Below are 72,089 nucleotides of genomic sequence, written 5' to 3'. Positions count from 1 at the left end.
AAAAGAAACAGAAAATGGGGGTGCCTGGGTGGCTCAGTTGTTAGGAGTCTGCCTTCGGCTCAGGGCGTGACCCCGGGGTCCTGGGATCGAGCCCCGCATCGGGCTCCCTGCTCCGCTGGGAGCCTGCTTCTTCCTCTCCCACTCCCCCTGCCCGTGTTTGCTCTCTTGCTGGCTGTCTCTCTCTCTCTGTCAAATAAATACACAGACTCTTAAAAAAAAAAAAAAAAGAAAAGAAAAGAAAAAATAGTAAGTATTGGTGAGCACGGGAAGAAATTGGAACCCTTGTGCATGGTTGGTGGTAAAATGACACAGCCACTGCAGAAAACAGTATGGCAATTCCTTGAAAAGTTAAAAGTAGAATTGCCATCTGGTCCAGCAATTCCACTTCTGGGTATGTATCTAAGAGAACTGACAGCACGGTCTCAAAGAGATATTTGTACACCCACATTCATAGCAGCACCAGTCACAGCAGCCAAACGGGAGGAGCAACCCACGTGTCCATCGTTGGATGAACAGGTAGACAAAATGTGGTCTGTACACACAATGGAGTATTATTCAGCCTTCAACAGGAAGCATCTTCTGATGCATGCTACAACGTGGATGAACCTTGAAGACACTATGCTTAAGTGAAATAAGCCAGTCACAAAAAGAAAAATGTCATATGGTTTCACCTATATAAAGCATCTAGGGTAGTCAAACTCACACAAATACAAAGTAGGATGGCTGTTGCCAGGGGCTGGGGTGGGGGGAAGGGGAAATGGGGAGTTTTTGTTGAATGGGTATGGAGTTTCAGTTTTGCAAGATGAAGAAGTTATGGGGATTGCCTGCACAACAATGTGAATATATTTAGCACCACTAAACTGCACTTAAAAACAGTTCAGATGGTAAGTTTTATATTGTGTGGTTTGTACCACACTTTTTAAAAGTAACTTTTAAAAAACCTTCTTGAATAAATGAAGAGCACACCTGGGGAGACTTTTAGGGAGGTGGAAATAAACACGGCTCAAGCCCACCAAAGCACAAATTTTATTGGCTCACGTGACGGAACAAATCCGAAGATAGAGTTTTAGACATAGCAGGATCCAGGTGTTCAAATGATAGCATCCTAGCATCCAAAATCTGTCTCTATCTCAGCCCTGCTTTCCCGAAACCCTGGGAGAGAGTGGCACACAAAGCCATGGAACATGAGTTTGTTACTCATCAATAACAGCTTCTCTCTGAATTGGATACTAAGTGGACACCACTTTAAAATCCTCTCAGGCTCACCTCAAACTCCAGCAACTACTGTTGTAACCAGGTCTATGGAGGTTCTAACCAATTAGACACAGTTGCAACCGGACATTAAAAAAAAAAAAGTAAATCCTGGCATTTGGATTTTTGAACGACATGAAATGAATCTTGAGGGCATTATGCTAAGTGAAAGAAGTCAGACAGAGAAAGTCAAATACTGTATGATTGTGCTATTATGTGAAGTCTTAAAAAGCCAAACTCAGAGAGTAGATTTGCAGTTAGCAGGTGCTAGGGGATGGTGGAAACGAGGGGATGTTGGTCAAAAGATACAAACTTCAGGTATAAGAGGAATACGTCCTGCAGACCTAAAGGTGGTGACTATTGTTAACAATACTGCATTGTATACTTGAAAGTTGCTAAGAGAGATCTTAAATGTTCTCACCATAACAACAGCAACAACCAAATGGTAACTACGTGACATGGAGGATATGTTAACTCACCTTATTGTGGTAATCATTTTACAATATATTCGTGTTTCAAATCATCACATTGTACATCTTAAATTTACACCATGTTGTATGTCAATTATGTGTCAGTAAAGCTGGAAAAATATTAGTAATGTGGATTAAATTTACAAGTAGTCATCACATTATGAATAACAACAAAGAAGAAATATCCTTCCAGTATTTGAGATGGTTATCCAATTCAGCAAAAAAAGCCGCTTATGTCATTGACAAATAAGTGAAATTCCCATGTCTTCATCATTTCCCCTTTGTCTTGCTCATTAATCTAAAAAAAAAAAAAATCAACTAACATTCTTGTCCAAATCACACTCATTCATCAGTGCAATCATAGGTTGGCTAAGAATACAAGAGTTTGGTGGAAATCAACAAAAGAATTCTGTGAGAATTAATTTGATATTTGAAATTTATAATAAAGAATATTGCATTTTTAATTATTTGTAAACTGAATGTCACACATCCTTTATGTCATAAAATTTATAACAAACATACACATAATTCATAATATATGTGTGTATATAGATAGCAATATTCAGCACAATCACTACAAAAAACATGCAAAGAGATACACCTAAAAACACTAGAAAGGGTGCCTGGCCGGTTCAGTTGGGGGACTGTGCAACTCTTGATCTCAGGGTCATGAGTTCAAGCCCCACACTCAGGGGAAAGTTTACTTAAATAAGTAAATAAATGTACAGCTTTAAAAACACTAGAAATAAATCAAGATGGAATCTTAAATGGTATTCAAAGAACCTACAGGAAGGAAGAAAAGAGAAACAGGGGAAGGAAACAGGAAACAAATGATAAAATGGCAGACTTCAGTTCTAACATATCAATAACTGCCTTAAATGTAAGTGGTCTAAATACTCCAGTTAAAAGGCAGAGACTGGCAGATTGGCAAAATGGATAACAGTAAGATTCAACTATATGCTGCTTGTAAGAAATTCACTTCAAACTCAATGCTATTGGTAGATCAAATTAAAAGAATGAAAAAGATAAGCCATGCCAACGCTAATCTTTCAAAAGGCAGACTAGCTATATTAATATCATAAAAAGTAGGCTTCGGAACAAAGACAATTACTAGAGACAAGGAAGGACATTACATAACAGCAAAAGGATCAGTTTTTCAGGAAGACATAATCCCAACTATGTGTGCACCAAACAGCAGAGCTTGAAGATACATGAGAGGTGAAACAGAAGAACCTACAGTCATAATTGGGATTTCAACACACCCCTCTTAGCAACAGAGAGAACTACTAGAAAGAAAATCGGCAAGGATATAAAAGACCTGAACCACACAATCAACCAACAGGATCTAACAGCCATATACAGAACACCCCACCCAACAATAGTAAAGTACAGGGTTTTTTTTCTACTGCCTATGGAATATTCACCAAGACAGATCATATTCTGGCCTCCCCTCCCTCTCAATTTTTTATAATGAAAATCATAAAAATGGTCAAGGACATGAAAGTTGGGGACAAGCTGAGGAACTATTTCAGATCGAAGGAGACATGATAACAAAATGCGATGCATGTTCCTGGATGGGACCATGGATGACCACCTGTTGGGACACGTAGCAGTATCTGAACAAGGTGTATAGATTAGATGGCAGGGTGGTATTAAAACTTATTTCCTTACGTGAAGGGTTATATGGTGGCTATTTAGAAGAGTGCTTTTGTTTGGAGGCAATACACAGAGAATAATTTAAAGGTGATAAGGAAACATGTATGTAGCTTATGTTCAAAGGGTTCAGAAAAACTAATGCTAATGAGTTTGCATACACAAGCAGTCACATATAGGAAGAAAGGGAAAGAAGATGATGAATCAATGCAGTGAGCTGGTAGAAGACTCGGAATCTGACTAAGGGAGATACAGATGTTGCTTCTGCTGCTCTTCCAACTTATCTATGTAAGTCTGAAATTATTTTGCCATAAATTGAAAATTATGAAAGTTAAATATACACATATTAGCAAAAGCTGAAGGGATTCATCCGCTAGAAGATACACAGAGGTGGTGTTTACCCCAAGGAGACATACTAATTCCAAGGGATACATGCACCCCAATGTTTAGAGCACCATTATCAATAATAGCCAAATTATGGAAAGAGCCCAAATGTCCATCAACTGATGAGTGGATAAAGAAGATGTGGTATATAGATAGATATGTACACACATACACAATGGAATATTACTCAGCCATAAAAAAGAATGAAATCTTGCCACTTGCCATGACACGGATAAAGCTAGAGAGTATTATGCTAAGTGAAATATGCCAGAGAAAGACAAATACCATATGATTTCACTCATATGTGGAATTTAAGAAACAAAACAAGTGAACAAAGGAAAAAAGAGATAAACCAAGAAACTAGACTCTTAACTATAGAGAACACACTGCTGGTTACCAGAGGGGAGGTGTGTAGGGGAATGGGTGAAATAGGTGATGGGGATTAAGGAGGCCACTTGTGGTGAGGACCTGCTGTTGTATGTAAGTGTTGAATCACTAAACTGTACACCTGAAACTAATATTATACTGTATGCTAACTAATTGCAATTTAAATAAATACTTGGAAAAGAAAAAGATACACAGAGGAGATTGTATGGCAGAAAACTACTGTGTATGTACAGAAATTAAGACAGCATAGGTACTTCTATTGAGGGTAGCTGTAGGGGTAACTGGGTGACAGGCATTATGGAGGGCAAATGATGTAATGAGCAGGGGTGTTGCATGCAACTGATGAATCACTAAACTCTACCTCTAAAACTAATAATACAGTATTATTATATCCAACCAATGGATTGTCCCACATGTATTTGGACACTTGACTGATGACAAATTATTAATGATGCTGTATTAATTAGACATCCATGTGGAAAAAGAATCTTGACCCCTAACTCATCCCATTACACTAAAGGTCCTGCTTTCACAAAGGACACTTACAAAACTTGGATTCACCATGAGGGGACAAAATACATCCTCCCCACTTTTTCACTGATCAAAGGTTACTACCGTGGCACTTCAACTGTTGGCAGGATTAAGAAATCTGCGTTCGCATGGAAATCAGGGTTTCAGAGTAGAGTCCAGAAGCAACGAGGTATCTTCTGAGGTCCCAGAGTTAATGGGTACAAACACAAGAGACTCAACACAGTGACTGCAGCTGACGGACGGACCTGTCTGTGAGCGCTTGTGAACCCACCAGGTTCTGCCACGTGGGAATTAAAGGTCCTTCGCAGGAAGCTAGAGGTTCTGGGTAAGCAGGTGGAGGCAAGGGCGACCTGGCTATTACTGCTTAAGTGGCTCCCATTGAACTCAAAGGAACACAAACCTATGAGCTCCCCATCAGTCTGAGTTAGGTCTTATTTAATTCTGTATCCTCAATGCCTGGCATAAGGTAAGTATATTTGTTTGCTCAGGCTGCCATAAGAAGGTACCACAGGCTGAGTGACTTAAACACAGAAATTTATTTTCTCATCATTCCCGAAACTAGAAATCCAAGATCACGGTGTTGACAAAGTTGCTTTCTTCTGCGGCCTCTCTCCTTGGCTTGTAGATGGCCATGTTCTCCCTGTGCTCTCACATGGTCTTCCCTCTGTGTGTGTTGGTGTCCAAATTTCCTCTTCCTCTGAGGACACCAGTCTTTTGGATTAGGGCCCTCCCTACTGACCTCGCTTTAACTTACTCACCTCTGCAAAGACTGTGTCTCCAAATACAGTCACACTCCGACATACTGGGAGTTAGGACTTCAACATATGAATTGGAGTGGGGCGGGGACACAATTCATCCCATAACAGTAGCCATTTGATGACTTCATGCTGAGTAAATTAATGAATGAATGAATAGAGAAGCCTCCATTACAACATCTCTTTTGCGGGAGAAGGTTTCAATCCCAGATGCTTCAGCTGAGAACATTGGGGCATTTGTGATTGTCCTGGACTCCTCCCATTCAGCCAGTGAAACCAAGCAGAGTGCAGCCATCCCCACTGTGATATGAGGGAGCCAAGCTAAGTACTAATACAATCTACTTGTTACAGTTACTGCTTTAATATCTTCAAGTTCCCAGCACTAAACATTGAGGCCCAAGGAGACTCCCTGAGTCAAATTCAGTCATTTTTTGGGTTAACCTTTACCATCCCCAAATGCTGGGGTGGGGGGGGGGGAAGCATTTAGGCACACACAACCACCACCTTGAGAAAGACTTTCATCGTCAGGATATGTGATAGGATAATCTGGCTGCTCCAAGACCTCTAGCAACTCATTTCCAATTTTCCAGGACAACACAACCAATACAGCCAGAGTCCTAATTTCAAATAGGTAGTTCCCTTTTCCTCATGAGCATCCTTATATTCAATGGAACACGTGCCCAAACTTTGGTAACTGAGTAAACGGTGGTAAAAAGCCTGGATACCAGGACACTAAACCTGGTCCTCGTCTCCAAAGATATCATCACCTGTAAAAATGAATACTTTGAAGTTAATCATCTTGGTGGTCCCTTTAAGTCTTAAGATTGCTTGTCTACAATTACCTTTGTTTCTTTATAAACAATTATGGATTTAACCTCCATTTGTCACTTTATTTATTCATTCATTCCCCTGATCAATACTCATTCATTTGATATTCTTTCATTGGCTCAATATTTACTGAGTGTCTACTATGTGCTAGGCACTCCTCTAAGGCCTGGGATACAACAATGAAAGGTTTCTGCTTCCACGAAGCTTACATATTAGTAGAGGAGAGAGAGGCTAAGTAAGTTATAATAACAATGATAAGAACAACGGAAAAAAGATCATTAAAAACCACGTGAAGATCAGAAGTATAGTATTCCAGCTGCAGGGAACAGCATATGCAAAAGCCTTGAGGTAAGAACAAGAAGAGAGTAACAGAAAAAAAGTCTAGTGTGGCTCTCAGTATCAAAAGTTCAGTAAGTGTCCAGAACAATATGTTCTATCACCTGGTTTTAAGCTGAATTATCCTGAGCATTTGGGAAGGAGAAAAGGCCATCCACTCTTATGAGTAAATAACATCTCCATTATCCCTTTCCTGAGTTTAGATTCGAATCACAACTTCTCTCAAGCTTCTGCTTCTAAAGGGAAGCATCTCAATGGTTTAGCTTAGCTCATGCCACCTCAAGTCTTCTTAATAAGAGCAACTTTGTTGAGCCCCTAACAGTTAATATTACTGAGCACCTATGTGTCAGGGGTCCTGCTAAGCACGTCACATACATTATCTCCTTAATCCCCACAATATCCCCATAAGGGTTGGCACCATTTTACAGGCAAGAAAACAGAGGCTCAAAGAGACTGGATGACTTGTCCAAGCAAGCGGTGGGGGAACAAGGATTTGACTTGTCTAGGCATGTGCCATGCCATTTGGGGCTACACAATACTGGCTACCTTTATTCCCCACATGGTACATGTGACCCTTGACCTAAATCAGTTCCTAAAATCATGGAGGATTTCAGGGCGTCCTCAAGCCCTTTGAAGGGACCTTTTAGCTCTGCTAATTTACTGGTTCCAAGTGCCATTCGGGACCAGAGCCAAGTTGGCTCCATCTAAGTCTTTAGGGAGGATTTTTTTTTAAAAATAGAGATGTCAGGATTTGAACCCAAGGCTAAAAATACATCGGCCTCTTTTGGAAAGTTCCCCCAGGTGATTCTGGTGAGCAGCCAGGAGAAGGACTGGCTCCTCCAGCCCGACCTTTCTGACATAATGTAGACTCTGCCGGGAAACTTTCAGAAACTGAGTGCATCACACGTGGATTTGATCAGTCCTAATATTTGGAACTTTCTCTCTTCTTTGCCTGAACTCTGCTCTTCCCAAATTTTGATTGCCTAAAGAAATGGGAGTCATGCAGTGTCAGCCAATGCCATATGGTCGAAAATTCGTATAGCTGATAAACAACTTCACATCCCATTTCCTGGAACTGTGCTGCTTTTGTTCTGGTTTTTGTAAGAAAAACAAAAAAGCAAAGCCAAGCATCTCAGAGTACAAATCATAAAACAAAAGAGTAACACGTGTGCCTCATTATACCCACTTTGCAAAAAGATCAAAGGAACAGAAAGAAGAGAATGAGGCAGAAGGGGGTTGGGGGAAGAGACAGTTGATGGGGTTAGAAAGAGAAAAAAGAAAGAAAAAGAGTCAAATATGGGCTCTACCAACTGTGGTTCAGAATTTTAAAAACCCACTTTCACTCTTACTCAGAAGAACAATACAGAGATTTTTCCCCCCTTACCAAGAGCATGTTGTACCTTCATTGGACAAAAGGATCCAGGAAAAGTTTCAATCCTTAATGCACAAAAATTCCCCAGGAGCCCAAGAAGAGCTTTTTTGCTGGATTGTGATAGAAAGCCCACTCCTTCATGTATAATTGAAGATACTTAGGACAGCATTACAACCCTCCGTGCATATACACAGAACTGCCTCCAAATCCTCACTAATGTGCAGCTCTCGCAGGAAGTTCTCTTAAGCAATTAAAAATGGTAATTCGTCCACCTAGAAGAGTCTGAGCCCACCCCCGCCTTGGTGTGGACTGCAAGCACACACGTAGCGCTTATTCACTTCCCGGGTACACACTCTACAAACTTTTCTCAAACCGTGCTTGCTAAATACATAGGTGAGGCTCATTGATTTTTTCTTTTAAAAATAACACAAATAATGAAATGATTGTTTTTGTTAAGCCTTTCCTTTCATTTATCCAGTTGATTTCTAAAGTGCCAAGGGTAGGGAGTAAAACTAGATCATGTGTGTTCCCTAACCCCCTCAAGAACAATTTGCTTCTGAAAATTAATGCTGGAATCTCCCCCTTCCACAGAGTAAGAGTGTGCTGAATGGAGTCTTACTTTGCATTATAATTGTCATACACAGTCTCCAAACACGTAATGAAAAAAACAGCTACCTTATTAGGCTATGTGGTTTACAGCAATGTTATCCCATGTGTGGTCCTCAGACTAGCAGCACCAGCATCTGAGAGCTTGTAGAAATAAAAAACACTACTTTAGAGCAGTGATGGTTAATTAGGGTGACTTTGCACCCCCCCCCCCCACCCAGGAGACACTGGGCAACATCTGGGGACATTTTTGGTTGTCACATTAGGGTTGAGGGTGTTACAAGCATTTAGTGGGTGGAGGCCAGGGATCCCTCTAACCATCCTACCATGCACAGGAAACCCCACAACAAAGAACTCTCCTGCCCCCCATGTCAACAACGCCACTCTTGAGAAACTCTGATTAGAGGAAAGTGAATTGGAAACAGCAGGGTTGGGGCAGGGAGAGTAAAAAGGAAGTGTTTCAAGCTGATAACCAAAAGAAGTAAAAGAAGGAGAAAAGAAAACACTGGCCTGAAGGCTAGGGGACTTGGGTTGTGATGTGGGAACTGCATACCCTTAGGGAAGTCACCCTCTTTTGATGTCACTTCACACATCTATAAAATGAAGGGAGAAAGGTTGAACCAAAAGAATGGGATTATTATCCCTGAGGTTCTTTTCTGAAGTGATGCGTTATAATTGAGGCAGTATTTGCCAAGCTTGAGCAATCCATAGATGCCCGTCACTACATTTGCCATACCTGAGTGCCATTTTTGCTATTTCAGTTTTTACTTTAATTAACATATTTCATATGTTTAGGGTGTATTTTTTAAAGGAAATTTTATGTCACTGTCATTAGTTTAAAGCCACTCCTACTTGCCACAACTGGAAATAAACACCATTAACAGAAAGCAACGGTATTAAAGTCTAGCCAGATACCCTTGTCTTCCCAAGACTCAGAGCTCAACACCAGCTCTTTCTTGGTTAAATGCGAGATTAATGAGGGTTAAAGGCATGTGAGCGCCAACCCAAGACTGTCTGTATCACCTCAAATGATTTTACGTTCCAACAGTGATGCACCTACACTTTGGGAGATGGTGGCATAGTAATTAAGAGGGTGAACTTTGAACCTGGTGCCATATGGGTTCCAGACTTAACTCTATGACCTATTGGCTATGGGATGTTGGGCAAGTGGCTTAACCTTGCTAAGCCCCAGTTCCTCATTGGGAGTTAGTAATAGGACCCAGGGTATTATGGCAGCCTTTGAGATGGACCCCAGTGCTCTCCACCTTCAGGCATTTATGCCCTTGTATAATCCCCTCCTTGTAGACCCCCTTGAGTGTGTGCTGGAGCTAGTAATTGCTTCAAACCAAGAGCAAAGAGCAATAATGATGGGATGTCACTTCTTTTTTTTTTGTTGTTAAGATTTGATTTGTTTATTTGAGAGGGAGAGAGCGAGAGAGCACAGAGGGAGAGGGAGAGGGAGAAGCAGATTCCCCGCTGACCAGAGAGCCCAACGTCGGGCTCGATCCCAGGACCTAGAGATCATGACTTCAGCTGAAGGAGGACACTTAACTGACTGAGCTACCCAGGTGCCCTGAAATGGGATGTCACTTCTGAGATTGGGTTGCAAAAAAGCTGTCTCCTCCTCCCTCCCCTTTCTCTCTCTCTCTCACTGCCCCCCATCTCTCTCCCTCCCTCCCTTCCTCTCTCTCTCTCTCTCCTTTTCTGGAGAAACAAGCTGCCATGTCAACAGCCAGCAAGGATATGAGGCCAACCAACAGTCCTGTAAGCAACCTTGGAAGTGAATCTCCCCCATGTCAAGCCTTGACATGACTGCAGCCCCAGCTTAGGAGACACCGAGTCAGAGGGATCTATCGAAACTATACCCAGATTCCTGATCCACAGAAACCATGAGCCAATACATACTTGTGAGATAATACATATTTGTTGTTTAAACTGCTAAACTTGGGGATAATTTGTTATGCAGCAATAGAAAACTAATACAGTTACTATGAGGGTTATAGAAGATAATGGCCTTTCATTCACAGAAGTCCCACTGAGGTGGAAGAAATCCACACTAGCTTCTAATATTAGTCAACCAATTCCATTATAAATATAAACGGATGACCAAAGGTCCCCAGACATTTGTGAACGGAGATGAACAAACAGCACAACTGACTTAACAGTAAAAAGAAAGTATTCTTTAAAATCTCTAAAATCATAATTAGTATCTTCATAGAGATTCAAGAAGATATTCATTTTTAAATAATATTAATTAATAATGATAACTGCAGGCTCTAATTATACTGAAGTTTTCAGTAAATAGGAAGGAGCGCTTAGAAAGTAAAACTTTGGGGCGCCTGGGTAGCGCAGTCGTTAAAGCGTCTGCCTTCGGCTCAGGGCGTGATACCGGCGTGCCGGGATCGAGTCCCACATCAGGCTCCTCCACTGGGAGCCTGCTTCTTCCTCTCTCACTCGCCTGCTGTGTTCCCTCTCTCGCTGGCTGTCTCTATGTCACATAAATAAATTCTTTAAAAAAAAAAAAAAAGAAAGAAAGTAAAACTTTATTGCCTAAAATTTTTGATTTAGTAGACATCCCAGAAAAAAATCTGAGAAAATCTTCCAGAGCATAAAGAGGGAAAAAAAGATGCAAAAAATGGTATGAAAGACATAAAGGTATAACCCAGGAGATTCAAAGTTCATCTAATAAAAGATCCCAGAAATTAGAACAGAAAATGGAAATGAGAAAATAATTTTAAAAAATAGTAGAATCTTTTCAGTTCCAAAGCCCCCTTTCAGAGAGGGAAGTCTCCCGACAGCAGATTTCTAAGGGTTCCAACTTTGCCCTCTGGTGTTATACCACTTTCTAGGTGCCACATCAAAAACTAATGATGTACTATATGCTGGCTAATGAACATAATAAAAAAATAACAGAATCATCATTTTGATCCATATAAGAAAGGCATTCGATAAAATCCAACATCTATTAATGATTTAAAAATTAATACACTAATGAACACTTTCTTAAACCAATAAAGGATATCTAAGAAAAAACAAACCTAGAGTAACTGATTATAAGACATCACTCTGAATTATTGAATTCTATTCCACTCAAACCTGAATGATATGCATGTAAGGTTAAACTTTAGAGTTGTAATAAAACATAACTTTCATAAAAAGAGAACTGATTAACATTTTCTTTAAGTCTACCACAAACAGATTTATGGGTGAAACCTTAGAAGCATTCCCATTAATGTCAGGAATAAAAATATAATACTTGTTAGTTATTGCCAAAATTGTAATTGACATTTTAGCCACTCCAACAAGACAAGAAAAATAAATGATGTTTAAGAGAAGGAAGGTCGACAACCAATATAATTGGCTGAAAACATAAGATAACCTATGGATGAACTATTAGAACCAATAAGAGAGCTCAGCAAGGTTATTGCATAATAACAACATACAAATATCTATAAAGCTCCTATAGTTCAACAACTACCAGTTAGAAAATGTAATAGGAAAACTATATATCCTATTCAGATAGCAACAAAAACTATAATATACCTGGGGAGGGGAGACGAACCATGAGAGACTATGGACTCTGGGAAACAATCTGAGAGTTTCAGAGGGAGAGGGTGGGGGGATGGGTTTGCCTGGTGGTGGGTATTAAGGAGGGCACGTGTTGTAATGAGCACTGGGTGTCATACGCAAATAATGAATCGTGGAACACTACATCAAAAACTAATGATGTACTGTACGGTGACTAATATAACATATTAAAAAATATATATATACCTAGGAAGAGAAGATCTTTCTGAAGAAAATCATAAAACACTGAAATACCTACAAGAAGTTCTAAATAAATATACATAAATTTGGGAAGACCTGAAAATGTTACAAACTTTGTCTCTATCCATGAAATATGTATGTTTCAGAAAAATTACTTCAAGTGAATGTGAATTGGCTATGCCACTTTTGCAAATAAAAGCAATGAGGAAGTTTCACCCTCTCAAATTTTACCATGTCGTACAGAGTCATAGCAATAAAAACCATGAAATACTGACGTAGGAATTGGTTACCAAAAAAATCCGTAACTAAATGATTTGGTGAAACTAGCTCATTATTTGGACAAAAATGAAGTTGGATCCCTACCTCAGTCCTTTACAAAGGTGGACACCAAATTCCCTGAGGACCTAATTGTCAAACGTGAAACCAGAAATCTAGCATAAGAAATTGTCAGAGAGGGGTGCCTGGGTGGCACAGCGGTTAAGCGTCTGCCTTCGGCTCAGGGCGTGATCCCGGCGTTATGGGATCGAGCCCCACATCAGGCTCCTCCGCTATGAGCCTGCTTCTTCCTCTCCCACTTCCCCTGCTTGTGTTCCCTCTCTCGCTGGCTGTGTCTATCTCTGTCAAATAAATAAATAAAATCTTAAAAAAAAAAAAGAAATTGCCAGAGAATTTTTGTGGTCTCTAAATGGAGAAGGACCTGTTACATAAAATCCCAAATCTCATACCATAAATGGAAAACTGGTAGTTCCGAGTACATCAAAATTAAGGATTCCCATTTAAAAAACAGATCACATAGTAAACTGGTAGAAGCGCCTGAGAGAGGAGGGTGCTTGCTAACATACAAAACTGACGAGGGATTAACATCTAGAAAATAAAAGAAACTCAAAATCAACAAGAAAATATGTAAACTCCAACAGAAAAATTCAGAAAAGGATAGTGACAATTTGCAAGTGGAGAAAACTGAATGGCTAACAAGGTAAACGAAGAAATGCCCAATCTCACCAGTAATCAAAGAAACACACATTAAAGCAGTAAAATATCACTTTACTCCTACGAGACTGGCGAAATCTGAAAAGTAAGGTCATAACTGGAATCTCCATGCATTGCTGATGGGTTCCATCATTCTCGAGAACAACCTGGCAGTATTTTGTGAAAGTAATATCAGTGTATGCCCTAGGACCTAGCAGCCCCCTCCCCTGAACATATGTACTTCACGGGAACTCTCACACAGAACCACACAGTGCCAAGTATGAGGACGTGTATTGCAAAACTGTGTAGTAGGGAGCTAAAGATCACTAGAGGTCCGTCACTGTGGAAATGTAATAGGAAACTGTAACTGATGTGTGCAACAGTCCAAAAGAATCAACTAGAAGTACACACAGCGCATAATACATCTGAAAACACGTGATATTGCTTTTAAGAATTAAGAAGCAATTGTATCTGTTGTCTAATATTGTTTGCATCACTTGTACACATATACACCCAAAATATCAACATCCACTTTACAATGATACACAGGTATTCAGGCACATATATCAAACACATCTGAGTGGGTGCCTATGGCAGGGTCAGGTGAGCAAGATGTGGAAGAGGATAAAGAATAGGAAAATGGGGGGCTCCTGAGTGGCTCAGTCGATTAAGTGACTGACTCTTGGTTTCGGCTCAGGCCGTGATCTTGGGGTCGTGAGATCGAGCCCCATGCTGGCTCCGTGCTCTGCCTGGAGTCTGCTTGAGATTCTCTCTCCCTCTCCCTCTGCCCCTTTCCTGGCTGTCTCTCTCTCTCTCTCTCTCTCTCAAAAATAAATAAATATTTTTTTTAAAAAAAGAATATGAAAATGAAAGCATCAAAAAATAGAACAAGGGGCGCCTGGGTGGCACAGCGTTAAGGTTAAGCATCTGCCTTTGGCTCAGGGCGTGATCCCGGCGTTGTGGGATCGAGCCCCACATCAGGCTCCTCTGCTATGAGCCTGCTTCTTCCTCTCCCACTCCCCCTGCTTGTGTTCCCTCTCTCACTGGCTGTCTCTCTCTGTCAAATAAATAAATAAAATCTTAAAAAAAAAATAGAACAAGGGCAGAACCTTGAATGGGCCAACGATAACACATTAAATGAACTGAGGAGTATGATTACCTCAGCTCTCTGCACTTGAGATCAAAAAACACTTTTCACAGGTGGGGGAATGGGATAGGCTGGTGATGGGTAGTAAGGAGGGCACGTATTGCATGGTGCACTGGGTGTTATACGCAACTAATGAATCACCGAACTTTATATCAAAAACCAGGGATGTACTGTATGGTAACTAACATAATAAAAAAAAAATTAAAAAAAAAAAAAACACGTTTCACAAGGAAGAACAAAGGGCCAAGAACAGCCAAGAGAATTTTGAAGAAGGGAAGCAAGATAGTTGGATTTGTCCTATCAAATATCAAGACTTTTTATAAAAGTATAACAATTAAGGCAGGAGTTGAATAAAAACAAATCCCACGAATCACAGCTGTACAGTGGGCATGAAAACCAATGACCCAAATTATAACAGGAAGTCAGAAAGCTCCAAAAACCAATAGATAAATCATCTAATATATTGACACAGAATCTAGATGAAATCCGATGGCAAATAATAAAATAACAACGGTGATATGGTTACAATATGTTGTATTCTTTTCCCTTTCCACCATCCCTCCTCCCAGGTTTTACTAACTATATCTCCTTTAAAGGATACAACTGTAATGACATCTAAGTCCGGTAAGTCCAATTACACAAATTCATGCTTCAGTAAATGATATTTATGTAACACTTTGAAACTGTCAGTTGATGGTTTCAGTTTAACCTTTGGACAAAGCCCAAAAGAATTAATTTTTCTATATAATAAAGAACAAAATGTAAATGTTATAAACCTTGAGAATGTACAAATAATGACAAAAAGAGATAAAGTCATTTGGGCCTTGCTCTTTAGAAGAGCAGACTAACAGGTGCACAACCTCCGGGGGCGGGGGGGGGGAGCTGGTGCTTTAGGGAAAGTGTTCATCATCACTCCAACCAGTGGAATATGATCAAGGAGTTCAGAGGTAAAAGCCAAGAGGGAAGGGAAGAGAGGCTTCAGAGATCCCAAGAGCAAAATCAGCCAGAAACAATGAAAAAGCATGCTCTCCACTGAGGTTACAATGTAGCAGAGACCCAGCCCAAAAGCGTTCCTAGAACTCATGTGACCCTAAGTTTTGCTTCAAAGTATTTCAGAAACCACAAGAATGAATGTGGTAAGAAAGAAAGTTCTGCCCTCTTCAAACTCTGAAGCATTTAAAATCAGTCATGAATGGCACCATTTTTAGAGTTGCTGAGATATGGTCATTCACAAAGCAACTCAAGTACTTTACAGTTAGTCCACTTGAAGCCCTGAAGAAGAGATGCCACAGCCATTCCCTGACATGTTTGTTGAATCATATCCCTTTGGAGGGGGTATGTCCAGTTCACATCAATTCCCCCTTTCTTTAAGGTGTGTGTGTGTGTGTGTGTGTGTGTCTAAGTACTTTCTCGGGGCCCCTGGGTGGCGCAGTCGTTAAGCGTCTGCCTTCGGCTCAGGGCGTGACCCCAGCGTTCTGGGATCGAGCCCCACATCAGGCTTCTCCGCTGGGAGCCTGCTTCTTCCTCTCCCACTCCCCCTGCTTGTGTTCCCTCTCTTGCTGCTGTCTGTCAAATAAATAAATAAAATCTTTAAAAAAAAATAAGCACTTTCTCATTTCAAGGCCTCTGCTAGTGCTATTCCTTCTACTTAGTGGGCTTATACCCTACTCCTCACATGGCTTCTCCTCAGGCTACTCATCTCAACTTACATGCCAACTTCTTAGTGAGGCCTTCCTTGACCTTCCTACCTAAGTAAGTCCCTTGCTATTATCTGTCAATCCATTAATATTTATTAAATCTTTTGTGCCAGGCTCTGTTCATTCTCTGGTCATAGAACTATGACCAGATAAAAGCCCCACCCACAAGGAGCATTTTGAAATAGACTGTTTACCTTTTTTTATCTAGAAGGAGGGGCTCTCTTCCCTTGAAATAAAGGTTCCACGGACAGGTCTGTTTAGCTCATCATTATATGCAACCCCAGCACCTAGGACGGTACAAGGCATACATTTGGCATGATATTTGTGAATGAATCAAGGAATAGATGACTTCTTCATTTCGCCACACTGGCCATCAATTACCTGGAGCCCAAGGGACACTAGGCCTGAGTTAAGCCAGATTCTCTCTCACAAGAGTTTGGAATTTGATCCACAGACACTGATGGGTTGGGAGTCAGATGAGAAGACAGTAACTCCTACAGTCCTCAGATCTGCCCTGGGTCCTGTCTGCCCCAAAGCCACATTGCCTAACTCTTCTTGGAGCTCCTGAAATAAATCTTCCTTTCAATAAATTTCTCAAGGTCAATTTTAGTCACTCTCTGCATCTGGCAACTCACGAATTCAACTGATTAGCACGAAAGAACATTAATGGGCTTACATCAAAATCTGGTTTAAAATGCTTCAGTGGGGGTGCCTGGGTGGCTCAGTCGTTAAGTGTCTGCCTTTGGCTCAGGGCGTGATCCCAGCATTCTGGGATTGAGCCCCACATCAGGCTCCTCTGCTGGGAGCCTGCGTCTTCCTCTCCCACTCCCCCTGCTTGTGTTCCCTCTCTCGTTGGCTGTCTCTCTCTGTCAAATAAATAAATAACATCTTTTAAAAATAAAATAAAATAAAATAAAATAAAATAAATAAAATAAAATAAAATAAAATAAAATAAAATAAAAATAAAACACTTCAGTGGTCCCCATTGTTCTTAGAATAAAACCCAGACTCCTTACCAGTGGTGGAAAGGTCCTGCATGGTCTGGCCCTGCTCACCTCTCCTACCTCATCTCCTACCCTCACTGGCCTTCTTTCTATTTCTTAAGTGTCCTGGGTTCTTTTCCACCTCAGAGCCTTTCCACACGCCATTCCCATTGCCTGGAATGTTCTTTTCTCAGCTCTTCAAATGCCTGGCTTCTCTTTAGCCCTCAGATCTCCACTCAAATGTCACCCCCCCCCCAAGGAGACCTTCTAAGTCAGTCATGGGTCCAGCAGGACTCAACTGGCACATTCCCATTAGAACTTTAGGACTACATACCGAATTCTGGGAGCTACAAGGGATAGAACAGTACCCCAAGAGCAGCAGAGGGCCCACTATCACTCCTAGGCCTCAAGGAAAGAGGGTAAGGGGCTCTCTCGAGCCCAAAATGAGAGCTCCTCGGAGAGACTGCCTTGGAGGAGTTGTGACCTTCAATCCAGTGATTTACCAGCCCAAGGAAACTCAACAAGGAGAGAACCAGGGAGGAAAATAGACTGACATCACCCTCCTCCCTCCTTCTGTTCTCCTGCCAGGATTCCCTGTTGGTTAAACCTATTTGAAACCCGAAGGAAAAGAAGCCTATTAAAACAGAAAAGGGTTTGGCAAACATTTTCTGTAAAGGACCGGACCGTAAATATTTTCAGCTTTCTGGACCATACAATCTCTGTCACAATGACTCAACTCTGACATCGTAACATGAGAAAAGCCATAGACAATACACAAATGAGTGTGGCTGTGTTCCAATAAAACTTTATTTACAAAAACAGGCAGTGGGCCAGACCATGTTGGGCCTGGATGTAGAACATTCAAGATAGTCTGCTGGGTCAGAAGATGGGGTGAAGAAAGGTGGAGAGTGGCTCTCAGGTTCAACACGTTTTAGCTAGCATACCTTCTCCAGTCACCCTATCTAAGTGCCCCACCCCCCAAGTCACTATCGCATTACCCTGGTTTGTTTGTTTTTTTCACCACAAATCATAAGCATCTTACTTGTTTGTCCATAAGAGTAGGGATCATGGCTTTCTTGCTTGCCACCCTATCCCCAGAACCCAAAATAGTGCCTGACACCTGGTAGCTTCTCAAATATTTTTGAAGGAATGGGAAGACATTAACTAATACAGCATGACACAGGTTGACAAGACCAAAACATCTGGTCTCCTTAACTCTGGGGCACCAAATGATACCCTCCAAACGTAGGAAACCCAGCTCTCCCCTCCAGCCCACCTGTAACTGCAACTCTTGTCTATCCTGTTTCTCAGTCTTCCTAACTCCCTCTCCAGACCAGGCCTGTTCATCAATCACCCAGTACCTCCACGACCATGCCTCCAGGTTGCAATTCCACACATCAATGTCCAGGCTTGCAGACCCTAAGTGGTTTGCAGTCCACATTCTTTGGAAATGATTCTGCTTTAGGAGACCTCTCCCCCACCTCCAGCACAGTCAGCTGCTTTGAATCTCCGTTTCATCCTACTTTCCTGGGTAGGGCAGTGAGAGGAGGAAGGACGGGTTTGGGATCATCTCTAAAATAAATTCCCTTCTTCCTTATTCTTAACACAAAAGATAGCAGAGCTCCAAAATTATCCAACAAGAGAAAAAAGCAACTAAATTATCATAAAATTATGAAAGTCATCAAAGACCATTCAGCAGAGGATCACAGTGTAGGAAGGGTTTAGTACGGGGCATTCGGTTTCAAAAAAAAATCGAGATACAAAATGGTGCATACACTTTCACTGCAAGTGTGTGGAAATGAATATACACAAGGACTGGGAGGTTGCGTGGGAAACATCAATGGCTAGGATCCTGGGGTGTGGGTGACTTCTTTCTGATTTCTAGGATCACTGTTATAATATTTGCTAATTATTTGGTTCATCCAGGAGTTGCACGGTATAGTCCAAATAACAGCATCATCATTACTATATAGTATCTATTATATATATAATATATAATGATGTAATATATAATGAGAATATATTCTCAATTACATATGTAATAATGGTGTGTGTGTGTATGTGTGTGTGTGTGTGTGTGTGTGTGTGTGTGTGTGTATACCATTCAACCGGCAAGAAAAATGATAGGATAGATACTGTTCTCTGGTACAACGGAGGACAGGTGAATGGGGGAAAGGATTGCGTTTTAAGCTTGAGAGAGTTTGTGTTTTGTGCCCCTCTATCTGGAAATGGTTTCATTAAAAGGCATGGTTTGAAACAATTAACAGTACAGAATCTGTTTCGCCCTCATACTCCCTCTCTCCAGTTTTGCTCCCCCACCACCACCACCACTTGTGATCCTTGTGAGAATATCAAAATTGTTGGAAACTGGAAAGTAAATGGTTTTCTAATAATATTAGCCAAAAAGACAGTGTTCTTCTGTAGCAAACCCCTGAGACCACAGCAGCTACTTTACGACTGCCAAAGGCTGGTACTTGAGACTAATGCAAAATTTGGCAACAGATGCATTCAACTTTTTACCATTCCTAAAGATCGGGAACCTTACTCTTGTATTTTCACAGATCAGCAGAACCTCTCTCCCCCTCTCCCTCTTCTCTCTCCCCCTCTCCCTCTTCTCTCTCCCCCTCTCTCTCTTCTCTCTCCCTTCCTCCCCCTCCTCTCCTCTCTCTCCCTTTCTCCCACTCTACCCCCTCCTCTCTCTCTCCTCCCTCCCCCTTTCCTCTCTCTCTCCCCCTCTTCTCTCTCTCTCCCTTTCCTTCCTCTCTCTCTCTTCCCCCTCCTTCTCCTCTCCCTCTCTTCTCCCCACTCCTCTGTCTCTCTCCCTCTCCCCTCTCAATCCTCTCTCTCTCTTTCTCTCTCCCTCCCTCCATCTCTCCCTCTCCCCATTCCTACCTCCCTCCTTCTATTTCGGAATCCTAGACATAGCTAAGATCAAAAAGCATAGATTCAGAATCACCCCATTAAATATCATAGATCTGGGGATCCATTTGGCATTGAGAAGCTGTTCTTTGAATCCATCTCATTTCATCTCGTTTGAATCACTTCATTTCTGTAGGCCATTGAATCTATGATTGTTCCCCTTGGCCTACATTTTAATTTTACACTTGGTAGATATGATATAATTTCTCAACCAGCCAATCTGAAGTTTTTTTCTGCCCTTTTCGAAGACAGACATCTCCCCTGTAAGATCACGAGTCACAAAGAAATGATCACAAATGCTGATAATTGGGTACAAAGTCACAGCATTTTTCATGTTTTGTTTAACCATGAAAACCCACCAAAAATAACCTAAACACCTAATGACCAAGGAACGGTTACATGAATAATAATCCATCGAATCAATGGAAAACTATGCAGACCATAAAAATATCTGCAAGGAAGGTTAATGGTGATAGAACACTGAGTGAGAAAAACACAAAACTGTCTATAATCCCACTTTATTGGAGAAAAATATACATATGTAGAAAGGGAACAAGAAGGAAATATTCTCTTATTTTTGTGGTGGTTACCACTGGATGGTGGGATACAGGTGAGCTCTCCTCTTATTTATGCTTTTATTCATTTTCCAACTTCTGCAGAATGAATATACATTATATTGACATTTGGAAATAAACTTTTTTCAAATGCCAAAAAAAAATGTAAGTTGTTATATTAGGATCCAGAAAGCCCCAGTAAGTCCTTCTCCCCTCTCCTAGTTGGGCTGTTCCCTCTCATTTGAAAAGAGGGAAGGTATCGCCACACTATTAAGCAATCAGCCAGCAGGCTTCATTCAAGAGCAATAAACTGACCTCTCAAGAGAGAATTAGTGACGCTCAGGAAATTAGAGCTGGAACCCTGAGTGGTCTAATGCATCCCTCAAGTATTAGCACCATATACATTACACTTTCTGGTGTGGGCACTTTCTTTTCAATTTAATTGTAAATATTTCAAGTGATTGCAATTTCACGGCTATGTTTCACAGACAAGTCAACAGCTATTAATCCACCTTCTCTGGGCGGATATCATAACATCAGCAAACTTCAGAGATGTCCATTTAACTCTCTGGCCTGGACCTGTTAGCTGAACAAGGATCTTAGACCTGGTTCAAATCCTGGCACCTCCACTTGGCTGTGAGACTTTACACAAGTCCCTTTACCTATCTGGTCATAGGTTCCCTCATTTGCAAAAAGGAAACCTCTCTATCTACCTCCCAAATAGTGCCGTAGGAATTTTTTTCGTTTTAGCGATTTTATTTATTTGAGAGAGAGCACGCATGAGTGAGAACACAAGCAGGGGGAGGAGGAGAGGGAGAGGGAAAAGCAAACTCCCCACTGAGGACCCAGGGCTGAATCCTGGGACCCTGGGATCATGACCTGAGCCCAAGGCAGACTCTTAACCGACTGAGCCACCCAGACGCCCCAACGTGCTGTAGGAACTAAATGAGATCATGCATCTAGGGAATGCGGACAGTAGGTACTCAGTAAATTTTGGTGATTCTGGAGTTTTGGACCTGTGTTGAAAGGTTGTTTTCCTGGCAGAGGAGATGGGCCATGCTGAGTCAACACCCCTTTTTTTTGTATTTCCCTGGATGGTACAAGCGGGTTGGCATGAGCAGTACAATTCATGACCTTGAATCAGCAAAATTCCATTTGGTACCCAAACCTTGGGCTTAGCCGCGCCAACGAAATTCACCAGCCCCAGACCACAAACACGGCTCAGGCAGCACCCACTGAGCCTCTGCACTGGTGATAAGAGCCGCAATCATAACACTAGCCTTGGGGAAGGAAAAGAGAAGACAGAGTGGAGAGTCTTATATGCCATGTAATCAGTAGGGTTTGATGAATCGCTGATGTAGGGCTGAAGGAGAGAGAACAGTTTCCAACTTAGATGACTGAATACACAAGTTTATTAATCCAATGATTATCTACAGAGCACCTACCAAGGGCCAGAAACTGCTCTAGGCGCAGAAGACACTGCAGTGAACCAGAGGGGGGAGAAATCTCTGCTTCTGTGAATTTACCTTCTAGTGGGGAAGACAGACAACAAACAGTAAACAAATACACAAAGACAGTTTCTGGTTGTGATAACCATGAGGAAGGAAATAAAGAAGGTAATGGGATGGAGAATAAGAGGACCATACTTTAGGACACCCGGGTGGCTCAGTCAGTTAAGAGTCTGCCTTTGAAAGGGGGGGTAATCAGAAGGGGGAATGAAACATGAGAGACTATGGACTATGAGAAACAAACTGAGGGCCTCAGAGGGGAGGGTATGGGGGAATGGGATAGACTGGTGATGGGTAGTAAGGAGGGCATGTATTGCATGGTGCACTGGGTGTTACACACAACTAATGAATCATCGAGCCTTATGTCGGAAACCGGGGATGTACTGTATGGTGACTAACATAATATAATAAAAAAATCATTAAAAAAAAATAAAATCCAAAAAAAAAAAAAAAGAGTCTGCCTTTGGCTCAGGTCATGATCCCAGGGTCTTGGGATGGAGTCCCATGTCAAGCTCCCTGCTCAGCATGGAGTCTGCTTCTTCCTCTGCCTGCCATTCTCTCTCTCTGACAAATAAATAAAATCTTAAAAAAAAAAAAAAAAAGAGGATCATACTTTAGATGGTCAGGGAAGGACCTCTCAGGAGGTAACACATGAGATGATGGGTCCTGAAAGATGAGAAGGACCCACCAGCTGGAGAAGAGGGGAAGTGTTCCAGGAAGAAGGAAGGGCACACACAAGAACTTGAGGTGGGAAAAGGCTAAGTGCATTTGAGAATAGAGGGGAAAACACCTTTGTAACCAAAGACTAGTGAGAGGAGAGAATTGATAGGACAGAAGGTTGAAAGTGTGGACAGGACTTAGTTAAGGACCAAGCCTTGAGAAGCAGGTTCTTGGGGGAAAATGTTTTACTTTTGGCATACTGAGTTCGAAGTGCCAGAGGGGCTCTCCAAACTAAGGATCCAGGACTTTGTCCTAAGAACTCGGGATAGTAGTGAGATTCGAGAAAATGTCCAGTTGTGTCAAAATCACTGGGGAATGTTCTAAAAATACAAATTTCTCAGGCATTGAAAATACAGATTTCTGGGATATCACCCTGGGAAATTCTAATTCATGTAGGTCTTGGAAGATCTGAAAATCGTTTTTGCAGTATGCACAGGTAATTCTGATTCATTCATCCAACAAATATTTCTTGCATTCCTATTATGTGCCAGAAAAATTCTAAGTGCTAGAGATACAGCTCTGAACAGGTTACAAAGCTTAAGGTGTAGAGAAAGAACCCATGGCGAACACATAAGCAAATAAATTACAATAATGATACAGGTCATTAAAAAAAAAAAGCTGCCGAAATGTAATTACTATGGGGACCTACACTAAATAAATCTAAAGAGAAGATCTCTCTCTGAGGAAGTGACTTTGAGTTGATAGCTGAGAAATAAGAAGGAACAGCCATGTGGCAGTCCAGGGGAACAGCATCCTAGGCAGAGGGACCAGCCAAGGCAAAGGCTTGGTTGAGAACTCAGTAGATCTATTCTTTGATTTATTCCCACTTGATTAACCAACGAAAATGGGGAGAAGGCACTATCTCATCTTTATGTGTTCACATACTAAGCACAGACTTTGTTCCAAGCACTGTGCCCGGTGCTGATACAAAGATGAGCAAGATGGTCCCCTTCTCAGAGAGTCTGAGGGAGTCCAGGGAGGGAGGCAGGTAAGAGAATCAGTATGGCCCCTGAGAAGTGAGAGCATCCCAGATAATCAGTTCATGTGCTGAGAAAGTCCAGCAGATGATTAATACTTCTGTTGTATGATGATGTGAGCAACTATTTCTGAAACTATGCATAATAAAATGACTTGTATTTCTCTGCAGCCCCGCCAGCTCAGAATATCTGGATTTTGGGTGACATATTTGCACCAAGGGATATTGGGTCTGAGATACTGCATAATGACTATGTTTTGGGGGAAATCGCTTCCTAATAAAAACTAACATGTACAGAGCACTTAGATTCACCTGGTTTGACCTGCAATTTTATAACGTTCACAACGTCCCTATGAGGAAGGGATTCCTATTATCCACTTTTTTTCAGATGAAGGAATTGGAGCTCAGTGAGGTGAAGGGACTTTCCTGGGGTCATTCAACTCAAATGTGACAACTGCCCATCTCTGCCTGGGTTTGGAGCCTCCGTTCTGGACCATACCCCCTCTCATAAATTGCTTAGATAGTGACGCAATTGCTCTCCTCGTGCTGGCTGCCAAGTAGACCCCTCTCTCTTCTTCCCATCGCAATTATCCACCTGGGTTGTCTACACTAGCCAGATCTACCTGCTTCTCCCTCCAGGGGCCCTGTAGGTGGAAAGGTGGAGAGGAGAGGGCTCGTTGTTTGTACACTTGGGAAAAAGCGGACCACACCCAGACTGGCCCCTACTGGCCCGTGCCCACCAGCTGTCGATACTCAGGTGCGGTCTCCAGAGGACCCCTGTGCAGTGCCGGAAGGGTTGGGCCCAAAGTGTAGCACCCTGCTCCCTGCCCACCTGTCTGGGAAGAGAAATTACTGGGGCTCAGTGTTCAAAGTCTGAGAAGGGAAAAAAGTACACTGTTAGTCCAGAGGAAGTAGTCAGTCTGTGGCCACCTGCATAGAGCTGGGGGGCCCTCTTTACACCTAATGTACTGAAATTCAGCGGCTTGAAAAGATGAGCTGGTCATCTTTAGACAGCAGGCTGACTGGTTTGCAAAGTAGAGGACCCTGGATCTCTCCTGCCCTGAGCCTCCTTTTATTTCGGACTTAGAGTCAGTCTGTGCGCCAGTCTGATGGTCTCTGGGTGTGTCCTTCAAGGAGTGCCTTTCCCCTGTTTCTCAGGCCGGCTGGCTCCCTCTTCTCCCCGCCGCCTCCCCTCACTCTCTTGTTCCCTCCCTCCCGTTTGTGCGGAGGCTCTTGGCCCAGGTCCCTCAGGCCGGGAGGGTGGAAACGGAGGAGGCAGGAGAGGTGAGGTCACGCCTCCCTTGAGCCCCGCGCCGCTGGCTTTTCAGAGCCTCACCACGAGCGGGCGGCCTCAGTCCCAAACCGCGCCGACCCTGCGCTCCTCCGCCCACCCTGCGCAGCCGGCCTCGCCCATGTCTCAGTACGACCCCAGCTCGGACTTCAAGACGGCTTTGGACAGCAGTCCGGAGGCCAACACCGAGGATGACAAGACCGAGGAGGACGTGCCCATGCCCAAGAACTACTTGTGGCTCGCCATCGTCTCATGTTTTTGCCCCGCGTACCCCATCAACATCGTGGCTTTCGTCTTCTCCATCATGGTGAGTGAATGGGGACCTGGAGCAACCAGGGGGGGGAAGACCTGGGAGGCGTTGCCACCGCTCGGGACCCAGCGTGCTCTCCACAGCTCCCTTACCCTTACGCACTGCCCCCGCGCACCCTGGGTTTTCGGTCCTTTGCGCCGCCGCCTCACTTTTCTCAGGCAGCACTCTGCCCTCAACCACCAGCTCCTCCTCTGCGCTGCCTGCGGCGCTCAGAGCCCTGATCCAGCCTCTCCCAGGCTGGCTTTCCACCTCCTTCCAGCGCCCATGATGCACTCTGTCCAACCCGGGGAGTTTCTCCGTGGACTCTGCGGCTTCTTTCGCGGCCTTCCTCCTCTGACATTTGTAGGCACCGGTCCCGTTCTTCTCAACCTGCTTTTCTAGGACCTCAAAGTGCGCCACCCTTGCAGGGCAAAAGCACGCCCCGTTCTGAGTGCACGGGTTCTACCGCCCCCTCCGTGCCCCACGCGGGGCTCCCCCTCTCCAGCCCGTGGCATTCCTAGCATACGGTCTTTGCTGAGCCCAGGGCACCGCCCCGGCCACTTTCTAGGGGTCCCCAAGCGATTTCCAACGCCCTCTCCTTAACCCTGGTCCCATGCTTTCTTAGGCACCCCCTCTTGGGGCAACAGCACCAGCTCCCTCTCCTTGGCACTCTCCGGCACCCCTTTGTCCCCCCTCTTTCCAGCGCTCCCGCTGCTCTCCAGGCTTTTCTTGAGCGCCCCTTATGTCCCTCTCACCTGCAACGTGCACCCTGGCCTCTCTTTTACTCTTTCTGCCCCAGCACGTCAGAGTTCTTCCCTCATATGCTGCGTGCGCGCGGACCCTATCTCCGCCTCTCTTGGCGTCCCCCAAGGGCTCCCAGGCTCTCCTCCACCGCTCAGTCCCGTGCCCGGGGCGCTCCCGGTAAAGCACAACACGGCGACACGGAGCGTCCTTTGCGTGTCCCAGTCTGCCCTCCGGGAGCTCCGCTCCGTGGCCCCCTTCAGCCTGGGTAGGAACTCCCAGGAGAACCCCACCAGGAGCTCGGTGAGCGCCCGCAAGGCCCTCGCCTTATTGACTGGAGCAGCTGGCCCAGGGGTGGCGGCGGGTTAAGGTTCCGACCGGCACTGTCCCGGGACAACCCTTACAGCGATCTCACAGACCGAAAGAGTCCGATTCAGCTCATGGAAGATCCAGAGTCACCGCCCCCTTCCCCCATTCAAGTCCGCCCACACTTGCCCACGGGTGGCACCTTATTCGCTCCGTGGGTACACACAAAGAATTCATTTGCACACGCAACCCGCTCTTCCCCAAACCCCGTTGTCCGCTCTCCGCACCAACATTCAAGCGTGCCGCCGCTTCCGTTCCGACTGCCTGGGTTCAAACCCTAGCTAAGACCACAGACTCGTTGAATGATCTCTGGAAATCACTGCATCTCTCTTAACTTCAGTCTTTTTGTCTGTAAAATGGGAATAATCGTAGCCATCATTTCTTAAAGTTGTTGTATTAATGAGATTATTGTAAAAACGCTTGGAACAGTGTTCAGCATATTATTAGATCTTTAATCCAGTGTCACTTCCTGAGGCCTTCCCTGATCACAGTTTAAAATCAAAATCCCTACAAGCTCCACTCCCCTTTCCTTGCTGTTTTCTGCCCAGAGCACTCCTCTCCATCTGATAAATTGTTTTATATATTATTATGCTTAGGGCTTAGAGTATAAGTCCTATGAGGGCAGCAGTCTTTGTGGGTGTTGTTTGTTGCTGTATCTTCAGCACGTAGGAGAGAATCTGGCTGGTGGCAGATGCTCCAGAAATACACGAAATGAATGCATGTGTGAATGAATGAACGGTGCTAATGGATCATGATGTCTGCTTCACTCCTGCTGCCTTTGCCCCCAGACTGGAGCCAGGAAAACCATGGTATCAGGTTCCTTAGGACCAGCCAGGCAGTTTCCTCTCTTCCTTCCTCCCCAGAGATATCCGGTCTTGGGTTTTCTGCAGCGAAGCTGGGGAGGATGCTGCAGCCAAATTCTCCAGGCAGCAGCAGACACTCTGGCTGGAATTGGTGCCCACACTCTATCCTGATTTATTAATGAATCAGCAGCCAGTTCGCCCCTTTTCCAGTGCCAATTATAAAACTGCCTGCAAAGGCTTTTTCCTTCATTGATCTGAGATGAGCTAACACTCCAGCTGGTGGTGACAGGCTGGATACTAATGATGCCACTTGGTGTGTCTTGAGGGATAAGACGGGTATATGCTTTGAATGGAAACCTCTTTTTCTGATCCCTCTCTTCCCCATTTCCTCCCTCAAGACTTTTCCAACAGTTTTATAGCAAGACACCACTCTTACGCCAGAACACAGACACTGGACTTATAAGTTGACTAGAGGCAAATTTCACACCTTAAAGTTAAAGCCTTGGTTTCTTCATCTAGAAAATGGGAATGTGAAAAGCATTTTAAGTTGAGCAAAACTGTTGTAAGGATGGAAAAGGAGAAAGCCTGTCCAGCTCCCAGCACTGTGCTAGGGATGTGCAATAATCGTTGCACAGATGGAGAGATTTGGAGCCTGGACAACACATGTCACATACGAAACCAAACAGAACATCAAAGACGTGAAACCCCAATTCTGAAGAGCTTCCCACACCCTCCCCATCGCAAACCCTCTAAGGTGTTTTCCCACTGAAACCGTGCAGATCTGGGCTTGACAAGTTTCATGATCAAGATTCCAAAGTCCAAAGAATAAAGAGGAAGAGGAAGGGTGTGTAGGAGGAAGGTGGCTGACCAACTGTGTCAGTTGTGTGCCTTGCCTACGGTGTCTTTTTTTTTTTTTTTTAAGATTTTATTTATTTATTTGACAGAGAGAGAGAGACAGCGAGAGAGGGAACACAAGCAGGGGGAGCGGGAGAGGGAGAAGGAGGCTTCCCGCTGAGCAGGGAGCCCAGAGATGGAGATGGGAGATGCGAGATGCAGGGCTGGATTCCAGGACCCCGGGATCATGACCTGAGCTGAAGCAGACGCTTAACGACTGAGCCACCCAGGCGCCCCTTGCCTATGGTGTCTTGTGGGGTCTGGCTCTTTTCAAGTCTGACTTACCTATAATTTGTGGTAAAGTCAGGCACACCGTTGCTGGGTGTAGTGCCATTCCCCGGGGAGGCATTAAAAAACGTTGGGGAGCATCTGTGGTGTCGCCGTGATTTGGGGCCCTACTGGCATTTGTTGGAAAAGGCGAAGAGTACCAACGTCCTGCAATGCTGGAGTCTGTCCCCCAGTGAAGAACTGACCTGCCCCAAACATCAGCAACACGGCAATCAAGAAACACTGTAAGGTAATGCAAAGTGATATAAATGTGACTGCATGGAAAATATTGATAAGGCTCAAAACAACCAGTTCCCAGAACTGTAAAAAGAACCAGCTATCTCAAAACAATCAGATTTTTATTAAATCAAGCCTGAGAAGACGTCTATAAATTACCAACTTGGAGGAGATCCCAGGGAATAAGAAAACTACTTTGAAAAATATACATTTGAGAAGAACATTCTTCAAGCCATGGGCGTCTGTGATCTTTCCACCACCCCATGGGGAGGTAGGGAAGTCCTGGGGGTTGTGATGCAGTCAGTGCCCTACAGACAAGAATCGGTACAACAAGGCTTGTCGTACGGGAACTTTGCCAGTGGCAGAGACACAGAAATTTCCATATGGCTTTTGACTCCAGAGAAAGAATGTTTGTTCATTCAACAAATATTTACTGAGCACCTATTATGTGCCAGGCTCTATTCCAGACACTGATATACTCCCTTACCTCTATCAAGGGGTAAATAAGATCAACAAGGTTTCTGTGCTGTTAGGTGTAGAAGGAGAAAAGTTCTAGGCAAATTGTAGGTATATGGGCAATTTCAGGTTGAGTTCACCGTCTGCTGGTTGTGTAGCTGGAATTTGCTACCTGACTCAAGAGACTGGAGTTGAGTCCATACTGAGCCTCCCTTCTTAATGAGGTCGTGATATAATCATTTGCACAGCTGAACCAATCTGGTCACTCTAAGTGTGGATACGAAATAGCCAATGACTTTGGAATGGGTAATCTATAAGCCTTCTTTCATCAGAACAACTTCTCCTTTACACTCACAGAACCTGTCCTGACACCAACCGCTGAGGTTCAAATCCTTTTCTGCCATTTGCTGTGGCTGTGATTTCATGTCACTGACTCAATCTTTCTGAGCCTTGGTTTCAACCCTGTAAAATGGGGGTCATGATAGTACCCACTCAAGTACTGCTTTGAAGACTGAATGATAAAAGTTCAATGTTTTCATCCCCTTGCCTAGGACACAGCTAGAACTCAGTAAGTGATGATGATGGTGGTGGTGGTGGTGATGACGGTGATGGAGATGATGATGGTGATGGTGATAGTGATGATGGAAATGATGATGATGTGTATATTTTAGGGATACAAGCCACTGCCTTTTCCAGTGGCAGTTTTCCTTTTTATTAGGACCAGAAAATTCAGTAGGAACAAAAGCAATGACAAGAAAATATGTCACTGAAATAAATAAATGTTATAGCCTAAAAGTAAATATGAATGCTAAACGGGGATGCGTACAAATAGACAAGGAAGACTTTTGGCTCAGCATGGAATACTGAACAGGCTTGTTTTTTCCACTCCCTTCTGAAACGACTTAAAATGATAGTAAGGGAATCTAAAAGAGTAGGACAAATTAGAACAGGTGAAGAGAGGAGAGAAGTGACAAAATCTTGGAACATGGAAAATGGCTAGTTGAGCACTGAGTGACCTTACAGAGTAGATAATACCGAAATCTAAATCCTGCAGAAGAAGGAGCCAACAAGAATAAAGTCCACTTCCCCTGAGAAACTCTAAAAAGGCTCGGAAATTGGAGGTACCGATTGAAGATAATACCTTTGAAGGTAGGAATAAAGAGTAGGGCTGAAGAGTGGAATAGTCTTTGAAAGTCTGTTTAAGAAGTCGATACTACCGGAGATCATCTGCCAGCCCCTGCAGTAGGCACCTGACAGAAGATGGGAGATCTACTCTCTGGTGAGATTAAACAGAATGGCTCTAGACACCAGGCACAGCTGAGGGTGAAGTTCAGGTATCATCGCACAAGGAAGGCTCTAGCCCCTGTCCCCACCTTGTACCCCAACCCTGGCATCCAGGCAGGAGACTGGAGAATTTCTCTCCCAGAACGTGACCATACCAAAAGAAAAAAACTTACAGATACAAACATGTAGATGTTCTCCAGAGAAATGTTGAAAGCCCCACCCAATTGTACACGGTTGCCCATCTGTTAATAAGCCCCATCCTCATCCACAGAACTTCCAAGAAGTTTCTCAGTGTCTCACTTTCAAACAGGAACAGGCAGCGAAAGGTTACTGGACATTTGAGCAATTCTTCTGAATTACGAGACCTGTGGTTTACAGAAGAAATGAAGCGTAAGGAAATAAATAGTGCCAAAAGCAGAAGAAAAGTTAAGGACAGATGATGAACATCCTCAGAGAAATAAGAATCTATGTGGTGTCTGCAAAACAAGAACAGGTTGGGAAAAAATAAAACAGAGAAGCAAAACAGAGATCTTGGGAATTAAAAATGAGGGTAGATTAAAAAAAAAACACAGTGGAAGGATTAGAAGTCAAAGCTGAGGGAAGCTCAAGGAAGTTAATACAAAAATCAAAAAGATAGAAAATATGGAAGTAACTCAAACGTCTATCAAAAGAAGAATGGATAAATAAAATATGGCATACACATACAATGGAGTATTATTCAGCCTTTCAAAAAAAGGAAATTCTGACACATGCTCCAACATAAACCTTGAAGACTTACGCCGAGTGAAAGAAACCAGCCACAAAAGGACAAATACTGTATGATTCCACTTTCGCGAGGCACCTAAAGTAGTCACATTCATAGAGACAGAAAGGAGATGATGGTTGTTAGGTTGTTAGTGGCTGGAGACAGAGGGGAATGTGGAGTTACTGTTTAATGGGTACAAAGTCTCAGTTTGGGAAGATGGGAAGTTCTGGAGACAGATAGTGGTGATGGTTGCACAACAGCGTGAATGTACTTAATGTCACCGAACTGGCACCCTTAAAAAATAGTTAAAATAGTAAATTTTATGATACATATATTTTATCAGAATAAAAAAATGAGGAAGGAAATTTTCCTCCCCAAAAAGATGGAAATAATCAAAAATATATAAGAAAATTTGAGAATTGTTCCCAGAAATCCAACATCTAATCAGAAAGTTCATAAAAAGGACACCTGGGTGATTCAGATGGTAAAGCATCTGCCTTCAGCTCAGGTCATGATCCTGGGGTCCTGGGATCGAGCCCCACATCAGGCTCCCAGCTCAATGGGGGAGTCTGCTTCGCCCTCTGCCTCTCCCCCTGCTCATGCTCTCCCTCTCTCTGTATCTTTCTGTCTCAAATGAATAAATAAAATCTTTTTTTAAAAAAAGAAAGAAAGTTCAAAAAAATTCAAACAAAGAAAATTGATGGGAGGAAATTATTAAATAAATAATACAGGAAACATGTCTAGAACTGAATGCTTGAGTTTCCAGATTGCAAGAGTACCTTGACACCCAATAAAATGAATGAAATTATATATGTACCAAGGCACATCATGGTGAAATTTCAGATATTTAAGGGTAAAATTTCTCTCCAATCCTACAAACTTATTAGAAGAAAAAAACATGCCATGGATGCATTCATAGTGGTTTTGGAATTCTCATCAGTAATGCTGAAAGCTAAACAGTAGAACAGTGATTTTGAAGTCTAAAAGGAAAATGATTTCCAACCTCAATTTAGACCCACCCAAGCAATCAGTCAAGGGAGAGAAAAGAATAAAGACATTTTCAGACATTCAAGATCTCAAAAAAAGATCCAAACAACAACAGCAACAAAAAACTACCTGCCATACACCTTTTCTCAGAAAGTTATGGAAGGATGTGCTCCCTCAAAACAAAGCAGTAAATCAAGAAAGAGAAAGACATAGGACCCAGCCAAAAAAAAAAAAAAAGTCCAACACAGCAAAGAAGCAAAGAGAAATCCTCCTCAAAACAAGGCAAGGGGTCTCATAAACCCACAGAGAATACACTGATAATGGATTGGTGGTCTGAAAGCTATTGTCAAAATCCATTATCTGGTCATAGGCTGGCACAGTCAGCTACAGCCCTGCCCTGTGCCTGACCACACTTGCTCTAGAAGACAAGGTTTGTGGTCAAAAAGAAAGTAAATACCCAAAGGATGAAAGACAAACCAAACTGAGTGTTCTTGCCATCTGACCCAGGCTCTACTGGGGACTGCTCATCCATCAAAACTATGTCTCAAGTGGACTTCAATTAAGTTTAGAGGGGAGTTTGGGGGTTTTGTTTGTTTGTGGGTTTTTTGTGACCAAGCAGAACTTGGACATAACAGATGTAACATCCAGGCAGCTAACCCAGGAGATTTCACACTGCTCACAAGTTAGAACTCTAAATGTTGTAGCTCACTGGGTCTCTCAGTGTGACTTCTGTCAACCCTCTCCAGCTCTTCCCACATGATTGTCAGCTGAGAAATGGGGTATTAATGCTATGGACTCTTGTGATTTATCTCTTACTAATTCCTGCACATGAAGCTCTGAAGAGTATTAAAATGGTTCCAGATGATAAAGACCTTACCTGAAGTGTGTCACTGTTGGAAATTTCTATTATAGATACCCGCAGATTTTCTAGATATGTGTGTCATCCAAGCAGCCACTGCTTTGTTGGCTACCACGTGGCAGAGGGTGGCCACTGATGTTTGTTACTTGGGAATCTAGAATTTAAACTGCTGTTGGAGTCCTTTTAGTCCTCGGTACAGACTACATCTATTTCAAGATGTTAATCTGTGTGTTCCTATACAAGAAAATACTTTTTTTTTTCTTTCAAGTTCCTATTTAAAGTCTAGTTCATTAACATATAAGGTATGGAATCTAGTGATTCAACACTTCCATACAATACCTGGTGCTCATCACAACAAGCGCCCTCCTTCATCCCCATCACCTAGTCCTCCGTCCCTCACCCACCTCCCTTCTGGTCACCATCAGTGTGTTCTCTATAGTTAAGAGTCTCTTTCTTGGTTTACCTCTCTGAAAGAAAATACATTTTCTTTTATTTAATTTTTATTTTTTGAGAGAGAGCAAGCATGCACGTGTGCACAAGCATGGGGGGAGGGGCAGAGGGAGAGGGAGAGAGAATCTTAAGCAGGCTCCACGCTCAGTGCCTCAGTAGAGACAGACCCCAACATGGGGCTCAATCACATGACCCTGCGATCATAACCTGAGCCAAATTGAGGGTCAGACACTTAACTGGCTGAGTCCCCCCAGGTGCCCCAGAAAATACATTTTTTAAAAATATTTTATTTATTTATTTGACAGAGAGAGAGAGAGAGCACAAGCAGGGGGAGAGGCAGAGGGAGAGAGAGAAGCAGGCTCCCTGCTGAGCAGGGAGCCCAACATGGAACTCGATCCCAGGACCCCGGGATCATGACCTGAGCCAAAAGGCAGATGCTTAACCGACTGACCCATCCAGGCACCCCAAAAATACATTTCAAATACCAATTTACTGATTAAATGATATAATGGCTGTGTCATAAGATAATATGGGAAATGTAGATAAAACAAGATTGGCTGCTAATAGATAGTAAATCTGGGCTATGGGAACATGGGGATTCATTATATTAAATGAATTGTTTTTTTTTTTTAAAAAAAAAAAAAGGGAAAAAAGAAGTCCAGCCAGAGCCTGTCTCCCAAACACTGACAGTGGCATCAAACACTGCCCAGATAACAACGGCAGCTATTAAATAAGTCGGCAAAACGGGGCAATGGGTGAGGTGCAGTCTGTCATTAATTAGTAAGCAAATTATTTCTCACTTATAATGTATGAATTTTAATGATGACTTTGGAGGAAACCTGAAAATAATTATCAAGGGGAGACCAGGTAGGAGTACTCATCTCCCAGAATAATGTTTCACAAACTTGAACCACTTGAGGATCTTGTCAAATGCAAATATCACTCCTCTTTCAAAACTCAGCTGGAAAATCAGCTCCTCCAGGAGGCCTTTCTTGATTGCCCTCTCTCCCCCACCCTGGGTTGTTCCCATTATACTCTGAACAGATTTCTCTCAGGGAACCTTCACTTCCTCGCACCAATCTGTGTATGTGAAACCCCTGAGGTGGCACTGTGGGCCCCAGAGCCTAGCACAATGCTGAATACAGAGTCAATAAGGAACATACGTTGAATGAATGAATGAATGAATGCATGCATGCATGAATGAATGGCTACAGAGGCCTAAGTTTGTTCCTACCTTTATCTCTGAGGATTCCCCTCCCTTCCCAGCTATGTTCTGCATTTCTGCCAAAACATTTTTGAAAAATATCCAGGAGACCCAGGCGAACGCCATGGGTGGTTGAGAGGTTGGCCAAGGCTTGGTTCCTGATGATAACTTTCTTGGCTGGTCTCTAGCTCACCAACATCCTCACACTGCAGCCCAACGGGTCCATGTTTGGAAATTGGTCTCTCTTCCCAATGTGCTAGTCCATGGGAAGACGCACTCCACTCATACAGAAATGTGATGCCTTCAGAGTGTGAGCCTGAATGTACCTGAAAACCTCTAGTTACTGCAAGTTTAAGAAGTAAGCAGACTTCCCAAAACCATGCTTCTCGGACAACTGGTTCTGCCCAATGTCAAAAAATTTTGCCGAAAAAGGGATGGGGAGGAGGGTGATGAAACTGAGAAATCAAATGCTAAGTTAAGCAAAAGTAAACGTTTCCTTTCCTTTGAGGTTTAACACTGTGCCTTGTGGTTCTTCAGTCGAACAGTGTTAACACAAACCATTTACTAAGCACATTGTCCAGGATCCTTTGATCTAAGGCTAATACACCACAAAGCACACTTTGGTTAATACCATTCTTAATGATGGTGGTTCTCACTGTGAATGGATTGAGCCGTTGTTGACATGGAGGTAAAGCAGGGTACCCCATCCCTAACATTCTTGCCTTAAAGACCCACCTCTCCCTGCTTTCTTCCAACAGAAGTATTTTTAATAGGTCTCCCTAACCAAACTTTGACTGATGTTCTTCCTCTCTCATTCTCTTTTTCTATAGGTAAAATTCAGAAATTCACCTGTTTCCTTTACTTTTTATAGTATATGTTCTATTCCCCCAAACTGAAGGAGACTTTCCCTATTTAACTCCCTCTTCTGATCTCTTCATTTGTTCTTTGTTCTGGATAATTTTGGCAGTGTAGTACTGCCATTATCAACATCATCATCATCATTATCATCATCATATTTGTCCATATGTCTTCACCCATTTATCCATGAGGAAGCACGTCTTGGAAAGGTGACAGAGTAATCTATAGAATTGTCGAATCACTATATTGTACACCCGACACTAATGTAACTCTGTATGTAAGTTGTACTGGAATTTTTTTAAAAAGGAAAGAAAGAAAGGTGACCCTAGTGGACAAAATCAAACATGATAGTCCTTGCCCCCATGGAGTTTACAGTCTAGGCTCTTGAACGATTATGTGGCCATGCCTCATCCTTTGATAGGAATACAGCTTTGATGTTCTGAAAGCTTTCCCTTTTAATAGATCTGCCCCAACAACAGAAGCAGCATCATATAATACTCTCAATCAAGCCTGGCAGAATTCCTCTCTAGCTTTTTGGTTTTGATGATAGACAGGCAAAAGGACAATTCCTACTTGTCCTTGAAGATATTAATGGAGAGAAACAGCCCGGAAGCACAAGAAGGAGACAGACAAGCATGAATGAATAAAAAGTAATGGCAAGGAAATGTGCCTTGTGATCTGCAAGCCCCATCCCGGAATCCCCAGCACCACCTTTAGGCACAGGAACTTAGGAGCCAGCAAAATCTAAATGAGAAATCCCAAAGTCATCTGAAAACTCAGACATTATTACTAAAGTGCCCACGTCCATCAAGCTATTTTGATGGAGTCTTGCTATCAAGGAGTTAGGGATCTAAGACAATGTTGATCTATATAGAAAGAGTTCTTATACCTGAACCAAAGTATCTGAGGCTGTGTTCAGGAACTGATGTAAGTCTGTATAGTTACGTGAGTCTGTGTATGCATGAGACAGAGAGAGAGACAAACAGAGACAGAGAGAGACAGAAAAAGAGAGGCAAAGAGAAATACACACAGAGAGACAGAGAGGTAACTTCACTTCCCACTGAAGAAGTGAGAAGGGGAGTGGGGGGCAGAGGAAAAGGGAGAAGCAGACTCCCCACTAAGCAGGGACTCGATCCCAGGACCCTGAGCCGAAGGCAGACGCTTAACTGACTGAGCCACCCAGGCGCCCCAAGAGAAGAGGTGCCTTAAAGAAAAGGGAACATGTTCTAAAATTAGGATTTCTGTATTGGCAATTCAATAGATCAAACAATAGCAAACAAAAATTTTAAATACCATACTGTTTCCCATAGCGAAGCCCACTTTTTTGTTCTGTCAACACTTAGAGGGCATCTGAATTTCCTGAGGTTAAGTTCTTCATGCTTTTGAAGGACATGTGGCTCATAATATCTCCCCTTGAGTCACGCTCTCTCCTAGCGATCTACCAACAAAAAGAAATGGACTCTGGCAAGAATGTCTCTAACACTTCAACATCCCATGAGCCCCCCAAAAGTCCCTTCCACATTAGTGCTTGATTGTGACAAAGTCCAAAACCCATTTTCATCGAGAAGGAAAACAGAAGAGGCAGGGCATGTGGCAAGCAGGCATCCATATGGCCAAAGACAGAGAAAGCCTGGGTCACCAGCCTTTTCTTCCAATTACGGCGTCCTTGGCCCCGGCCGCCATAGTAAGAAGCTGGTTGGGCAGCACTTAGCTCTGAGCTCCAAAGAGAAAAGCTGGGAAAAGGAATTCAGATGAGGGACGAGAGCTTTAAGCCAACACAAAGAAACATCACTAGAATATGCCTGGTCCCCCTCGGAGAAGATGCCACAGCACTCGGGAAACCACTGGCCACTTTTCAAGGGTAGGAAGTAAGGAGGGGGGTTCTCTCACATTCACTCACTCATTCAACAATGTTTGAACACTTACTATGTGCCAGATATTATGGTGACCCTTTATACAGCTGACATTTGGGGCATCTGTGAGCTAGCTGGTTCTCTAACTAGAAGAGACCTACATGTTGGGTCAGTGAATTAACCTCTCTTCTTCCCCTCAAGATTTCTGAACTGGTTAAGAGGTAAGACACTAAAACAAACAGATGATCTGTTTGCAGAGTGTGGTTTCAGATCCACAGCCAAATGGATCCACTCTGCCCCAAATTGGGCAGACTTGCCTGCATAGGACAACCACAGTCCTCCCCTGCTTGTTGAGTGAGACAGTCAAGGTCTCGGCTCTCTAGGAACCCATCTTAGTGGGAGAAGACAGACCATACACAGGTTAGCACATAAACAAGATAATTTCAGAGAATGGTAAGTGCTGTGAAGAAAATAAACAGGGAAATAGGACAGAGAAGGACTAGTGGGGGCAGGTGGTGGAGAAGAGATTCTACTTTAGAAAGGGTGGTTGGCTGAAGGATGAAATCAGGCCAGCCATGGGAAGATCTGGGCAGAGCCAGGAAGTGCAAAGGCCCCGGGGTAGAATAAGTGTGGTGTATCCCAGGGACGTATGTGATGATATCTATGTCATCCACTTAAAATGGACCTAACTCCCCCAGGAAGAAATCCCAGAATAGGCCACAGAATAGAGAGGTAGGGCTTCTGTTATCCAGGGGGGCGGGGTGTCACACAAGAGCTCTTCACAGGTCATTACTTTGCCCTGGCCTCAAGCCAAACTACTCCCACACATAGGGACCAAATTCTTGGCTTACTTTTATTTCAACCTTCATTCCAAACTAGAACAATCACTCAGAACTAATTTGGTCGCTGAAGAAGCAATATCCATTTTCCCCTGGGTCCCAGTTTCCCCGAGGCATTCATGACCCGTGAGTGCAAATACAGCTGACATTGATAAACAACAGGCTGGGCTTCACTGGTTCTTGGCCCTCCCTGCTACGTCAACTCCCACACAATTCCGTTCTGTGTTTCTGAGAGGTGTCTCTCACATGCACTGTTAATACCAGCAGGGCCTGGAAGCTGCTTCCAGTGGGCACTGGGGTAACCATCAAATACCACCCGGGGCTGCTTCTAAGCCCTGACAGCATCTCTTGCCTGACACCGCCAACTTCTCTGGCCTCCACCATTGGCGCACTAGAGCCCTCAAGGTGCAAAAGCTCTGTCACCAGGTCTTGCTTCTTCAAAAAAAAAAAAAAGTGTACAACTCAAGTGATTTTTAGTATACTCACAAGGTTGTGCAATCGTTACTAGTACTCAATTCCAATAAATTTTCATCACCCCAGAAAAAAATTCCATATGCATTAGCAATCATTTGCCATGCCTCTTTCCCCCCAACCCCGGCAACTGCTAATCGACTTTCTCTATCTATGGATTTACCTATTCTAAACATTGCATATAAACGGAATCATACATTATATGATCTTTTAGGTCTGGCTTCTTCCACTAAGCAGAATGTTTTCTAGGTCCATCCATGCTCATGCACAGGTGGGTATCTCTTTTTGAAGCGAAGTACTATTCCACTGCATGAAAAGACTGGTTGATGGACATTTGGGTTGATTCCATTTTTCGGCTATCATCAGTAATGCCCTATGAACATTCATGGATGAGTTCTTGTGTGTGTATGTTTTCACTTCTCTTGGGTATATACTTAGGAGTGGAATTGCTGCATCATACCGTAACTCTATGTTACCTTTTTTAGAAACTGCCAGACTGTTTGCAAACAGTTTCCAAACAGTTGGGCTATTTTACAGTTTCATGCTGGAGAGTTCCAATGCCCCCACCTCCTCAATAAAGCTTGCCTTTTTCTAAAAATATTTTTATTTTATTTATTTTAGAGAGAGAGAAAGACAGTGCTCATGCAAGTGGGGAGAGGGGCAGAGGGAGAGGGACAAGCAGACTCCCCAGTGAGCGCAGAGCCTGACACAGGGCTCATCCCAGGACCATGAGATCATAACCTGAGCCGAAACCCAGAGGTGGACACTTAACCAACTGAGCCCCCCAGGCACCCCTTGTCTGTCTTTTTTATTCTAGCCATCCCAGTGAGTATCTGTGGTTTAGATTTGCAGCTCCTTTTTTTTTTTTTAAAGATTTTATTTATTTATTCGACAGAGATAGAGACAGCCAGCGAGAGAGGGAACACAAGCAGGGGGAGTGGGAGAGGAAGAAGCAGGCTCATAGCGGAGGAGCCTGATGTGGGGCTCGATCCCACAACGCCGGGATCACGCCCTGAGCCGAAGGCAGACGTCCAACCGCTGTGCCACCCAGGTGCCCCTAGATTTGCAGCTCCTTAATGATTAGTGATATCGAGGATCTTCTCATGTGCTTGTTGGCTGGTGGTGTATCTTGTTTGGTGAAATGTCTATTCAGATCCTTTGCCGTTTTTAATTGAGTTGTTTTTTTTTGTTGTTGATTTGTAAGGGTTCTTCATATATTCTGGGTATAAGTCCCTTATCTGATATGTAATCAGCATATCTTCTCCTCTGTAATAGGCTGTCTGGCCCTTGCTTCTTTCACTTGCTTTGTGACCCTTGGTGGGGGATCTATGTGTTGCAGAGTTTCCAATAAAACAACATTTTTTTCTTTTCTTTTCTTTTTTTTTTTTTTGCTTGTAGCCTCTCTCTCCAGCCCCCAACAAGAACTGGGAACAGAGTGAAAGGCAGATACTGATGATTCAGGTTCTGCCCTCAACTCAAGTTCGAATCCCAGCCTCACCCCTTCACCTAATTTCTCTGAGTCTTGGTTTTCCCACCTATACACTGGGAATGTTAGTGCAGATCTCTCTGCATTGTTTTCAGGATTAAATGAGGTAATGCTTGGCCCTTCACATGCACTATCTCAATTAAGTCCCACAGCCAGTCTGTGCTGTAGACATTATTATTACCCCCATTTTACAAATGAAGAAAACTGAGACTCAGAGCCATCCCTGCAAGCCCTTATTTTCCTTTGAGGTTGGCTACCACCATATTAAAGATCCAAATTATCTATCGTATAATACTGTCTGTAGTAAAATGAGGCATAGCACAATTCACATACACATAGACAAGTATTGGGGGGGTTCCATTTAAGTGAAAAACTGTCAGTGACTCTGGCTTATGAAGTGAAAGCAGCTGAAATTCCTTCATGAGAGCTTGACCTCAAACCAAAAATTCCTTACTCTGGTCATTCACACAGTAAACCCGTGTCTGCCATTCTAAGGCAGAAGCCCACCCTTCAGAACTCTGACACAAACATTAGATGACTCAGTTTACCCTCTGTTCTGCCAGTACGAAGACGACTGGTCAGTCGCCTTGGTCAGAAAGTTAAGTTGGCCAACTGCTTCATTTCAGTGTTTGTTCGCATCCTTTGTGTTACTGGCTTGCTTTTCTGTCAATTTAACCTCATATAAGGGAACTAAAGGAATACTAAGTGTCAGACCCTCCATCGGGCACTGGAAAAAGGCTGATGAGTAAAAAGAGACATGGCGCTCACCCTCATGGAGTTCACGGCCAGGTGGTGGAGTCCAACACTTAATGAGTCAATCAGCAACAGAGTAAAATAACTGAGTGGCATTGAGAGGAGGCCATGAAGGAAACAGATGAAGACTGAGTCAGCACATAGGTCAGGGGACCTACTGAAGACAGGGTGACCTGAGAAGGCTGCCCTGAGGAAGTAGACATGAAAGTCGAGACCGGAAGAATGAGCAGGCACTGGCCACATGAGACATCAAGGGAGGAGAGCTTCCAGCAGAGGAAATGACCAGGACAAAGATGGGGAGGGGATTGGAAAGAGGGAGATAGGGAGCAAGGACCAAGGCTCCAAATGGGGCTGGAGAGGCAGGCAGAGGTCAGATCCTACAGGGCTTGGAAAGCCATGATTAAGAACATGCGTCTCTCTCTCCCAGGGCAATGGGGAGCCAAGGACAGGTTTCCAGCCAAGGCCACTCGAGGCTCCCATCCCATCCCCCCACACAGGTGACTTATGTTTTCTTCTCTTATGGCATTATCAGACATCAAGAGCTTTCCAGAAAAGCTACTTCCCACTGTGCTGTCACTGGCTACTAAGGCTTCACTGCTTACCTGTCCCAGGTAACAGAAATGTGCCTTCTACGCCCTACCAAAGGGGAAGAGGACTCTTGGTTTCTACTTAGGTCTTTTTTTCTTAACAGTAAGACATAATCTTTATCTAAGGAAGAGCAATTGGGCAAGGGGAATGTGGAGCATACCAAAGTACATTTAATAGCTCATTTGTTTTCATCTTCGTCAATCAGCATATGGCATAATAATAATAATGTCGATGTAATAGCTAATGCTTACTGGCGCTATTTCCCAAGCACGGCTCAAAGCACTTTACGTGTATTAACTCATTTAATCCATAATGACCAGGAAACCAAACTATAAAAACAACAACAATAACTGACAATGTCTTCCATTGTTATTATTTGGGGGGGGGCTAATTTTGTTCGAGGGCGAATGTGGGATTTCTGAGGACATTTGGTGGTAGACAAGAACAAAGAAAAAAATAAACAAATTTTTCACAGGGAGACCAGTAGCACAGATTAGGGACATATTTGCCCTATTTTTCACATCAGTGGCCAAGTTTTTATTAAATTGGAATTAAGTCAGCTACGTGACGCTGGGTTATCAACCGTGTATTAACTCTAGCTCTTAGGTTCTTGTGGACATAAAGATGTAGTTATTGTAAGAGCTTTGTCAATTAACTTATTATCATTTGCTGAAGTTTATAGCCCCCTTAGAAAGTTGCCTTTGAAAGCACACACATTATTTCTTCCCTCTCTCTGAGTCTCGGTTTTCTCAGCAGATACAATTTTTTAACTTCCATGAGGGCATGGTGAAGATTCAGTTACGTGATGGCATAAATGGTTAGTCCCAGACCTGGCACAGAGTAGGTACCTAGTGAATATTAACTATTATTTTGCCATAATTCATTATTATTGTAACTAACACAGCCCCTAGTTTACCTCCATGCTCTTCTCATCTCTCTCTCCCCTCCCTCCTTCACTTCTACATTTCCTCCTGGGTTTTCTTAAGTAACTTCAGTAAGAAAGTTATTTCCTCCCCCTAGACCTTCACACGTGCTGTTTTCCCTGCCAGCCTTCCACGCCCCCGCAACTCTTTGCAGGCCTGGCCCCTTCTCAAGTTTTCACGTGTCAGTCTACTTACCGCCACCACAGCGAGAGCTCCCTCCCTGCCCCATTTTTCTTGCCTTAATAATGTTCTGCCATCGTCTTGTTTATTAACACATTTACTTATTTTCAGTCTTCACCAGAATGTAAGCTCCATGTGGGTAGTAGGGAGCACTGGCTGGCACATAGTTGGTGCTCGACAATTTTTGGATGGATAGATTGATGGATGGATGGATGGATGGATGGATGGATGGATGGAGAGCCGTCCATCTAGGACAATGGTTCTCGACTCTTCTTCTGATCCATAGTCAGATGCGTTATCCATTGCGCCCCTGGCCCGCACCTTCAACTCTTCTTGAAATAATCTGAGAAGCTTACAAAGAAAAGCACTGATACTGGAATCCCAGCACCAGAGATCTTGATTCGATTGACCTTGGAGGGGGCTGGGGCATAGGAATTTGCAAAGTCCCTCCAGGTGATTCCAAGGTCGGCTGGGGCTGAGAACCACCAACACAGGGGAATAAAAAAAGTACAACCTGAAAGAGTTGCATCTCAGGTCAGCACCTGGCGGCCACTCCGTAGGTGATGCTGTCCCATCTGGTACCATGTGGGATGTGGCAAGAGTTCTGCTCTAAGGGGCACCTGGGTGGCTCAGTCGTTAAGCGTCTGCCTTCGGCTCAGGGTGTGATCCCACAGTCCTGGGATCGAGCCCCACATCGGGCTCCTCCACTGGGAGCATGCTTCTCCCTCTCCCACTCCCCCTGCTTGTGTTCCCTCTCTCGCTGGCTGTCTCTCTCTCTGTCATATAAATAAATAAAATCTTAAAAAAAAAAAAAAAAAGAGTTCTGCTCTAAGACCAGAGGGAAAGGACAGAGTATTTTCCATATTTTTCGGGCTCAGGACAGTGGTATAGCTTTACTATTTGTTGTAAAGTGTCACAAATTTCTAGAACTCTGGGTCCCCTCGTATTTAACTCCAGTTAGTGAAATTTATGGAGTTACATGGAGTCTCTCCTTCTTGGACATGTGCAGGCCAGGAGTTGCCTGAACCTTCTATGGGCAGCCAGGACCAAGCCTCATGACCCAGTCTTGCTGCTCCCTGCTGCAGTTTTGATTTTGGTTGGTTTGTGGGTTTTCTGTTTTTGTTTTTGGGTTTTTTTTTGAGGTTGGACATAGAAATAGTCACCCTCATTGCCGGTTCCTGACCAACTTCCCTTCTGTGGGTATTTGAATATCATGTGTCCATCCAGGGAAGGGATGTATAAATAAGCTTGAAATAACTTGTTGCAGTGACCATGACATCATTAGTATTCACTACAGGAGAAAGGATCTTGCCCACATTTCTGTCAGGGTGTGACCTTTGTTGGCTCGAGGCAGCTGACCAAGACCTGGACGCTCTCCTTAGGTTCTGTAATGACTATTATGTTTTGCCATCCTAAGCCCAAGCTTGGAGAAAAGCGAAACGGCACTGCTGGGGACTCCTGAGTGCCTTACAAAATGTGTGATGAGGCCTCATTTGTTCCACATCCTGAAAAAGGTCCATTTGCCTCACAGAAGCAAAGAAAAACTGGAAGCAAACTAAAGGTCCCTCTTTTTAACATACTTTGCATGGTAAACAGAGAAACTTGCTACCCAGCACCTTAAGATAAGTGTAGTTGGGTTGGGAAATTATGAGGTCTGCAGCTCAGAAAGGAACTCCAGGCGACATCCGAGCACCACGTATATGAGTTAGAAGACAATAAACACAGACACGGGGGAAGGATGTAACATGAGAGAATTTCTGTGTGGACACTCCAATCTAGATGAGACAAAATTTCATGGAATTATACACATACCCCCCCAAAAAGAGTATATGTAAAAACTGGTGAAATCTGAATAAGGTCTATGCCTGAGGTAACGGTGTCATACCAATGTCAGCTTCCTAGTTTTGATAAGGTACTATGGTGACATAAGGTATCATTAGGGGAAGCTTGGTGAAGTGTTTGTGAGAACTCCTGGTACCATGTCTATAGTTTGCAACTTCTCATGAGCCTCAATCTGTATCAAAATAGAAGTTATAATATGGAAAGAAAACGGACTGGGAGAAACCAGGAGAAAATTTTGCAATATATGTAAAAGATTAAGGCGTATTATTTGCTGTGCTATTCAGTATCGTAGCCCCTAGCCATATGTGACTATGGAGTATTTGAAATATGGGTAGTGCCACAGGTTTTAATGATATTATTTTTGGACATGTTGGGTTAAATCAAATATATAGGGGCGCCTGGGTGGCGCAGTCGTTAAGCGTCTGCCTTCGGCTCAGGGCATGATCCCGGCATTCTGGGATCGAGCCCCACATCAGGCTCCTTCGCTGGGAGCCTGCTTCTTCCTCTCCCACTCCCCCTGCTTGTGTTCTCTCTCACTGGCTGTCTGTCTCTGTCAAATAAATAGATAAAAATCTTTAAAAAAATTTTTTTAAATTAAAAAAATAAAAAACTAGGTTTAAAAAAATCAAATATATATTATTAATTTCCCCTATATATTTTTACTTTTTTTTATGAGGTTACTGGAAAATTTTAAATTACATTTGTGGCTCCTGTTATATTTCTGTTGCACAGTAGTTACCTATAATACATAAAAAGTTCTCACAAATCAATAAAAAAAGACAAACTGATAGAAAACTGGACAAAGGATAAGTACAAAATTCATCAAGAAGAAACGCAATTGACCAATAAACATTCATCCATATAACAAGTATTTATTGATCTCCTATGTTTCAGGTACTGTATTGGTCACTAGAGAGAATTTTAAATTCACTGTTCTTAGAAAGTTTCTCTAACAAGGTGGACATTTGAGCAAAAGTCTGAAGGACATAAAGATAGCTCAATCTCACCACTGACTCGAAGAAATGTCCTTTTGAGATTCTTTGTCACCTGTCAGAATGGCAGAAAACAAAAACAAAAAAACGATTGATAATACACAGTTTTGGCAAGGATGTGGGGGGAAGGGCACTTAAATACTGTTAGTGGCAGTATAAATCTGTCTGGCTTTTCGGCAGGGCAAGCTGACTCTGTCTCTCCAAATGTAACTACATCTACCTTTTGATTCAGCAGTTCCATTCCTATGACCCCATCCCAAGTAGAGGCTCAAACATGTGCAAAAATATATGAATAAGGATGTCTACTGAAGCATATTGTGTAATTGCAACAAACTTTAAATGACTGAAATGTCTACTGGTGAGGTGCAGCCACGTGAGTGACTATCACAGAGGAGACAACTATTAAAAAGGAGACAACTATGCTCACCACTTTTCTGTAAGTTTGAAGCTATTTACGAACAAAAAGCTACCTAAAAACAATAACAACAAGCACCATGACAATTTAAGATTTTCCCCCAAGGATGCAAGAATTAGGAATTCTATCAATATAACTCGTTATTTTAAGCCATGCCTGGAGGGGGGGGAAAAAAAAACAAGTAAGAGACAGACCTAGAAGGACTAGCCTGAAAAGGCGCACACCCTGTAACAGCAGAAAAACACAGGTTGCAGAACAGATACAATATAATACTATTCATATCTTTGGAACAAAGAGAAAACAAACAAAAAACTGAGTGTGTGTGTGTGTGTGTGTGTGTGTGTGCACGCACGTACATTTTTATGTACAATATTAAAGTTAATTTCACCTATTTATTTTTATTTTTTAATGGGGCAACCAGAAAGTTTAAAATCACATACATGCCTCCCATTATATTTCTATTGTACGATGCTGATCTACAATAGATAAAAAGTTCCCACAAATCAATAAGAAAAAAACTAACAGAAAACTGAACAAAGGAAATAAGTATGTCAAGAAGAACTACATTTAACCAATAAACATTTGTGGGGCGCCTGGGTGACTCAGTTGTTAAGCGTCTGCCTTCGGCTCAGGGCATGATCCCAGCATTCTGGGATCGAGCCCCACATCAGGCTCCTCCACTGGGAGCCTGCTTTTTCCCCTCCCACTCCCCCTACTTGTGGTCCCTCTCTCGCTGGCTGTCTCTCTCTCTCAAATAAATAAATAAAATCTTTTTTAAAAAATCAATAAACATTTGTATACATGCATACACACTTTACCAAACTCTGGGCAAATCACTTTAATTTCTCTGTACCTCAATTTTCCCACCAGTAATATGGAAACAATAAAGCATCTACCTCACAGGCTTGTTATGAGGACTACCGAGATAATCCTTGAAAAGCATTTAACAGAGTGCCTGGCACATATAAACGCTCAATAAATGTTACCTGTTATCATTATTAATTTTGTCCAAGAAAGACTCAGAGACCAAAACATTAAGAAAAGGAAAAATTTCACTTGGAAAGAAATGCAAGGAAGTCCAACTTCGAAAGGACCAGCTAGCCAAATAAAAAGCACACCACAAGTATTTAAAGGAAACAAATGCAAAATTGCCAAGGTTACCAAGTTTTATGGCAGTCTGTTCAGGATTTAAAAACTTAGAGCAAAACAGTATCTTTCTCAAAAGATTATAATATTCCCAAAGGAAGTGACCTACATTTGGGCACCAACATTGCACAAGGCAGAGATGAAGCTGTCTTTGCCAAGATTGAGGGGAAATACTCAAGGTTTTAATACTGGAGGGATGTGGGCTCAACAGACTGACTCTGTATTCTTGGTTTATCCCAGGGTGCAAATTGCTGTTTCTTTATCTTGACTGAGATACATGTGCGCTTAGCCATAACGGACACAAGAGAAAGTATCAGTTTTCCTTTCATATTATTTGTGGGGGGAAAAAAATCTAGAAGCAAATGTACCAAACTGTGAACAATGGTTATCTCTGGGAAATAGGATGGGGAGAAAAGCTTACTATTTACTGGATGTTTCTGTAGCATTCGAATGCTTTACGTGTTCACAAATTACATTTGTAATCTGTAAAAGAACTAATAAGATCATATGAATGTTAAATATTTAAGCCATCCCCTGTTTCTTTCTAGTTCTTGCACAGCAGATGGGATAGTTTGCTTTCTAAGCTCTTCAGAAAGAGATTTATAAACCATGCGTTTTCTCTACAACCCATTTCCACCACTTCAGTTTGTAGCATCTGCCAGGAGATCCTTAGCATGCAATTCCAATTGGGAATGGAAAAGAGTGACAGCCCAGGAATGCCGGAGGGGAGCATTAATTCCTTCTCGCTTCTTTGTTAGATCTCCACCCCAAACCCGGAGATTCCCCAACCAATGAAGTTCTTCAGAGTGAAATCGGGGTGTTCTGAAGTCTCCCACACTCATCTCTCCAGATCCTTACATTAACCCAGCAGAGTTGCCCCTGGGCAGCCCCTTCGCCAAGGACCAGTGGAGGAAACGGAGTCACAAGAGAACTCAGAGTGGCAGGGGGAGAGTGCACAGTGGATACTGAAAGAGGCTTTCATCTGGTTTTCAAGCCAACCATGGCCTCATTCCTAGACGACTCAGCATCTCCCTTAGGAGCCCCAGCGAGAGGGTGGTTTGCAGAGAGAAGGGTCACATACAAGATGCCAGACAGGCAGCAAGTGATGAAGGTTGAGCAAGACTCACTCATGGTTTGCACCCAAATCCCCCTCGGCCAGGGCACCGGTAGGGCTCTGCTGACCTGTAGCAAAAGAGTCACTCAAGAAACCCCCATCTCACCTGTGCTCATGGGCACAGAGGTGTACCCCTCATCATGGCACAGACTTGTTGATATTCCCACTGGAGAACATGAAATTCTTTTTTCATCCAAACAGCCAGGAGTGGACAGTACTTGGGGACGGGAGGGGTCTCGTTATTTTCCCTGGTTACAGCAACATGAGCGCATTGCCGTGATGACGCGCATCTCAGAACTGGCTTTTCCAAAGCAGCACACCAGGAGGGTGATCATTTTAGGAGCATCTGGGTCTATATGATTTTAAACTGGATCGTGGAAAATAGAAAAATTAAAAAAGAAATAAACTGGATTGTGAGCTCAGAATTTGGGGGTCTAAGACTCTACGCAGTGACACCAAGGCTTAGAAAGCTTGATGGAGGACCCTTAAAAAGTTAAAAATAGAGCTACCCTATGACCCAGCCACTGTACTACTGGGTATTTACCCCAAAGATACAGAGGTAGTGAAGAGAAGGGCCGTATGCACCCCAATGTTTATGAACATTGTCCACGATAGCTAAATCGTGGAAGGAGCCGAGATGCCCTTCAACAGATGACTGGATTAAGAAGATGTGGTCCATATATACAATGGAATATTACTCAGCCAGCAAAAAGAATGATCACCCAACATTTGCTGCGACATGGACGGGACTGGGGGAGATTATGCTAAGTGAAATAAGTCAAGCAGAGAAAGAAAATTATCATATGGTTTCACTCATTTATGGAACATAAGAAATAGGAAGATCGGTAGGAGAAGGAAGGGAAGAATGAAGGGGGTAAACAGAAGGGGGAATGAAGCATGAGAGACTGTGGACTCTGGGAAACAAACTGAGGGATAGGCCGGTGATGGGTATTAAGGAAGGCACATATTGCATGGAGCACCGGGTGTTATACGCAAATAATGAATCATGGAACACTACATCAAAAACTAAGGATATATTGTATGGTGACTAACATAACATAATAAAAATTATTATTAAAAAAAAGAAAGCTTGATAAACTGCTCTCATCCTCATAGCAGCTAACACATGGAACTTGAACTCAGCTCTCTCTGAGCTTAGAACCCGTGCTCTGTTGTGCACTTCCTCGGAATTAATCTTAAGGTGGTGGGCATCCTGACCGGTCAGGGCATTAAAGACAGCTGTCTAGACCAAAGGTTTTCAATGCTAAGAAGCTTAAAAAAAATACCATGACAAAAACCCAAGTGTCCCTCGACGGATGAATGAATAAACAAAATGTGATATTACACAGACAGTGGGATATCATTCAGCCTCAAAAAGGAAGGAGAGTCTCACCCGCGCCACAACTGGGATGAACCTTGAGGACACTGCTAAACAAAACAAGCCAGACACAAAAGGACAAAGAGTGTCTGATTCCACTTATATCAGTACCTAGAGTGGTCCAGTCCGTAAAGACAGAAAATAGAATGGCAGTTGCAAGGGGCTGGAGATGGAAGAATGGGGAGTTAGGGTTTAATGGGAAAAGAGTTTCACTTTGGGACAACAGGTGGTGGGGACGGTTAAACCGCAATGTGACTGCCACTTAATGCCACTGAACTACTCACTTAAAAATAGTAAAAATGGTAAATTTTATGTATATTTTACCACTTTTTTTTTTAAAGACAACTGGTATCTGATCTCCACACCAATTAAATTAGAATCTCTCCAGGACAACTATTTATATTTAAAACAAACAAACAAGCCCTAGCCGGGTGTTTCTAATAAATACTCAGGGTTGAGCACTCCAGAATTCAGGACTCAGAATTCCGTAATTCTTCCTCATGGAAGTTCTGGACGTCACAGCAGGTCCCTGTCTTCCCATTCACAGCAGACGCCTGCACACAAGCCCCCTTCACTGCTGAGGCCCCTGGCTTGTTGCAAAGGTGGCCAGAATCCAAGAGTTGATGGAAGGTTCTGGAAGGGGGAAAGCTCAGTGGTATACTGGGTGTTTCCTTGGCCTGTAATTGTCTGCATGTGCTTCATCCCCCTTAATAGTCCAGGAAGAGGAGCAATTATTACCGACACACTGTGATTTCAGGATCAAGAATAGAGGTTCCCACTGAAATCTAAAATTCACCCACACTGATCAACCTCTGTCCATAACTCATGAATACGTATTTCCAGTCTTCTTTTTGGAGGAGCCTCGGCAGTGGGAATTATGATAAAGAGGGCTTATTATGAGATCGTTCGGCTGCCCTGGCCATCCACTCAGCAGCAAACACTCTCTAAGCACCCCCACTTGCCCCAAACAAACTCACATCCTGTAGAGAAATAGATCTATTCATTCACCCACTCAGCCGATATGTATTTCTTGGGTTCCTACAATGTATCAGACACTGCTCAAAGTACAAGCAACAGAGGCGATATTTAAAATATTCAACAAATATTCAAATAGCCCACAAAATATTCAATCGGGAAGGATGTTCTGCTGGGCCAAGAGGTAACCCTTAAGTTGCCGGATCATGGGGAAGTCTGCGAGGATTCAGAGGTGGGGGGGCCAGGATGGCGGGGATATTGGGGAGGAGTCGCTGCTCTTTAGCAGCCAGTACAGAAACAGTCCAGTAGTTTACCAGCTGGGAAAGTCACAGGAGTAAATATCAGTTGAATGACAGCCTGGCTTGGGGATAGAGGGGAGCAGTTCAGCCAAGGTCCCTGACCTCGTGGATCGAACATCTAGTGCAGGAGAGGTGGACTTTTTCTGCAATGGACCAAGTAGTAAATATTTCAGGCCTTGAGGGCCTCTGATCTAGCTACACAACTCTGTTGTAGCATAAAAGCAGCCACAGATGATAGTAAACAGACGAGTGTGGCTGTGTTCCAAACTAAGTTCATTTATAAAAACAGCAGGCTGGATTTGGCCCATGGGCTAGAGTTTGCAAACCTCATTCTGCTGGATGAGATGTGCACATGCGTTCATTATATCAATATCTATCAAGCGCCTTCTGCATGACAAATATGACACTGGGCCCCAGTACACCTTACTAAACAAAAGATAAATGGTCCCATGTAGCACTTATACTCTAATGGGAGAGGACAAAGCAATCCTTTTAACGTGCTATGGTAAATACTAAGATGAAGGTAATCGGGAAATCCAGAAGGGGAAGGAAGTCAGCCCAGGAGTCCAGGGAAGGCTTCCTGGAGGAGGTGATAACCATGTTGCCTGCTCAGATCAGCCTGAGAAGCACATGTCTTTCCCTGTGGGTTGTCTGTCATCACCAGCTCTTCCTTTGTGTCCCCCAGTCTCTGAACAGCTACAACGATGGAGACATCGAAGGATCCAAGCGGCTCGGGAGGAATGCCAAGTGGGTGGCCATCGCCTCCATCATTATTGGCCTTCTCATCATCGGTATTTCTTGTGCAGTTCACTTCACAAGGAAGTAAGTAGTCTGACCCCTCCCGATGTAGAATGCCTTCTCCTGAACTGAATGCCCGTCGGAATCTATGAGGACACATTAGGTTATGTTCCAGGAGCAAACAATTCCAAATGAAAGAGTTTTCATTTTCATTTCACTGGTGGTACACAAGCCAGGGAGGATCTCTCCTCTACCCAGTCCCTCAGGGTCCAGGCTATGCGAAGCTTTGCTGTCCTCCAGCAGCTCTATCTAGAACAGGGGTCAACAAACTTTTTCTACAAAGGGCCAAACAGTAAATATCGTAGGCCTCTATCACCATCTCATGTGACTACTTAACCTGCCATTTTAGCACAAAAGCAGCCATATACAATATGCAAATGAATGAGTACAGCTGTGTTCAATAAAACATTATTTACAAAAACAGGTATCTGGCCCAAGGGCCATAGTTCTCCAGTCTCTGAGAGAAGAGAGAGGAGGACCAGAGAATCCCACATGGATTTGCACTGCCTCGGCCCTGGAGTGACAAATGTCACTTAGGCTCACAATTTATTAGCTAAAACCAGTCACACAGTTCCACCTCTTTGTAAGACCGTGGGAAATGTGGGGAATCAACGGGATATTAGGATTATTGCTTGCTCGGCCCTACCATCTGATCCGTTAAATGATTTCACGATTTTGACGCAACTAGCCTACCTGTTCTTAGCATAAGAGCAGAAGGGTGACCACATATTTTTGGTATTGCCAACGTGCTCTCATCTCATAAAGAGACGGCTGCTGTTGCTATTTCTCTCCGGATGTGGACAAATTTATCCTGATTCCTCGAGCCCGCTGAGATGGGCTGAATCTGCTGGTATCACTGACACTTCCCATCAGAGGCCTGACAGAGGGCAAGGTCGTGTGATGGACGACCAAGACCCGGACACGACAAGCCCAGATCCATCTCTGTCTCACTGTGTCACTCCTGGCAAGGCAGATAAGGATTCTGGGACGTCTTTCAGCTCTTCTGCCAGAGCGGCACAGTGAGCCATACACCACTTCCCTCAAGCTGAGAAGGTTGGCCCCTCTGGCTTGGTTTCAGGAAAGGCTCCCCTGGTGGACGAGAGAGGAAGGGGACACCCCCAAGCCTGCCAGAGTGGCCAAGCCAAACCTGGCAGTTAAGAGGGTAGTATAAGGTCACAGGAAGTCAACTTCCTATCAGACAAGCCAGACCCAGGAGCAATCAGGACAGCTGGATGGAGGGGCCGATGTATAGACAGCAAGTGTCGCAAAGGGAAAAACAGATGGCTTTGACCAAAGAGAGGAGAAAAGGACACTGGAACTTCAAAGGAAGCTCAAGGTGTCTTGCCTACAAGACAGAATATGGATGATGTTGGCCTATGAAGAAGATGGTCAGAGAACAGATATGAACACCCCCAACTTTATTCTTGGAGGAAGGCTTCACATGCTGGCGTGTGAGCATGGGGCTATGGAGTGTGGGGTTAAAGGTATTATAATGCAGGTTTGGCCCCAGACTTCCTGGGCGCACCTTCTCCCTCTGCCACTTACTGACTGTGAGACTCTCAGCCAAGTGCTAAACCTCAGTTTCGTCTTCTGTAAAATGGGTTATAGTAGCACCCATTGAATAAAGCTATCGGGAAGGTTAGATGACCTGCGTGCGTGTCTGTTCCTTAGTTGGTACACAAAACATGCAAACCATTTACTAACCCTGTTATTACTACTGTTACCAATTATCAACCTGGCTGGGAGAGGACCTCAGAACTTAAGATGCTGCCAAACAGAGTTCAAGGCTTTGTGCTCATGAGCTAAGTTCAAAGGAAGGTGTTCCAGGGGAACAAGGCCAAGTCTTGGCCTCGCTCCTGGGGACATGTGAAAAGACATACTGCCCAGATCAGTGTTGAACTGGGTTATAATAATAGCAGCTGACACCGACACAGAATTTATCACAGGAGACTATCTAAGCTCTTATGTGAATTAATCCCCACTGAATTACCACAGCAACCCCATGAGGCAGGTTATTATTATGCTCACTTTGCAGACAAGGAAACTGAGACTCGGAAAAGAGAAATAACTTGCCTGATGTCTCCCAGCTAGTTAGCAATAATGGCAGGGTTTAACCTAGGGTCATCTGGCTCTGAAAGCTATGTAAGCTGTGTTCTTCACCACAATGCCACGCTGCCTCTAAGCCAGTAACTAGCATACCCCATAACAAAAACCAGTGGATAGCACTCGCCTTGCGGCTACCTCCAAAACTGATTTATATGGGGGTGGTATGGGGAGGTTTCAACCTAAAAAAAAAAAAAAAAAAAAAAAGTGTGATGAGACAGCACCAACGGTAACAAAAATCAAAACACTGCAGTAGGTACGCAAGGAACATGCATGAATGGAGCAGCCTGGTTGTGGGACTATAGGGAGTGGCGGGGACTGTGGTGTTCGAAGCATCGACGTGGATATGCTTGGGATTGAGGTTTTGTTAGCAGTCATAAATGATACGAGAGGGACTCACCCCCTCCATCCCTTCTTCCTAAGAACCAGTGTTCCACAGTGGTTAGAGCCTGGACTTCAGCTCTCGCTCTACCAGAATTCAAATCCTAGTTCCACCACACAGACCACCCTGGCAAGTTACTAAACTCTCTCAGCCTCAGTTTCCCTATCTGTAAAGTGAGGCTAGAATTACTTCCCCACCTGTACGGTCAGGTTCCTTTTAGATACCTTTCCCTCCATGTTATCAAAGAAAAAAAACACGTTTTCCAGAGTTAGAATCCCATGGAGAAACTCAAATTTAAAGGCTTTGTTGTGTGTGTGTGTGTGTGTGTGTGTGTGTGTGTGTGTGTGTCTAAGAGAGAGCAAGAAACTAGCCCTTAGAGAATGAAATCAATTCTATCTTCCGTTAAGACCAATAACAGGCCAATTTCTCAGTAATCCTTTGAAATAAAATTTCCCAGCCCTGCGAGGAATTGAGCCGCAATGTGGCATTACTAAGGCAGAGGTTCCCTAACTTTGAGCTGCATGCGAGTTACCTGGGGAGGTTTAAAAGAAGTTGACATCGGGGCCCCATCTCAAAGGATTCCAAGTCCTTAAATCAGTCCTTAAATCAAGAATCTGCATTTTCCAGCTCCCCGTTCCCACCCAGGGGTTTGGTTACAGATGGTCACCACCATACTCTCTGCCCAACATCCTCCTTCCTAAATCCAAAAGGAAGAACACACTAACAGAAGGAAGCCTTTAACAGAGTGGCCAGTCTTCATTTCCATCAGCAAACTCATCACCCGAAGCGTGTTATGTCTCACTCGTTGCCAAGGAGGGGAGTCAAGTTACCACCAAGGAGCCGGACCTACCCTCATGGAGGCTCCTTTGCAACAATCCTCAAGGCAGTCAGGGTTTCCACGGAGGGGGCCTGGCGAAGACTGACCTTAGAGGAGCCGAAGCCTGGACGAGAGACAAAAAGTCTTGAATAGGTGACTTTTCTGAATTTCATTCGAAAAAGTGTTTGAAGTAAATGCCAGCCTTTTAAAAACTATGAGGTCCTGACTTTAAAAAAAAAAAAAATCCTTTTTCCTTATCGGCAGCACTGTAACTAATCCTGAAGTCCCTGCCTTTAAAAAAAAATTACTCTACAACCTTATCGAGAAAACAGTAACCCATCTCTTCTCCCCCAGATGATGGAAATTCCAGGTGGACAGACTGAGGTCATCAGAGTCTTTACCCAAACTCAGAAAAAGGTCTCACTCATTCTAATTTCACAGATATCTCTGCAAGCCAGGTGGCAGTTGGAGGAAAGAAAGAGTTCTGTGACATTAAATCCACAAGGACTGGGAATCACTGACCCCAAAACATTCAACGGCTTGGGATAGAATGCGGTGCTCTCAGAAGAGAAGTATTCTGGTGCCGACAGAATCAGAAACTTGCAAGCTCTCAAAGCCAGAAAATTCCCTGCTCTCCAGCTGCTAGGGAAAGTGGAGAAATGACTCGCACAGAGGCCCAAACATATAAATATTGCTGCAGTCTGTTTCTTGATCGAATCATTCACATCCCCAGCATAAATCAACCTGTCTGCAGGCTTTTACTTTCAGCTGGTGCCCTGAGGATTGGAGCAAAGCAAGGTTATTCCTACCATGTTTCTCAAAGTCTCAGAGCCACCTGACAGATTGAGCTGCGATGTTTGTAAAAATGCAGATTCCTGGCCTCCAATCAAGACCCCAAGGGGCCCTGAAATATGCATTATCGCAAGCAACTTCCCCCCCAAAATAGTTCTAGGTGTTCTGAAGTTATGGAACCACTGTTCTAGGGCTTTGCATTTAATGGGGAACGTTCTTGCCTGTATGAACACATGCCACAAAACAGGACTTTTATACATCCTCAGGATGCCCGGTAGAGAAGCTTCAGCTACTGCTGCTTCCCCCCCTACTCCCTAGAAACTTTACACACCTCCCAAGTTTGTTCTTCCCTCTCTCCGCATGATCAAGCTCATGGTCACGTATCTGATGCCTTGCAGAATTCAGTGGGACTTCCTCAGCAGCAAAAACAGTCAACAATGACAAAGCTTGGATGTAAGACCAGTGTTGTCTACCACAAACAGGACAAACGACATTCAGTGCACTTTCATCTTCCTCGGGGGTGAGCTTCTAATGTCAGGGCATCATGTGAACTTTGCGGACAATAAAAATTCATCTTGGACGCATCTAGAGGGGGATGCCCTATTAGAGATTCATACCCTGGATCCTGGTCAGCCCAATAGAGCCAGTGCTGCCACCAGTGTTGGAAGAGATGACGGTCCTTGGCTTGATCACTGGCTGAAATAGTTAGCTGTTTAGGGATCATGGCATATGTTCAACACTGGAACCATGCTCTAAGCTCACACAGAAGGAACAGGAATCACATACCCATCCGTGCTCATGAGCATTGGACATGATGGTGGCCAGAATCTCCAGCTCCATTGAAACAATTGTTTTTTTTTTCTTTTTGAGAAACATGAATGGTTCATTCACCATAAGGGAAATGCACGTACAATGCAACTCCACTGAACTTACGTCTCTGGACGGCCTTGTAGGCATCTAAATAGCCAGGCACACCCCTCCCATGTATCGAAAATGCTTGTCATTCTCAGCAATAAAAGCCTTCATGCTCCAAAGTTTCCATTAAGGAAGAACGTGACCCCCCTAACTGGATTAAGGATCCCATGACTGTCTCCCATTAGCCGACACAAAGTTAGCAAATATGAACCCCTTATGCACTGGTAAAGCTTATGTCTTACAAACAAACCGGCATGAGTCCTTTGCCGGCCTCAAAATATCCTTCAATTGCATTAGGTTTGGAAGTAAGCGTATGTACCAAGGCGGGCAAGAAGCTGGTCTTTTTGCAAAAACGTAAAAGCAAATCCCTCTTCTTTCCAACGTGATTGGTTGGACTAAAACTTCCTGGGGATTGTTGTGCATCGATGTGCCTTCAGGGAATTCTTGTGATTCCGTGATGGAAACATGGGGAACATTACCTACTTCCAGAAGTCACACCTAAGTCGTCATCAACAATGGAAAGATTCTGGCTTTGAAAAGGATATAAACCGGTGAACTTTGACAAAGAAATCAAAATAACCATGAAAAAGATGTTCAACCTTATCAGTAATGAGAGCAACACAAATTAAAGCAACCATGATATACTTTTTTTTTTTTTTTTTGTCTGCCAGACTGCAACAATTAAAAAGATGGATAAAATCAAGGTTGGAAAGAATGTGAAGAATGAGAGACAACACTGTTGGTGGAAGAGTAAATTGGGACAGTCTTTGGGAGGTCAAGTTGGACACATCTATTAAGCTTTAAAATCCATTGGCCCCCACTTAGCAATTCTACTTCCAGGTATCCTCCCTAGATACAGGTGCACAGAAAGGATGTAAAACAGTGGCTCTCTTCCCTAGCTACACATTGGAATCACCTGGGGAGTTTTAAAAAACAACAACAACAACAACAACAACAACAATGCCCAGGACCCACCCTGGATCAGTTAAATGAGAATGTCCAGTGATCAGGCCAGGCATTAGAAGGTTTTAGGGCTCTCCAGAGGATTCTAATGCAGCCAGGGTGGAGAACCCAGGATGTGCAGTGATGTTCATTGCAGCTGTTTGAAATAGGGGAAACCATGAAACGACCTAAATGGCCATTGGTGGGAAAATGATTAAATACACAGCAGTTTATTATAGGATGGAATATCACGCTGCAGCTTAAACACAGATAATCTCCCATAATACAGCTTTATAAGGCCCCACATGATCGGGTTCCTGCCTCTCTGTCTCCATCTTTCAGCACACTGCCCCTCACTCCTCCACTTCAGCTACACTGAATTCTCTCTCTTCTTTGAGTAACTCAAGTATGCTCCTGCCACAGGGCCTTTGCACTTGCTGGTCCCTCTACATAGAATTTTCTTCCTCCTAATATCCACGTGGCTCGTTCCCATCTCTCCTTGAGATGCTTGCTCGTATGTTAGCAGAGAGGCTACCCCCGACCCACTTCTCTAAAATAGCACCCACAGCCCCGCCCTTTCCCTTGGTCCCCTTATCCCAACTTCACTTTTCTTCCTAGTACTTATCACTCCCTGAGAAACCAAAAACATAAATTATACATAATTTATATAGTATATTGATATGCAATTGTATGTTGTATATATTAATATACATATAATCATATACACTTTTATGGTCTATCTCCTCCTATTGGGATGAAAACTCCAAAAACATTCTCTTTTCTGTCACTACCTATAGTAACAGAGCATAACACCTCAGAGTGCTCACTTTGAAGCTAAACTGTTGGGGTTTAAATGCAGGTTCTATGTCTAAGTAACTGTGTGCTCTTGGGCACGTTTTTTAACCAGTCTGTGCCTTAGTTTTCTCATCCGTAAAATGGGGATGAAACAGTACCTAGCCCACAGGGTATGAAGGTTAAATTGTGTAAAGCACAGTGCCCGACGCGTGGTACTCACCACGCAACTGTGGGACACTTGTCATCACCAGCACCTAGAGCACTGCCTGGCATGTAAGTAGCACTGAATAAATTAATGAATGAATGTTTATATGTCATATATACCTTCTATTATATAAAGATACATACACACCATATATGGATATAGCATTATCCCGTTTATATAAACACATGCAAGACGAATTTCTAAGCACATAGTTATGGATTATGCAGAGAAAAAGGCCTGGAGGATACACACCAAACCCTAACGCTGCTGCTAGCCCTTGAGGAGAATGAGATCCAGAAATGCTCACAAAGGATTTTGCTGCATCTGTAGCAGTTGTGGGTTTTTTTGGGTTTTTTTTTTTCGCATGCGCCAAGTGTAAAAGCAAATACATTTCCAGATACAACATTTCTCAAAAGGAAGCCAGTGCTTAGACTCCAAAGTACGCAGATGCGCTGGTCCAGGTCAGTGCCGGACTTCTCCTATGGAGAATGGAAGTCCTTGGGCCAAGAAGCTCAGGCCTGCGCGTGCTCTCTCTCTCTCTCTCACTGTCTGTTTGTCTCACACAGCGCCTGAGCGGCCAGCAGTCCACCGCAAGCACGGAGGACAGACCTCATGGCCTCATACCCCACAGGAGTTTCTGAGGAATGGACCCCTGACTTCAGACTGTGAGATCTCTTCCTCCAGGACTCTCCAGAGGCAGGTCCCTGGCAAATGAACTTAAAAAAAAGAAAAAGAAAAGAAAAGGAAAAAAAGTCCAAAATTAAGGAAAACCAAGCAGCACAGCCAGATCAGCCAGTCATTGATTTAAAAAAAAGAAAAAAAAGAAAGAAAGAAAAGAAAAAGAAAACCTCAAGTCTCACTGCCTGAGTTTAGTGAAAGCCTCTGTGTCCATTCCTCTTCTGCAGAGATGAGCCTCGGGAAATCTCAGTACTTCCAATGCATGGGGAGGGAGGTTCCGGATCTGGCGGGGAGAGGGAGGTCCTAGGAAGAGCAATGGATGCTGGCGTCTGCAAAGTCGAACACGGACATTTGCAGCATGTTTCAAGCTGTCCGACAGAGTGGCATTGGTGCATTTTTTTTCCTTCTATTTTTACACGTCGGAGCTCAGGTCCTCCTCTGTCAGCTGCTCCCTGGCCACAACCCCCAGAGTTCAATCAGTCCCCAAAGAAATCAAGAAAGGGACCTTCTGGCCTTTTGTCCTGACCTCAATCTTCCAATGGTCCCCTCCTTTGCTTGTATCCACCGCTGGTCACCTCACTTCACTTAAAGACTCTGGGAATGTACTTCACGGTCAATTCTAGGTATAGGAGCACCTCCCCCATCCCAGTTTTGGGAATAAACTGGCTGTGTTTTAGGAATGTGCTTTTTTCAAACTCTCTCTCTCTCTTTTTTTTTTTTTTAAGCAAGTCTTTGATTTTCCTGGATGCTAACCTGGAAATGCCACCCACTGTATTTCTTTTCGGTCAAACGTAACCCCTTTAGGTGTGATCGCACTGGTTTAATGATGCCATTACTCTGCCTGCCAGAATGCGCCAACCCAGGCTTTCACAGAACACAAGGCGTACCGCTGGTGGTACTCAAGATAATTTTTAAGTTGTTTATAGACACAACATTAAGTGATTCCAATCACAAAGTATGCTTCCCCTTTTCTAGTCTCTTCCAATGCTGATTACAGCAGAGAGAAAGCCTCCGTTTAGTGCTCATGGGTCCTCAACACCTTTCCGTTACTTTAGCTCTTTTCCCTTCTTCAAAAAGAAAGAGCAGGCCTCAGGTTCAAAGTCGAGGTAGAACTTAATAGCGTAGTCCTGTTTTCGTTGTATTTCTTTTATTAATTACCTTCCATTTACAGCTTTCCCCATAGGGATGTGATCTCTTGTTTCTACTCAAATAAATTTACTTAATAATTGGACTCAAAGAAAATATCAAGGGGTGAACACAACAGGTGATATGTATATATGGCAAACATAACGTCAAGAACTCATATTAGAAACACAGTGATAATGAACTTTCCTAAGCAAGAGAAAAGGCAGCTTATTCTAAGTGAATAAACATGAGGCCGAGAACGCGTCCTGCATCCCAATGCCTTTTTCACCACTAACTCGCTATGCAAGCTGATTTTAGGCAAGTTTCTTAGCCTCTCTGTGCCTCGAATTTCTTCATCTGGAATATGGACATAAGAACACCTGCCTACATACCTCAGAGCGTTGTTACGAGAATTATTGGCCGTAATAGATGGGAATGCCCCTGGAGGGAGATTCTAAGTGCTAGACAAATACAAAGCATTGTTCTTACATTACTATGAATCTCAGGCTTTTTGTTAAAATCCTGGACCCTAGCAAAACAATCGATAAACGTTGATGGACATCGTTGCCACCTGTCCTTTCACCTGGATGTCTGCCATGAGCCAGCACTTGTCCCAGGAGGAAACAGAATCAGGGCCATGAGTTCTCAGCACGCGGGGATCCTAGCGTCATTCCAGTGTATTGGGTCCTGATTTCTGTTTCAGACATCTTGTTTCTTGTTTGTTTGCATTTGGGTCCCCGATCTTTTACCCGAATCAAATGAGAAGTGTTGCTGAGAGGCAGAATAAAAATGGTTTTAAGTAAGCCTGTTTACCATGGTGTGTAAGTTGTGTTTTCTTGGCATTCCCACCCTTCTAGAGACTCCCAACACCACAGTGGGCTCCTGGATCCCAGCCTAAGCCTGTAGGGAGGAACACAGAGAAGCTGGGGATAGGGCTAGAGAGGTATCGACTCAGAAATGCCCTCCCAGGAGGCACTGAAAATGTTCCTCCCACTGAAGTCACTAAATGAGATCCCTGAGACCCAGAAGGGGCCCTGATTTTCGCTGGGCCCTCAGGACCTGGCAGAGAGCCTTCATATTGATAAAGTCTTATTTATCAATATGATGGTCTTCTCCAGGGCTTCCTGCAAGGCTGAGATCATCCTTGCTCCACTCCAAAAAGCAGTTAGAAAAAAGACTGACCAAGGGCCTCAGCCAGGGGACACTTTCAGCAGCCAATGACCAAAAAAAAAAAAAAAAAAAAAAAAAAAAAAAGCACAAAAACTGGAGTTTACTGGTTCCTCTAACTGAAAATTCCAGAAAAAGCTTCAGCCATGGCTGGATCTTGGTGTTCAGCAGCATTAAGAACTTCTCCATATCTACTTCTCAGCTTCAACTTCCTGAGTTCATTTGGGTTTCATGGTGGTGTGATGGCTACCAGCAGCTTCCAGCTTCTCCCACCGACTTAGCGATGCTGGCGGAAATGAAGTATCTTTCTCCTAATAGCTACGGGGGAGGGAGGGGCAGGTTTGATTCAAAACAATGCAAATTGATTTGCATTTAATTCGGACAGAGAACCCATCCATCAGTCGGGATACCAGCCATTAGTGAACAGGTGTGGCACCCTCACTGGCCAGGTCCAGCTCACGATTCAGCCAGGGGAACTGAGGGTGAGGTCGGCTCCACCCAAACTTTATGGATTGAGGGAGTGGGAAGGATGGTTTCCCGAAGGGAAACCAAAGTGCTTTTACCAGAAGGAGAGACAGGAGCGCAGCGGAAGAAACCACCGCTTTCCGCATCAGGCAAGCTGCTGCTGCACGATGCCTGCTCCGAGCAGGGCAAGACGACTATAGAATCGGTTCAAACCATCTCCCCAGTCTGTTGTCACTCTCACCCACTCCCTCACTTGATCGTTATTTCCAGAGCGCCTCTTCAACCCTGGGCTAGGCTTTGCAGCTTCCAATATGATCGAGAGAGACCCTGGGAAGAGTCCGCAGTGAGGAGTGGACACATAGTCAACAATGAGGAGAAAACGTGAGAATGCTAAGACAGGCATGCGCGCTGTTCTCAGTCACTTTGCAGGAGGTGCCGGGGCTGCACCTAAGGGGCGGGGCGCGGGGAGCCTCAGGGAGTAACTGTCCCTGTCCCACTGCTCTGTGCATTGCGAAGGCTGATACGGCTACAGTCCTTGAAGTTGCCCTATCTTTACCCAAGAGTTATGGGCAGAAGCAGATGCAGACATAAATTCGCTGGCCTCAGCTCCTGGATCAGCAAATTAACTTTGGCCTAGGCTAGGACAGCTGCATTCAGCAAAACAGCATTATGCATGTATCTTGATATGTAATCCTAGATCCAGGCTTCTAAATATAAGAGACAGTTTTGGGCCACTGATTACAAAAAAAAAAAAAAAAAATTCTAAGACAGCATCCACATTCATGGGCTACTACCAATCTGTAAAAACTGCTCGTGAATGTTGGATATTGGAGCCTGGGGACTTACCCTATAAAAACAGGTCCCTGAACCAACACACTTTGAATTCCGGTTTTGACACAGGCAGAAAGAGGCATAAAGGGGCGCCTGGGTGGCTCAGTCGTTAAGCGTCTGCCTTCAGCTCCGAGCGTGATCCCAGCGTTCTGGGATCGAGCCCCACGTCGGGCTCCTCCGCTGGGAGCCTGCTTCTTCTCTCCCACTCCCCCTGCTTGTGTTCCCTCTCTCGCTGGCTGTCTCTATCTCTGTCGAATAAATAAATAAAATCTTTAAAAAAAAAAGAAAGAAAGAAAGAAAGAAAGAGGCATAAAGACTACCCAGGCATCACTCATTATTCCTGGAGAAGCCACGGAAAGAAGGAGAATTCCCTTTCCAATACAGATTTATGTATTACTTGTTCCAACAGAGATTTATCAGGGGTCAGGAGAGGGAAGTCCAGAGTTGCCTTTGTGTGTTCTCCTGGGATAAGCAGCTGCGCTTCATCTGTGTACCCGGTTGGGCAGCCAAACCTTGGCTGGGCAGCCAGGTCAAACCTGGGACAGTCACCACTTTCATCCCTCTTCCGGTCTCAGTGCCCCCTGCCCATTTCGCCGTCACACGCTGGTTCACGGAGGTGCCCTGCCATTTTAATTTTCCGAAGCTGTCTGCTCCTGGCACTGCCACCGAGTGTCGATTACTCCGGGTGACACGGAATCCCACGTATGAGGACGGGGTGTACCGCAGAGTGAATATACTGAGAGGAACTCGGGAGAGGCCAAATCCTGCCTGATGACCAACATGACGGAGGGCCTAGCACAAATCACAACACCTAGTAGGGAAGGTAAATATTTCTAAGCCACTCCCAAAGTTCACCCAAACAATTACAGTAGCCTTCTTACAGGTCTCGCGTGTGCATTCGTTGTGGATTGGCACTATAACAAATACCACAAACTTCGTGACTTGAAAACAACCCACATTTATTGCCCCACACTTTTGGAGGTCAAAAGTCTGAATCAGGTCTCACTGGGCCAAAACCAAGATGCCGGCAAAGCTGCAATCCTTCCCACGGCTTCTCGGGGAGAATCCGCTTCCTTGCCCTTTCCACCTTGCAGACGGTGCGGGCGTTCCTTGGGCCCCGGCCTCCTTCCATCTTCAAAGTGAGCAATGGCCCCTGGATTCTTTCTCACTTGGCACCTTTCTGGTTCTGACCTCTCAGCCTTCTTCTCCGTGTAAAGACCCTTGTGGTTGCACAGGGCCCACCCGAGTCATCCAGGCTAATCTCATTTTAAAAGCAGCAGATTAGTACGTTTACTTCCCCTTGCTATGTATCCTAACAGACCCAGAGGTTCCAGAGATTAGTATGGGGACCTTTTGGGGGAGACCATTATTCCTGCCCACCACACCCTGCTTTCACAGTTGATCGCCCACAGCACTCACAGTAGCCTGGCATGATCTCAAAACTTAAAATGAACCATGTCATTCCTCAGCTGAAACCCAACCCCCCCCCCCCGGCCTCCCTTGCAACTACAACCCAAACTTCTAACCACAGCCCACAAAGCCCCCCAGAATCAGACCTTTGTCTGCCTCTCAGATCTCATCTATCACTCCCACTCCCTCCCTCTCCTGCAGCCCCACCCTGGCCTTTTTGCTACTCCCCAGACATGCCAAGATCATTCCTGCCTCAGGGCCTTTGTATATGCTGTTGCCTCTGCCCAGAACAGAGTCCCAGATTCTCTCTTCCTCTTCCTCCAGGTCTCAGCTTTTCGGAGAGGGCTGCCCTAACCTGCCCTGTCTAACGCAGCTACTGCACCCCTATGATCTTCTTTTTGCACGACCACACAGCCCCAGAGCTTTGCTTCAAGGTCTATCACAATGGAGTTAGATAACAGTCATCAGTTGTGTGATTATCATTTAATGCCTGTCTTTCCCAGCAGACTCTCAGCCCCTATGAAAGCAGGAACTCTGTTCACCTTTCACCTCTGCATTCCCAGTGCCTGGCACAGAGAAGATTTTCGGTAAGAAGGAATAAATAAATAATGAATGAGAATGAGGGTGTAGAGCAGGGAGAAATGGAAAAAAGAGAACAGAACCAAAAGTTGTTCCATCACCTTGGCCTTATTTTTACATTCTCTGGCAGATTTAACCCTCCTTTACAAAGAAAGATGTGACTAACCAAGGAATTGGTTCAAAGTCCTGTCCCAAAACATCCTCGCGTATTCCTCTGCCACTCATCATGAAGGTTTGGAAAGAGGAAGTTATGAAAATTCACGTCCACCCAAAAGTTATTTCAAGAAGATACGGACCCCAATTAAAAACCCCAGCGTGTGTGGGTGCCTTCCCCAAGGCTCCCTTTGAGGTTGGGCTGCCCCCTGGTGGAAGCAAATGACAAAGGCGCTTCAGGGGTTCCCTCTGATGAATGGCAAATTCCTTCTGCCTTTCATAACCCTCTGCGCTTCTGTAAGGAGATCCAGAAATATGCTGGAGGGAAAGCATACAATTTTGATAGAGAAAAGAAGCAACAAGTTCAACGAAGTAGAAACGGAGCCAACGCTATTTAAGATCTTACACTGGGCCAGGCACCGTGCTAAGCACTCTGTGCCTTATAATCTTTGCAAGACCCAACTGAGGAAGCCACTATTTACTGTCCGCTTTGATAAAGAGGGAAACTGAGGCATAGAAAGGTTAGGTAACTGACTTGCCCAAGGGCCCATGACTAGAAAGTGGCAGAACCAGGGTGTGAACCGGGGTGGGTGGCCCCAGAGCCTGGGATCCCAACCGCGAGGGTCCTTGCCCGTAGTCAAGGCACTAAAGGTTCAAAGCACTAAAGCACAGTCTGTTGCTTTTGAACCAGATCTTTGACTGATTTCTAGGATCATTTTTAGGCTAGCTCACTCCAAAATTTAGTTATGGCCACAAAATTCTCAAAAGCAATGTAGATGTCAAGATCGACATCTCTGTTCCTTAAAAACACTAAAGGTAGACAAGATGGTAAAATGCCTGGTGACCAAGGAAGGCAAAGGCTGGCTCAGCAGGGCTTGTTTCTCAGTCTCTACGTTCTGCAGTTCTAAAATTAGCTCTTCTGCCCCCAAGATATTGCTTAACCACTCTTAAAAAGTGGGTAACTACAATCATAATATTGAGGCAAACTTTACGGCTTGCTATCTACCTAGGATTGTGCTGAGCCCTTAAATGTACTTTCACACAATCGCTATTAACAACCCCAGATATAAATACCATGATTAATTCATCTTTGCCTCTGAGGAAACTGAGGCACAGAGAAGTTAAAGAGTTTGTTCAAGGTCACATAACAGCAAAGTCAGAGGATTTGAGCCCAGGCAATTTGATTCTAAAATCCATGTTCTTAATCACAACACCTGACTAACTCCCATAAATCATAAACCAACTCTCATGGTTTCACTCATAACTAAGAAAAAAATAACAAAACTACTTTCCACACGTAACAGAGTGAGATGACTTCATTGCCTATTCCCCACTTACCCTAAATAGTTGCAAGCTTGACATAAATTTGTGCAGGCTGAAATTCTGCAACAGACTTGCATTCATTACGACACACTTTCTGCTTGGAATCTTATCAGATATCAAAGAAACTCTGAGGTCTCACCTCTCGATCTAAAACTGATTTTCTATGTATGATAACTGACATCCGTAAAAGACAAAACAACTACATGCCCACTGCTTACAAACAGGAGCTCATCTGATTGGCTGATGCGTGATTTGGAATGCTGCCGGTTGCAAGTGACAGAAAATCCAGCGGACTACCACAGGAAGAGAAGTTACTGATTCTCACAGTGAAAATTTTCAGACAGAGGGCAAACTTCACGGCTGATTTCATCCAGATCACAAAGCTCGCGGAGCATGGCTCTGTTTCTCTTTGAGTGTCTCTGTTCTATTCTCCTTTGCATATAATTCTTTGAGTCAAACTGGCTTCCCTTATAGGAGGAGCTCCTCCGGCTAAAAGCTTCCTCATCAATGTTCTGGGAGATGGAAGGCCTCTCTGCCCCAAACCATCTGACAAAAGCCCCACACCTGTAGTTGTAGGGCCATGGCTGAATCCAGACTGGCATAGGTCTGGGTGACATGCCCATTCCTGAAACAACTACTGTAGCAAGAAGGGTAAGGTTGTCCAGTCACGACCTGCCCGTGGAGTCACTCAGTAAATATTGGCTCTTCCTAATTTTATTATTACAAGAAATGAGATGTTTCCATACCCAGGTAAAGTATAAGTAGAATGACCGATAATGAAAAGTTGGTCTGGCTCAGTCATAAATCAACAAATACACAGCAGAACAATGTGATATAATTTTTACTAGTCAGACTGCGGAACAAAATGTTAAATGTTATAATGCATAGTTTTGAAGGTGTGATAAACAGTCAACCCAGATATAATTGCTACCATATTTTAGAGATAAATTTGGCGATTTCTAACAAATGTTTTAAAGCATGGACTCTTAGATCTAGTAATTCTATCATTAGGCATTATTCCCACTATTTTACCCACAAAACCACACTAGGATGTTTAGATTGGTCAGGTTGTATGGGTTTACGATGGCAGTGTTATTTGTGAAAGTCCAAAATGAAAAACAAAATGTCCACCAATAAAGACTGATTAGACTTCTGGCTTCCTATAATGGCGGAGTAACTTACATTGGACTAATTTTTCTGTCTATAGCAGCTACCAATGCTGGACATTTTTTTTTAAATGAGAGGCTCTTGAGAACAACCAATAGCAGGCAAAAACTATAAGGAACAGAACCCTTAAAACAAGGGAATCATCCACATTTACCTGGATTTTCCTTTGAGGGGTCTCCAAGTCTGCATAACTCACATGGAATAAATGTCAAGCAGAAAGCAAGAGTCTTGCTGGTCTCAGGAATCACAGGTTGTGTTTGAGGCTCCTGGGATACCTTAAAATTGAGGAAAGAAATCCCAGAAAAGAGCCACAGAGAAGGGGCCCAAAAATCTGAATATAAACTCCCCCCAAATCCTTGGCTGACTCCTGAACTGCGTATGTGAAAGCCCAGCAGAAAAAAAAGAAAAGACAGCTTAAGGAACTGAGCAGAGATTTTAGCAGATCCTCAGTGCTGGGAGGCAGAGTTTGGGGTTTAAGTTCTACCAAATTAGAGAAGCCTGGTAGCCCCTCAGTCTTCCTGTTGAAACTCCAGAGGAGTCACACATTAGTAGCAAGACCACGTCTAAGGACTGAAGTCTAGAATGCACAAATCCAAGACAGACCCACCCAAAAGAAACTTAAAACCATGGCTCCACTGGATAAATAAGAGTCACCAGTAATTTAACTGCCAGATAAATCAAAACCCAACACTTTCTTCAGGAAGATAACAGAATCCAAGTTCTCCGCAATACATCATACACAATGTCCAGGATAAAATTTTAAAAATCATTGAACATGTGAAGAAGCAGAAAAGTATTATCATCAAGAGAACAAATAGTTACTAGAAACAGACCCAGAGATAATGCAGATGCTGAAATAAGTAGGCAAATGCATTAAAAATAAAGGTGATAAATAAAGGATCTAGAAGAAAAGATTAATGAGTGAAGACATGGAGAACTTCAGGAGAGATGTGGAAACTAAGAAAAACTAGAAATTCTATATCAGAAAATTACAAATCCTGAAAAAAGAATTCTTTGTGTGATATTAACAACATATGAGACAACACAGAAGAAAAGATCAGTGAACTTGAGGGCAGGTCCACAAAAATTACCCAGACTGAAGCAGAGCAAGAAAAGCAAATCAGGCATCCTATCATATATGTAATTGGGTTTCCAAAATAAGAGAAAGAGAATAGAGCAGTAAAAAATTTTTTAAAGAATTACTGACTTAAATTTTTCCAAGTATTATTTAAAATATCAGCCCATATATTCAAGAAGCTTAAAAAAGTCTAATATGGAAATATTCAAAGAAAACCAAATTGCTGGAAACCAAAGTTAAAGAATAAAATCTAAAAAGCAGCCAGAGGGGGGTAAAATAGATTATATACATGGAAACAATGGTGAAAATAATTGACTTCTCATCAGAAACACTGGAATACATAATGCAGTAGAATGACAACTATAAAATAAACAACTGTCGAGCTCCAGTGAAAATATCCTTTACATAGAAAATGAAATGAAGACATTTTCAGCCAAACCAAAGCTGAGAGAGTTGGTTTCCAGCAGATCTGAAGCACAAGAAATGTTAAAGGAAGCCCTTTAGGATGAAGGAAAGGAAAACCAGATGGAAATTAGTATCTATGGGGGGAAAAAATGAAAATTTCTGGAAATGTTAAATGTAGGAGTAAATAGAAAAGACCATAATCGTCATCGGAATCTCCACAGGACTTTTTGCAGAAACTGATAAGCTGAGTCTAAAATTTAGATGCCACAGCAAAAGCCCCAGCATAGCTGACAAAATTTTGAAAAGAAAGCCAACTTATCAAGAAAGTGTGATATTGGTGATAAGATAGACACAGAGATGAATGGAATAAAAGAGGGTCCCAAAAATGGACCTGCACGTATATGTTCAATGGATTTTTCACAAATGTGCAAAACCAATTCAATGAGGATAAAATAAATGTTTTCAACAGATGATGCTGGAACAATCGGACACCCATGTGCCAAAAAAATGAACCTCAACCCATGCCTCACATGGTAATATAAACTGACTCAAAATATATCATAGATCTAAATGCAAAATCTGAAATAACAACACTTCTGGAGAAAATGTAGGAGAAGGTGGAGAAAGTGGAACCATTGCGCACTGCTGGTACACATACAAACTGGTCCAGCCGTGATGAAAACAGTATGGCAGTTGCTCAAAGAACTAAAAATAGAATTACCACATGATCCAGCAATTCTGGTTGGGGGTATACACCAAAAAGAACTGGAAGCAGAAACTCAGAGAGGAACTGGCACGCCCACATTCACAGCAGCAATACTCATAAGAGCGAAAAGATGGAAGCCACCCAAGTCGGCCGGCCAATGGATACAGAAATGCGGTATATACCCATCATAGGACATTATTCAGACTTAATCAAGATGGAAATTCTGAGATAACTTACAACCTGGATGAACCCTGAAGACATTATGCTAAATGAAATAAGCCAGTTACAAAAGAACAAATGACGTGACTTACTTGTAGGAAGGAGTCAAATTCATTGAGACAGAAAATAGAATAGTAGTTGCCAGGGGCTGGGGGGAAAGAGGGAGTACAAAGTTATGGTTTAACAGGTATAGTTTCCACTTTGCAAGAGAAAAGAGCTCTGGAGATAAATGGTTGCAACAGTTTTGCAACAGTGTGAATGCCCTTAATGCCACTGAACGGTACACTTAAAAATGATTACGGGGGTGCCTGGGTGGCTCAGTCAATTAAGCCTCGGACTCTTGATTTCCACTCAGGTCATGATCTCAGGGTCGTGAGATCAAGCCCCGCATCGGGCTCTGCACTCAGCTTGGAGTCTGCTTGTCCCTCTGCCTCTGCTCCTACCCCCACTCTCGTTCACACACATTCTCTCTCAAATAACTAAATAAAATCTTTTTAAAAATAAATAAAAATAAAATAAAAAATAACAAAAGGATGACTCAGATGGCAAATTTTATTTATATGTTTCATCATGGTTTTTATTTTCTTTTTCATTAATTTTTTTTTTTTTTAGTAATCTCCACACCCAACGTGGGGCTCCATCTCACGACCCCAAGATCAAGAGTCACATACTCTACCAACTGAACCAGCCACGCACCCCATGCTTTTCGTTTTCTATATTTTATGACGCTTTGACATCTTGGGCCCTCAGTGACTGGGAAGAGAACGACCTCCCCAGATTAACTAATTTCTACTGGTAGAAAATGACTTGACTGGAATATGCAGACAAACCAGTCTGGAGCCCATACCCTGAACCACATCCTCTATCTGACTTTTACGCTCCAGAAGGCAAAATTCTTCTGCCCGAAATACCCCCGGGCCCAGGACCAGACAACCGGGGACCATCCCTATAGTCCAGAGCCCACCAAAACCACAACAAGGGCTTTTTGCACATGTTTTCCCTTCACCCTCTCTACCTGTGGCCAACCTGAGTGGCGTGGCATATCCCCTCCTCTTGGGAACTGAGAGGAATATTTCCACGGCCATCATCTCCTGATCTGTTGGCCTAAGCATACACGAATAAGTCCAAAATCCTGGGTACATTTTACAGCAGTATGTTTTAGTCAAATGTTTAAAAAAGATTTTGTTTATTTATTTGACAGAGAAAGAGACCCCAAGAGAGGGAACACAAGCAGGGGGAGTGGGAGACGGAGAAGCAGGCTTCCCGCTGAGCAGGGAGCCCGACATGGGGCTCGATCCCAGGACCCTGGGATCATGACCTGAGCAGAAGGCCGCCGCTTAACCCACTGAGCCACCCAGGCGCCCCTATTTTAGTCAATTTTAAAAAGATAAATAATTTTTAGGAGTATTGAGAAAGATTGATGTATCGATTATGGTACATCTCTGCTACCATAGTTTGGTGTGGTAGTTAAGGATGTAGACTCAAAAGTCAGATTCCCTTCATTCACATCCTGGCTCTACCACTTACTAGCTTTGTGACGTTGGGCAAGTTACTTATCCACTCTGCTTCAGTTTTTTCATGTGTTAAGTGGGGGGAATGATAGAATGCACCTCTTAGGGCTTTGTGAGTGTTCAGTGGGTTCAAACAAGGAAAGTGCTTAGGACAGAGCCAGGTATACGGTAAGCACTCTATAAATGTTAACTATTACTGTTATGGAATCCACAGCCATTTAAAAAATGAGAGATCTGTATGTGCTGACATGGAAAGAGACACTAAGGGGGGAAAGAGNCCCCACTGCGTCAGTTTTTTAAAGGAGAGTGATATAAGCAAATACTTCTTCTGGAAAATGTTACACAATTATAACAAATTATGCCCCCCAAAAAGTATACGAGAAACTCTCAATAGTTTATTTTGGGGGAAGTAAATAGAAGGTGCGAGAGGAACTTTTATTTTTTATTCAATATCTCCTATACCACTTGACGTTCCTACCATGTGCATCCATACTTAATACAGAGATTTAATTTTCTGGGAAACCATGGGACTATTTCTCAATGTTCTTTATTGCCACCTGGCGGATACTGGGGGTATTGCCTGCCATAATCTGTCACCAGGTTAAACTATTTAATGCGATACCAGCTGCTTGATTTCGTATCTTACACCAACCAATGGCAGCCTCCAACTTTCAGATGATAATGAGTTTTGTAACAACAACAAACACAGATCCATATTTATGAA

At 43.5% G+C, this 72,089-nt stretch overlaps 1 protein-coding gene across 1 annotated transcript; it reads left to right on the top strand.

Moving 5' to 3' along the window:
* Positions 1-22,710: 22,710 nt before the first annotated feature.
* Positions 22,711-61,581, top strand: TMEM233 (transmembrane protein 233). The gene is made up of 3 exons (XM_008707685.2): positions 22,711-25,412; positions 51,485-51,621; positions 59,115-61,581. The coding sequence occupies exons 1-3, from the start codon at positions 24,924-24,926 to the stop codon at positions 59,119-59,121; spliced, it is 633 nt and encodes a 210-aa protein (XP_008705907.1). The 5' UTR covers positions 22,711-24,923; the 3' UTR covers positions 59,122-61,581.
* The last annotated feature ends 10,508 nt before the right edge of the window (positions 61,582-72,089 follow it).

The sequence above is a fragment of the Ursus maritimus genome, unplaced genomic scaffold, assembly GCF_017311325.1.
Source record: "Ursus maritimus isolate PB19 unplaced genomic scaffold, ASM1731132v1 scaffold_33, whole genome shotgun sequence".
NCBI classification, from domain to species: Eukaryota; Metazoa; Chordata; class Mammalia; order Carnivora; family Ursidae; genus Ursus; species Ursus maritimus.
This window is presented reverse-complemented; position numbering and strand designations above follow the sequence as displayed.

What these genes read in the sequence shown, in the direction of transcription:
- TMEM233 (XM_008707685.2), top strand. Translation starts at nt 24,924, where the DNA reads ATGGTCTCTGGGTGTGTCCTTCAAGGAGTGCCTTTCCCCTGTTTCTCA. An exon ending in CTTTCGTCTTCTCCATCATG is followed by an intron (nt 25,413 to 51,484) that starts GTGAGTGAATGG and finishes TGTGTCCCCCAG; the next exon opens with TCTCTGAACAGCTACAACGA.